This window comes from Martes martes (assembly GCF_963455335.1).
Source record: "Martes martes genome assembly, chromosome: 5".
Classification (NCBI taxonomy): domain Eukaryota; kingdom Metazoa; phylum Chordata; class Mammalia; order Carnivora; family Mustelidae; genus Martes; species Martes martes.
In genome coordinates, this window is record NC_137892.1 from 44204450 (window position 1) to 44276538 (window position 72089).

Sequence of the window (72089 nt, forward strand, 5' to 3'; positions counted from 1 at the left end):
TCTTAAATGAGGAAGAAAATTAAAAGTGTTTTATGCTATGAAAGCATAGAAAAATTTTCTTCCATCAACTTAGAGCTTATTCCTCAGGGGTTTAAGATATAAATGTGGGGACACAAACAGTGGAGCTGTGCTGTAGAGAGGTAACCCTGAGTGCGTTGCATTACTGATGGTTTCAAGTGTCAGTTATTCAAGGGGCTGTGGAAACATCTGCCTGGGTAGGTTCACAAGGCAAATATGTGCAGAGGTTACAGGTTACATAACTGAGATCAATTAACGTCTTCTTGTAAGTTGATTAGTGACTCTTTGTTCTACTTCCATTACATTTTATAAATATGAACTGCAGTGCAAAGTGGGCAACCTGTGATATGAGGAAGCCATTAAACAACAACAACAACAACAAATAATTAAGCAATGGGATAGAATTCAAAATGTGAACATAATGGCATAATTGCATCCCAGGACATTTTCAAGGCTTGATATGCACTAAAATGCTTCTAAATCCTAGGAGGGTTATTAATATGCTTTCCATGATAACCTTATCCCCCTAGTTGCCTCATTTCAAAGATAAGGAAAGCAATTATTAGAAGTAAATATTATACCCAGGGATAAAGGGGAGAGTTACGCAGTATGGAGGGTGGCAAGGGCTGCACAAAAATTTTGGAAGAACTGTAGGATAAGATTGTTAAGTATGGATTTAATTGATTTGGTGTTAGAAGATACACTTTCCCATTAAATTGAACTGTGACTCACATCCATAAAAAAGTAAAAATCCTGCAGAAACATTTTAGTTAACAGCCTCGAATTCCACCCTTAAGAAAAACTCGCTCTCCCTCACCTCCCACCGTAATGTCATACTACCATATATAGCTGTCTCGGGTTTTCGGGTCTGCTTGCTGAGAAAATTGTAAATCTCCTCTAGTCCCCTTATTACAAATCTTTCCATCTTATTTGGAGTGCTTCTCATGCCTCGAGGCTTTAAAGCACTCTTGGGGAGGGGTAGAACACCATATAAAACATGTTTTTCTGAAAGAAAAGTCCTTGAAGTTTTGTAAGCAATTTTCCTACTTGTTTGTGCAGATTCACCTTCTACTATTACTAAGGAATATAATTCACAAAGAAATAAAATAAAGTGATTAAGGTCTTTAGTATGTTTAATGTTCGTCCACAAGCGTGTCTCCATTTCTACTGTTGTGTACAACTCTGCAAACATTAAATGATTGTGATTAAGGAATGTATCCCCGAATGGACTATACTCACGGATTTTGTGAACCTGGGAGTAAAGAAGTCACGTAGTTGCTTCGTTAGAGAAAGGTTAAGTTGTTAACAAACTCTAATTTCTAAGGCTGCTTCAGATACTGTACATTTAGAATGTATATCTTGCATAGCTACAACATTACACCCTTTGAAAAACTCATTTCCCCTACTCTCAGTCTCTGGTTAACTGTCATTCCGTTCTGTGCGTCCATGAGGTTGACTACTGTAGGTGCGTCGTGTAAGTGGGTTTGTGCAGTATTTGTCCTATGGCTGTCTTATTTCACAAAACATAATATCTTTCAGGTTTATCTATGTTGTCACATAAGGCAGGATTTCCTCCCTTTTTTAAGGCTGAATGATACTCCATCATATGCATATATTACATTTTCTTTATCCGTTCATCCAAGATGGACACTTGGATTGTTTCCATAACTTAACTATTGTGAATAATGCTGCAGTACACATATGAGTGCAGTTATCTCTTAGTATCTGTAGTTAATAATACTGTATTGTATATTTAAAATTTTGTTAAGCCGGTAGGTTTCATGTCAAGTGTTCTCACCACAGAGCAAGCAAGCAAACAAACAAAGGGTCAGGAGGAAACTTTTGGAGGTGATGGATAAGTCTATTACCTTGATTGCGATCATGGTTTTATGGATGTATGCATATGTTCAAGCCTAACAAATCGTATACACTTAATATGTACATTTTTTGTATAAATTTAGACCTCAGTAAAGCTGATACAATAGATACTTTTAACACAACATATAACTATTGCTTGTATAATGGACAACTCTAAACTTGTTTTGAAAATTTTCAGTGACTCATCCCTTACTGGACCTTGGGAACAAACTGATTGTTACTAGAACGGAGGTGGGTAGGGGGATGGGTTAAATAGGTGATGGGGATTAAGGAGGGTGCTAGTGATACGTACCTGGTGTTGTATGAGAAATGTTAAATCACTATATTGTGCACCTGGAAGTAATATTACACTGTATGTTAACTAACTAGAATTTAAATAAAAACTTCGAAAAATAAACTTGAAAAAAAATGAAAAGAGAAATAAAAACTTTAAAAAAATATTTTTATTAGGTTTCAAAAGTGACAGATAAAATACAAATGAATTCCATTTAGGAGAGAGTGAGTTAGGATCAGATCTAATTGTAAACACAAGGTCCACGAATGAAGTAATTGATAAATTGGACTTCACGAAAACTCAGAACTTTTGTAGTGTAAAAGACACTTCCAAGAGAATGAGAAAATAAGTCACAGACAGGAAGAAAATAATTGCAAAAAAACATATCTGATAAAGGACTATTATCCAAAATATAAAAAAATCTCTGAAAATTCAACAATAAGGGTATGTGTTGTGGTGAGCACTGTGTATTGTATAAGACAGATGAATCATAGAACTGTACCCCTGAAACAAACAATACATTATATGTTAATAATAATTTTTAAAAAAAGAAAACAAACAACTCACTTAAAAAATGGGCAAAAGACTTCTCACCGAAGAGTGTACAAAGGTGGTATATAAGCATATGAAAAGATGTCCAGTGTCACATTTCACCAGACAACTGTGAATTAAAACACCATGAATACCAGTGCATTCCTGATAAAATGGCAAAATTTCAAGACACGGACTATACCAAATGCTAGCGAGGATGTGGAGTGACAGAAACTCTCATTCACTGTTTGAGAATGCAAAGTGGTGCAACCACTTTGGAAGACAGTTTGGCAGTTTCATACAAAACTAAACATATTGTAAAGATCCAGCAATCATGTTCCCCACTATGGAAGAACCTTAAAGACACATGACTATTATTCAGGAAAAAACATCAGTTCCTAAGAAAGAAAAGACATAGAGGAACCTTAAATGCATATTTCTAAGTGAATTAAGCCAATCTGAAAAGTCTGCATACTATATGATTCCAATTAGATGACATTCTAGCAAAGGTAAAACTGTAGAGTCGGTTAAACAATCAGTGGTTGCCAGAGATTGTGGAAAGGAGTGGTGGAGAGCCAGAGCACAGGATTTGTAGGGCAGTGAAAATATTCTGTACGTTACCATAATGATGGAAACATGTCATTATACGTTCATCCAGACCCATAGAGTGTAAAACACCAACAGCAAACTGTAATGTAAACTATGGGCTTTGGGTGATTCTGTTTTGTCAATGCAGGTCAGCAATTCTGACAACTGTGCCACTCTGGTGGAGCTGTTCATCCTGAAACGGACTCTGAGTGTGTGGGGACAGAAGATGTATGGGAAGTCTTTGTTCCTTCCCCTCAATTTTGTTGTGAACCTAAAACTGCCCTAAAAATTTTCTCAGTAAAAAAATTCCTGCTGCCATAGAGCTTACGTGATACATTGGCGGGGAGTGGGGGAAGGTGAGTAAATATAACAAGGAGATAATTTCAGCCACTGAGAAGTGTTATGAAGATCGTACTCAAGGAGAACGTCTGTGAGGAGATGACACCTGAGCTAAGACAGGAAGACCAAGGAAAAGCCAGCCCTGAAACTATTTAGAGAGTATCACTGCAGGCAAGGAAATTAGAAATTTCAAAGGTTCTAGTGGGAATGAGCAGATGTAAGGATTCATGTGCGAAAAGCTAAAGAAATCTGGTTTTTAAGTACAGTCCTGTGTCTGAAATATGAAACTTTTGCAGCCCGTGCTGTCTTTGATAACAGTTTCCAAATCGTAATGTGATAGATAAAACTTTAAGAGTAAACTATTGTGGAAGCAATTCAATTTATTGGTTCACTTCTTTTGGTGATATTGGCAAGCTCCGTTATTGTAATTGCTAAGGGAAGATTAAGAGAGGAATATTATCTGACTCACTGGAGATCAAATTAAGTTATATGGCAAATTGGTGCAAAGAAAAAAGGCAACTCGTTGCTTTTGTTTGCTATCATTTGTTTTAGCTTATTTAATTCTATCAAAATATGTCTTCGATGAAATGTGGGAGTTAATGAAGTTTCACACACTCGGATATTGTATAATCTAGTTGGGCTATATTCAGAATTTTCCGAGGTGGATTTTTGGGTTCACTGCTTTCTGAAATGAACTACAGAGCTGTCTTGAATCTCAGGCAAGATACTTGAAGCCAGCACACTTGAGAAATAGATAGATGACAGCAGGTATTTACTACCTGAGTAGTTAAATAGATATTTGTAGACCAATTTTCTTTTCACTGTGCTTCACCAACAGTAATTTATAAGCTGTAGCCATCGATTAATTCAAATTGCACATGTCAGGTTGAGCAAAATATTATTTCATCAGCTTCTTACACTGACATCTAAAATGTAGAACTGTCTCTTGAAGAAGCTCAAGTGGATTGTGAGGATATTTTAAGACATTTTGAATAGTAAAGAACTTCTTTAAATCAGAATCTTCTTTGAAAGAAGTTCTAACCAACATTTTAAAAAAATTTCAAATGGGCTTTTTAAAGACATTAACAAATTGTATTAAATATGTAGTCTGATTATGCTCATTTATCTTTTTAGTGTTTTAATTAGCAGTCTATTATACATATATGTCATATACATTGTCTGTTTACCTTGGACATATTTTATGGATATGTTTTAAATGTGATTATTTTTATACATATTTCCATGTATTTTTAAATCTGGTAAGTTGGAAAGGCTGCTACTGATGATGTATTAATTATTCTATCAGAAATTACTTAGTATTGCATTTTGAGTGGGTGTAAAATTAATACATTCCTAGAATAAAAACTGATTTGTTTCATATTTTGATTACTATTTATTGCTATAACACAAATTCTGGAATATGTTAAAAAAGATAATATTTTACCATAATTATTATAGGCCAGATAATTTTGATAATCTTTGTTATTTTTTTATTTTAACTAAATTTTTCCTAATACTTACGGTTGTAAAGTAATATGAGTAATAAAGATTAACATAGGAACTTAAACACATCATTTCAATATATGAGAATGATAATTATAATGTCACATCGTTGTATAATAAGTTTGACAAATTTCATAAGGTCAACTATTTTATTTATTTTTTAAGGTTAACTATTTTAGCAAATGTTTCTTATTTTTAGTACTCAGTGGTTAAGAAATTATTTTCTATTTCAGTAATTCACGTACAATAATAGTATGTAAAATAGGAAAACACATGGATAAGAATGTTCAGAAAATACTGATATGCATAAGCGAAGTGTTAAAGTAAGAGTATCATATTACAAATCATTTCACTATAAACCTGAAGAAAAGTTCAATGAATAAGTTGCAGGGGACTACCTAACTGGTGACAATTTCTGATTTTTATTCAGATTAAATCTCAGTGCTGTTAATATAAGTTGTGAAGATTTTTGGTCCTTCGTATAGACGATACATGACTGGACATTATTTGTCTCTGCTCATTAATTTTCCATTAGGCCCAGTTAAGATTCATGTTCCATCACTCATCACTCCAGCACTCATCTGTCCAGAAGGCACAAATGGGGTGCCAGACTCAGAACCACTAGCTGTGGCTACACTGCCCATGGCAACTAATGAGATCATTTTGGGATGAACTCACTCAGCAACAATTTACTTTGTTCAAAACCCTGTTAAATACAGAGCCCAAGAAGCATTTATTATTAATAAGCATTTATTTCTAAATTTAGGCATGGTTTAACAAGGCCTTGATTGTAGGATTGATTCAGCCTTCTTGATAAGCTACTAATATTGTACGGCACTAGATAATTGTATTTAGTAAAATAACAATTATTTTTGTAAGGAATAGGTGAAAATTTGTATATAGAGGGCTAATTAGACATTTCACTCTTCTCCTGAAGGGCTTTAATTCAATTAAGTTAATATTTTCATAGTCCCTTTCTGAGAAGCTAACCAAGTTCTGTGCAATTCATCCAAAATAACACAGAACAAACTTTATCTTACAACGAATGGCTGTTGACCTTTAACATGAAAATTGCTACTCTGAGGAAAGTAAATGTGACAGAAAATGAACATATGAGACTTTGTTGCTTAGAAGCATTTATCTAAATATTATACTTTAAAATCACAGATGTGATAGCAAATTTTATCACATTCTCAGACATCATTAATTTCCTCCTTATTTTTTTAAATAACATAGAAACTTACTCAAATTTTATTTTAATGATACTAATATACTTTTTGAAATTATTTCACAAAATAGCTAGAGACAAGGCAACGTTGAGAAAAAAACAAAAATTCAAGAAGTGAATTTTTTTATATAAATATATAGGTCATCCTTACTTGCTTCTTTAGATAATAATAATTTTTTAAAAAGAAGCATACATTTTTCCCCCCTAGGGCTGCCACAATAAATTTCCACAGATTGGGTAGTTTAAAACAACAGAAATTATTCTCTCATAGTCCTAGAGGCTAAGTCTGAAATCACTTATCATCAGGGCCAGTGCTCCCTCTGGAGGTCCTAGGGAAGGATCCTTCTTTGCCTCATCCTAGCTTCTCAATGTGGTAGGCAATTCCTGACATCCCTTGAATTATAGGAGCATCACACCAAGGTCTGCTTCTGTCTTCACATAGCTGTCCAGCCTGGCCATTTTTCTCTTTCTGATACCAGCCATTGGGACCCATCCTAACCCAGTATGATTTCCTCTTACCTTAATTACATTAACAAAGACTATTTCCAAATAACATCACATTCATAGGTACCAAGGTTTAGGACCTTAATTCTTTTTTGGGAACACAAACCCACAACAAATACCATGAGCTTAGCTTTCACATTAATACATAACATAAACAGCGCTTAACATACACTCAAGTGTAACGTGCATAAAACAGAGTAATAGAATTTTTGGAAATTTTAGCACTCCATAATTAAGATAGTATAAGTATTCATCCTATAAGAGATTCCAACTGGTAAACTAGCCTGACACTTTTTGTAATCTCGGGTTAGTCAACATTTGTGTTTCAGCAAAAGAAAAATATGTGATCCAAGGAAACTACTACTTTTTTTCATTTATTTTTTTCTGCTTATAGCTGCTACTTCAATAGCATTAAGTGTCATTACTTGTCTTATTTGAAAATAAAATAATAGAGTATATACTGAGTACTTGATTTTTTGAGAGTTCTATATTCACAAGACTTGTGCATGTAAATGAATCATTCATTGCTCTCCAGATTTTCTAGTTGAATCTCCCAAGTTAACGTACTCCAGCTTCTTCGGGGCCTTTTAAAATGTTTTTCAGGGGCACCTGGGTGGCTCAGTGGGTTAAAGCCTCTGCTTTCGGCTCAGGTCATGATCTCAGGGTCCTGGGATGGAGCCCCGCATCGGGCTCTCTGCTCAGCAGGGAGCTTGCTTCTCCCTCTTTCTCTGCCTGCCTCTCTGTCTACTTGTGATCTCTGTCTGTCAAATAAATAAATAAAATCTTAAAAAAAAAAAAGTAGTGTTCAATTGAATGAACTAAGTATAAAGTAAGAGACAATTTATATTTCCCAGTAAACACCATTTAATTCAAGTGAAAATATTTTTATTGGAACAGAATGTTTCCCTTTCCAGGAAGTTCCATTTCAACTTTACTTTCCAAGAACCAACTTCTTTGTGATTTCTAGCATTATAGATTAGTTCTGTTTTTGCCTTTCATTTAAATGAACTTATAAAGTATGCCTTCCTTCTCTATTTGACTTCTGTTTTTGCTTAATGTCATGTTTTTTGAGATTCTTAATGTAATGTTCTTTGAGTTTACTGTTGTATCAATAATTCATTTCTTATTATTGACTAGTATTCTTTGATTATGTCATAAATTTTTTATCCATTCTCTTTTCAATCAACATGTATTTTGTTCTTAGTTTTTTTCTATTATGAATAGTGATACCATGAGCATTCTTATATAAGTATTTTTACAAACATGCATTTCTACTGAGCAAACATACACAGGTGGAAAGCTGGTGGGTAACAGGGAGGATCCATTGTTTAAGTTTTTATTTAAATTCCAGTTAATTAACATACAGTGTAATATCAGTTTCAGGTATACAATTTAGTGATTCAGTGTTTCCATACAACACCTGGTGCTCATCACAAGTGCCCTCCTTAATTCCCATTACCTATTTAACCCATCCCCCGACTCATCTCCCCCCTGGTAACCATTGGTTTGTTTTCTAGAGATAAGAGTCTGCTTTTTGGTTTGCCTCTCTCTCTCTCTCTCTCTCTTTCTTCCCCCTCTGCTCATTTGTTTTGTTTCTTAAATTCCACATGAGTGAAATTATATGCTATTTGTCTTTCTTTGGCTGACTTATTTCACTTATAAAACTCTCTAGCTCCATCCACATCATTGCAAATGGTAAGATTTCATTTATTTTTATTCTGATTAACATTATATATATATGTATACATATATATATATAATATCTCACTCTTCTTTATCCATTCCTCAGTCAATGGACACTTGGACTGTTTCCATAGTTTTGCTATTGTAGAGAATGCTGCTATAAACATTGGGGTGTATGTATGTATCCCTTTGAATCATTTTTTTTCTTTTTTTTGCATTCTTTGGGTAAATACTTAGTAGTGCAGTTGCTGAATCATAGGTAGTTATATTTACAATGTTTCGAGGAACCTCCATACTGTTTTCCAGAGTGGCTGCACCAGTGTGCATTCCCACCAACAGTGCAGGAATGGCCCTGTTTCACCACATCCTTGCCAACACCTGTTTCTTGTGTTGTTGATTTTAACCATTCTGACAGGTGTGAGAGGATATCTTGTTGTGGTTTGGATTTGTAGTTCCATGATGATGAATGATGTTGAGCATTTTTCATGTGTCTCTTGGCCATCTGGATGTCTTTGGGAAAATATCTATTTACATCTTATGCCCATTTTTAATTGGAGTATTCATTTTTTGTGTGTTGAGTTTTATAAATTCTTTTTAGATTTTGGGTACTAACCTTCTATTGGATATGTCAGTTGCAAATACATTCTCCCATTCAGAAGCTTGGTTTTTAGTTTTGTTTATTGTTTCCTTCACTGTGCAAAAGCTTTTTATTTTGGTCAAGACCCAGTAGTTTATTTTTGCTTGTTTCCTTTGCCTCATGAGACGGATTTTTTAAGCAGTTACTACAGCCACTGTCAAAGAGGTTACTGCCTGTGTTCTCCTCCATATTTAGTGGTTTTATGTCTCATGTTTAGGTCTTCAATCCATTTTGAATTTATTTTAGTGTATGGTGGAAGAAAGTGGTCCAATTTCTTTCTTTTGCATGTTCCTGTCCAGTTTTCCGAACACCATTTGTTGAAGAGACTGTCTTTTTCCTATTAAATATTTTTTCCTGCTTTGTTGGAGATTAATTGACCATATAGTTGTGGGTTCATTTCTGGGTTTTCTGTTCTGTTCTATTGATCTGTTTGTCTATTTTTGGGCCAGTAACATATTGTTTTAATCACCAAAGCTTGGTAATATAACTTGAATCCACTTCCCCACCCTGCCAAGGTTGTTTTGGCAATTTGGGATCTTTTGTGGTTCTATACTTTCTCTGAGAATTATTTGTTCTAGTCCATGAAAAATACTGGTGCATTTTGGTAGGGACTGCATTAGATGTATAGATTGCTTTAGGTAGTATAGACTTTTTGACAATGTCTGTTCTTCTGATCCATGAGCATAGAATGTCTTTACATTCCTTTTTGTCATCTTCAATTTCTTTCATCAGTGTTTTATAATTTTAAGAGTAGGGGTCTCTTACATCTTTGGTTAGGTTTATTGCTAGGTTTCTTACTGTTTCTGGTGCAGTTGTAAATGGGATTGGTGCCTTTCTTTCTCTTTGTGCTTCTTTATGATTGGGGTATAGAAATGCAGCAGATTTCCACATGTTGATTTTGTATCCTGAGACTTTACTGAATTTGTGTATCAGTTCGAGCAGTAATCTTTCCCCTTTGAGTTTTACAACTAATCACATTTCTTTGAATATTCTATTCTTCACATAGCAAACTAATCCCTGCATAGTGTCAGTCTAAAAATGTTAAACCACTTATGTAATTCATTCACATTTGCAGTATATGACTAAAGCTTTGATTTTGTCCCTTCTGTATAGTCTACTATTTTTTTTTTTATAGCAGATAACAAGAAGAGGAAAGTATATAACAATTTTCTCTTTGGGCTTATTTTAAATGAAGCCTACAGTATGAAAATCTACATTTTCCAGGAAAGCATGAGAAATTGAAAGGTAACAGTGACCAGAGCCTAAGAAGAAGAAAGCACAGAGGCAGCCTCTGGGAAACTGGTTGAAGCCAGTAAAAAAATAGCTAGAGTTTGCAGTTTATGACTTAATGGTAGCATCAGAAAGCCAAGCCCAAAGGTGCTCTCCCAAGCCTAATTTAAAGCCAGTTAGAGGCATTTAAAAATTAACTTGTTAAAAGTATTAAAACTCTATCTGTTAGGAAAATTAATACATTTAAAGAGGAATCAGTAATTTAGCATGATTCTTATCAGAACAATTCACATACTGAAAATAATATTTGTGTTAATATAGGTTATTAAAGTGACTTGGAGGGAACCAGATGAAATTTGGCAAAAATCTGAGATTAAACATAATATCCACAGGTAAGTAATTTTACTCAGTTGTTACAGTGGTTGTCTTTAATTTAATACTTTTATCAAGGACTGTCAAATATAAAGTCACCCTTATATTTTATGGGCACATTTGAAGAATAAAATATCTTATTTAACAAAGAGAGTTGGAAAATGATGGAATAATTCCTGCTCCACAAGAGTGCAAAAGCAAAAATAACCTGATTTTCTTTTAACATGTCCATATTAAATTATCCAAAATCCACTGGAAAATGTTAAATTAGAAAGTGATTTTATACCAAATATAGCAAAATATGAACTCCGTCAGCACTGGGAATGTACCCTACTCAAAAAGAAAAAAAAAAAAAAAAAAGACTCCTGAGTCCTTTTAATGGAGATTAAGGAATTTCTAACATAGAGTTTGCAATCATTTTGTGTTCTTCCCCAACAGGTGTTCCAACACACCAACCATATGTGATTCTAAATGGGAAACTATGTTAGTGTGTTAGTGTGACAAGAGAGTTGTGTTGGTTGATCAATGTTTTGACTTTTGCATAATAGGAGATTTAACTATCCCCTTGACAATAAAGGGAAAACCTTGACTCTGCACACAGCAGGAGCCTTCTTAGAATGGGACAATTTAAATGGGAAATTTTGAGGTCTATTTCTACAAAATTGAGTGTTTGATATATTCAGTTCCAGCTAGGATGTGAGATGGTGCTCACCAGATAACAGGAAATCAGTGGATAAGTCAACAAAACAGTACTTTGCTTTAAAGCCATCTAAATGTATAACAATGTCTAAAGAACCCAGTTCCAAAGAGAGATAAGCCTTTCATAAATGAGAAAGGAGGCTACAAGGTAAGCAAGGATGAAGGAAGAGACATGCCATAGAAGGAGAGACTTCTCTGGGATGAGAAGAAGCAAGCCATATTTTTATTTTTATTTTTTTATTATGTTATGTTAGTCACCATATAGTATATCATTAGTTTTTGATGTAGTGTTCCATGATTCATTGTTTGCATATAACACCCAATGCTCCATGCAATCCATGCCCTTCTTAATACCCATCACCAGGCTCACCCATTGCAACCCCCCCAAAACCTTCAGTTTGTTTCTCAGAGTCCATAGTCTCTCATGGTTCGTCTCCACCTCTGAGTTCCTCCCCGCCCCCCGCCCCCTGTTTTTCCCTTCTCCTAATGTCCTGCGTGCTATTCAGAAACAAGCAATACTTTTAATGAAAGCTTGGGCTGGTACGATTGTTTGGAATCTGAAAGAGCCCCAGCATAAAAATAAAGCTCTTGGCCCAATGGTTCTAATCCATAAGAATTTGCTAAGTAAGCATCTGTGGGTATAGGGTGGAAAACAGAGCCATTACGGTGTTATCAGAAATTAGGTGCAAGGAACCCCCTGGAATTCAATTCAAGTTGAACAGAAATTAAATAAAGCTTCAACCCAGTCCCAGCTCAACTTATGATCAGCTTTGTCCCAGCTCCCTGGGAATAGAAGGACAAGCCTAAATGGGAAGAACAAAACAGAATGAAGACAAACATTAAACAGCTCAATTTTTATTTACACATTTATAAAAAAAGTTGAGCATACCAAAATTAAAATGTATGTAAAGACATAAGAAAATGTGAACCTGAGATGAAAATAAAGTAGTAACCAATAAAGGGATTCTCAGCCTCAGCTTCGGATGTATAAAGCTGGAACAAATGCTACTCTCATCCATCTATCATGGGGAAAAAAAGGAAAATATCACAATCCCCAACTATTCAAGATGCCTACTTACTTGGAGGAGGGTGGGATGACTGAAATACCTGCTTTGAGAACTAGGAACACACTCCCTTTCCACACCCGAGGTGAACCACAACACAGTATGCCCTATCTCCTAGTCCTCCACAACCAGGCTGGCAAGAACCGAGTAACAATCAAGATCAGAATTTCTCAGGGTTTGGGATAAGAGCATGGAGAGAGACCTCTCTGAAGCACAAATATAAAGGGAACAAACTGGGAAACTTCTCCCAGAGGACCAACCCATGTCCTAAGCTCAAGGTGACATAAGAAGAATTGAAATCTGTGGTACAGTGAGGATGAATGTAACAGCAGAACTGAGACGTAGCTCAATTTCTAGCTACATTGACTAAACTCACCAAGCCAAAGGGAAAATCTAGAACTGAACTCTAGGAATTCTTGAATATCTGAATTGAAGAATTCATCAGGCAAGCATAACAACTGATAGGACACACCATTTTTCTGTGTCCAGGCCATTGGACTGAAGGACACGTCAATAGAAAATACCAAACAAAGCATATAAAGAAAGGAAATGATAACCATAACTAAATAGATTCAGCAACGTGAAGGAAAATACCATATGATTAACATACATCCAGTAGAGTTCCAGAAGAAGAAAGAGACCAAGGAGGGAGGAATATTTGAAGAAATATTGGAGAAATTGTTCCAAATATGATATAAAATAAACCCACAAAAAATAAATATAATAAAATTCAGGGAACCTCAGGCAGGTTAAAAAAAAAATAGAGAGAGAGATATATATGTACCTAGGCCCATCATGGTCAGGTAGCTTAAAAAAGAAAGAAAGAAAAAAAAAAAACTTAAAGAAAGAGAAGAAAAGAAAAATCTGTAAAGCTAACAGAGTAAAAGACAATTTGTATTCAGGGAGACAATGATGTCTACTTACCATCATGACAAAGTAAAGCCTAATGACTTATTTTGGTGATACAGTAGTATCAACCTATGTGTCTAGTTTGTCTCAAGCCCTTACCAACAATGGATATGATCATTTTTTAAATTTCTGACAATGTGGTGGGTATGAAATGATAAGATTTAATTTGTGATTTTTCTAGTTGTCAGGTTGAGCATGTCCTTTGACTTAGTAACATATTTCTATGTAGCACTTTTTCAAGAGACTTTTTTTCCATTAGATCCCTTATGTATTTTTATACTATTAGTGTTTGTGGTCAACCTTATTTTGAGGGATACAAATCCATTGGAAGTATTACAAATGCCTTCCTCACTTTCATCTTGCCATCCCACTTGCTTTATTGTGTGTTTCAAGGGATAGATGTTTTCCAAGTTTTACATTTTTGTCTTCCTCTATAAGTCAGTAGTGCTGGAAAGGACTTTTGTGTATGTGTGTCTGGCTTCCAATTTCTCCTGAATGTCTCTGTATTATTTACTAAATATTCAAAACTTTCTCCATTAAACCACAATGCTAGTTGTGCCATAAAGTCTTCCTTTAAGTTCCATTGATTTTTCATCTATTTTAACATTGTACTTTCTAAATTACTGTAGTTCATATTAATTTTACACAAATGAAGTCCTGTTTTCACATATTGTTTTCTTTGATGCCTTGATTACTCCTTAATTTTTACTTCCCCATAACATTTTAGGTTATATTTTTGAACTTTTAGTTACACACACACACACACACACACACCCCTACACCAATACTTTTTACGATTTTATTTGTTTTCATTGTATCTATAGGTTAGTTTGGGGTAGAGATGACCACTTTAGGTATTGGAACTTCATAAATGTTTCTCTGGGTTTTTTTGACATTCTTTATTATATGAATTTTTTTTTTTTTAGTTGGATGGGATTCTGATAATGTATAGGTTCATGCCAAAATATCTCTAAAAGAATTTGTTTTGAAAGAAGATATGAGAAAAATAGAAGTAAATCATCAGATGGCTTGTTTAGTGATTTTGAAGACTAAGGGGCATGGAGAAGGATCTAGAACCACAGCTTCACTCAATAACCAATAATTATGCTTTGTGCAAATGCAGGACAGAACAGCTCTCCATTGTGCCCAATTCTCTGCTTGCTAAGACTTTCTACCAGGAACAAAGTCCAAGGCCTTCCTACAGGGCTGCTGCTGTAGTCCTAGTACTATTTATAGGCTGAGATGAGAAGGTTTTAGGGGCTAGGTTTCCCAAGAAGTTCCTAATGACCTTCTCCTTTCTGAGTCTCAGGACAGCACTGACCTCACCATTTTGACTTGAGGTTTTAGTAGATATTTTTTACTAGCCTCTCTGGATCCATGACCCTATTATATGAAATTTTTAAAAAGTTTTATACTTTTACGTAAGGATGTTCTGTATCCTTTGTTAAATTCATTTCTTTTTAGTTTTCAATTCTGACATTTTTGTAAATGGCAACGTTTTAACATGTATATTTGCATCAAAAGGTGAAATAGATAAATCTGGTAGAATATGTGTAAGACCCAAATACTAAAATCTATCTGTACTGCTAGGAGAAATTAATGAATAAAATAATGTCTGAATAAATGGAAATACTATGCTTTGGTTCATGGATCAGAAAACTCAATATTAAGATATTAATTCTCCCTAAATTGTTTTGCAGGTCATATGTCTGTTAAAAGAATTACAGCCAACCTATATAAATAGTTCACAAAATTCAATAAGGGAATAAACAATTTAATTTAAAAAAGACAAATAATTTGAACAGTCACTTCACTAAAGATATATGGGTAACAAACACACGCAGAGATGTTCACTATAATTAGTCATTGTGGTTACATAGGTTAATTCCACAATGAGATACTACTTACATAATTATTAGAGCAGGTAAAATGTGAAAAGACTGACAAGGATGTGGAAGACCTCATGCCTTGTAACAATTACATAATGGTAAAAATACTCTCAACCATTCTTTTTCAAATGTTCTTACCATAGTACAGTTTTCATTCAAAAGTTTTCATTCATGGGGCGCCTGGGTGGCTCAGTGGGTTAGAACCTCTGCCTTCACCTCGGGTCATGGTCTCAGGGTCCTGGGATCGAGCCCCACGTTGGGCTCTCTGCTCAATGGGGAGCCTGCTTCCCCCTCTCTCTCTGCCTGCCTCTCTGCCTACTTGTGATCTCTTTCTCTGTCAAATAAATAAATAAAATCTTAAAAAAAAAAGTTTTCATTCATGGTACAGTTTTCATTCATTCACTCAATTTTAAAACAGTGCTTTTAACTTCATGGTATAGACTAATTATATGTGTTTTTATTTCTTTCCTGACTCAGCCACACAGATGCCCCTATATTCTATTCTAAATGCCTTGAGTATATAAAATCACTTTAATGAAAATTTATAATACATTGAAAATACTGACAATGTCTTAGAAGCATTATTTCACTTGGGTGTCTCAGTCTTTAAGCATCTGCCTAGGCTCAGATCATGATCCCAGGGTCCTGGGATTGAGCCCTGCATCGGGCTCCCTGTTCAGCGGGGAGCCTGCTTCTCCGTCTCCCGCTCCCCCTGTTTCTGTTCCCCCTCTCCCTGTGTCTCTCTCTGTAAGATAAATTTTTTAAAAATCTTGGAAAAACAAAAGAATCATTTACTGAATGACTTACACAGGCCGTACAAAGTCAGTAAATTTATCACTGAGTCATTATAATGCCAGTCAAATCAACCAATACATCAACGGTTACATTTTCCCAATTTTTTCTGGAAACATCCTAATAGTTATTTAAAAAATAATTTATTGTTTAATATATAACTTTTATGAATCATCTTTATTCTGGTGACTCCTAAAAATATAGTTCTGAAGTATTTTACTTTTTAAGCAGACTCTAGAAATTTCCATCATTTTCCCGGTGTTTGTCATTTTTGTGTCACTCAATACCATTTACTAAGAGAAGAATGCATTTTAGTTTATTACCATATTATTTTCTGTATATCATTTTATCCATTTTTGCATAGTTTGAATGGAAGATGTTTGCTCAGTGGTATGAGGTTATTAGGTTATAAGTGACAAAGTTTTCAAATATGTAGTTTTTAAGTATGAAGTTTTCAGAAAATTTATAAAATATTTGTGTGGGAATCTTATTTCTTTAAATGTCACAGAAATAAATGTTAGACATCCAGCTTTACATTGAAGTTGATAACCAGTAGCCTATATCTCAAAACACAATATACTCTTAGGATAAAATGGTTTATTAATGATAGTGGATTGAAATAATTATTTCAAATAGTTACCACTTTGATCTAAAATATTTTTGCTCACTTTTGTCATATCTGATTTGATTATCATATTTTTGACCTCTTAATGTGAATTGTGGCATACTCTTGATAGGATTAAGATAAATAAAATAACAGGTCTGCCATTTTTTTATTCTTCTAGATATTTATTATTAGCAATATTTTAATATACTTTAAAAATATTTTAAAACTTTTCTATTTTTGAGTATTAGTTTAATTGAAGTTAGACATATACTTAATAATTATATATTACATATTATATATTATATATACAATTATTTATATAAATATAGATAATAATATAAAATAATTATATATTAAATATATATAAAGTTAAAATATATTATATAAAATATAAGTATAAAATAATTACATAACAAGTGTAGTTTATATATTATATAAAATACAATTAAACTTCAATTTATATATATCTAATAAATACCTATACTGATATATGTATTTCTAACTTCAAGTATATACGTAATCCATTTATATAAATACATATAAATACACACACACACACACAAACACACACACAAACATGCATATGTTTTTAACTTCAATTATTTTAGAACAGGTACACTATAATACATTACAGTTGTATAATCCTGAAGATGAATATTAGCACCAATTTCACATTATGAAACTAATACCCTTTCATCATGGTACCATATCTGGTAATCATTCCTTTGCTTAATATCTTCTTTTAGTACTTACTCTTTGCTAGATACTACAAAAATAGTAAGTAAATGACAGTGTCTGTTCCCTGATGAAGTTTACATTCTCTACATAGACAATGAACAAATAAGAATATCATACCATATATCATATATCATATCATATTATATCATATCTATAAATCATGTATTTGTATCATACATGTATCATATCAGATAGTGGTATGAAGTAAACTAAAGCAGATAATGAACACAGAATGAACTATGAGCCAGGTATATTTAAATAAGATAGATCGGGGGAGGTGACATTTTAGCAGACATTTGAATAAATAAATAAATAAAATGTGAATTGGTGCCATGCCAACATCTGGGAGAAGAGTGGAAGAAAGAACAAGCTTGAAACTCTGAAGTAGGCATTTTTTTGGTGCATTAAAAGAATTGTAGAATTTTGAGGAATGCAGTCTGAATTGACATTGAATTTTGAGGAATGCAGACTGAAATGACAAGAATAAGGGAAATAAAGGTAAGAGGTCAGGGAGTGTTTTGGGATGCAAGTTTATATGGTGAGGTGGCTATTGTAAGCTCATCATATATTTTCCTATGTGATACAGAAAATGTTTGGAAAAATTAATTGGAGAAGTGATACAAGATTGACGTATTCAAAAAGTCATTCAGATGCTGTGCATATGGAAATTATAACTAAGAAAGAGTGGGAGCAAGCAGGTAATTTGGTTATATCAGTATAAAGGATATTGATTAAAACCTGTGACTGAAAAGCAAGAGAATCTACTGATGCATTGATATGAGACAAAGATCATTCAAGGATGCCATAAAGTTTTTTTGGATAAGCATCTGGATAAATGGAGGTGTGATGTAGAGAATCACAGATTTGGAGAAGGATATGTGTATTTTAGCTCCGGCCAAGTACTATTTGGATACATATGATGCATGTAGATGGAGATGTCAAACAGGTACTTGGATACATGGTTCAGGATTTCAGGAGAGCAATCACAGCTCTCAATAAAATTTGAAAGTCATCAAGATATAGATGCTGTTTAGACTTAGAGGAATGCATGAGGTCGGGGGAGATGTAAAGAGAGAAGTTACTGGAAACAGAGGAAAAAGGGCACAGCAACCATTAGAAAGTGGAAAGGAGAAGATCTAGTACATGAGACAAGAGGAGCAAAGCTGTGATGGAAAACTAGGGCAGGGAGGTGCCTGGAGAGCCAGTGCAGAAAGGCATAGTGATTACCACTGAGAATCTGAATATCCTCAAGATTGAGAATTGACCCACGGAATCTGGCACCGTCAAAGTTGTCAGTGATCTTGTCAAGAGCTGTCTCAGAACTGGAGGGATAAAACTTTGGAGTATTTTTTAGTCAAGGATAGAATTTAGAAGTTACAGTTTCTTCCTATATGACAAGGGATCATTTTGTACCCTCCTCAAAAGCATACTGTCTTGAACTCACTAGGATACTTTCTTGATGTAAACAGCATCTGTGTCTAATGGCATTCACTACTACAGCTCTGTTTCTTAGAAAATTGCCTATTACACAGATGTTTATTGAATGAAGTTCTGAAGAATATCCATGTAAGTTTCTTAATTGCCTTTACTCGTTGAGAAATTAAAATATAAGAAAGTTAATAAGACCGAATTAAGTAGAAGTTTGAACAATTTAATTTTTAATCCAATTTCTTATTATGTAAGAAATTATATAATTCCCTTACCCATTTCTTGATTATCTTCTGGGACCTAAGAGTGATTTATCTTTCTTCTGAGTTAGTAATAAGAATGTAAGTAATATATATAGCTTCTCATGCCACTGTGCCAATAGAGATATCAATAAACTTGAATTTAGAGCTCTGATTTCATGACAAATTTATTTTCAAAATGAGATGTCAGAAGAGTGGGTTGGTTTTTATAATGTCTAATGTAAGAAAGTAAGTACTGATTAAGTAGACTTCAGTCAGTGCTTCCATAAAGTTTTCAGTTTCACAAGCTCATGTGACATCCATTATATTACAGTGCTTGAATAATTGTTGTTGTTGTTGTTGTTTAATTGAAGCATGATTGACACACAACCTCTTGGACTCTTATGATTGCTGTGAAGCCATACAGAAAATATACACAGGCCTGAAAATCAAAATCCCTTTAACTTCTAAAATTATTCTGAAGTGCATCTGCTTTGATTCTATTCCCCTCTAATTTTATTTGTTTCTGCATTGATCACCTCTGTTGCCTAGAGATTTTCCTGACATCATGAATACATTTGGCAGATTTGGGTTGTTTGTATAAAGAATTTAAGATTTCTGCCATTAATGTTTGTCAACCAATATTTTTTTAAGATTTTATTTATTTATTTGACAGACAGAAATCACAAGCAGGCAGAGAGGCAGGCAGAGAGAGAGAGAGTAGGAAGCAGGCTTCCCGCTGAGCAGAGAGCCTGACGTGGGGCTTGATCCCAGGACCCTGAGATCACGACCTGAGCCGAAGGCAGAAGCTTTAACCCACTGAGTCACCCGGGCACCTTGTCAACCAATATTTTTTAAAAAATTCAAGTTGAGAGAGAAAACTTTATTGTGTTATTAAAAATGTTTTTACATTCAGGGATATTTGTATTTTGATATCTACATGAAATATTCTTTTCTACTATAACCTAAACACTGAACAAACATGGATCATGGAATAGCAACAAGAAACAACTTGTTCTTTCCCACTGACATTTAAAACTCATTTAGGAGAGAAAGCTTTGCTTATGAAGGTGCATGAAAATTGTAGTAAAAATCATGAGTGTTTTTCATGATTATTTTTCAGTTTTTTGTTGAGGTATAATTGACTTATGGCATATTAGGTTCAGGTGTACAACATAGTAGTTCAGTATTTGTGGATATTATGAAAGATCACCACAATAAGTCTAACATCAATCACCGTACATACAATATTTTTGCTTAAAATTAGAACTTTTAAGACCTATTTTCTTAGCAATATTTAAATATACGATACAGTGCAATCATCATGCTGTACTGGATCATGACTTATGATTACTCTCAAGTGATAGAAATAAGTTACAATTATTGCAACTAAATAACTAAAGTCCCTAATTTTATTAAGTAATCAATGTTGGTTTGGAGTTAAATCTTCTCGATTCTTCCCAATGAGTCATATTTATGTAGAACCTATTTTCTGCTAAGGTAGAATATGATGAAGATTGGACACTTACCTCTGCCATTGGTATGCTTATCATGTATTTTGGTCCCCCACTAAGGTTGAGAATATAGGTAGAAAATAGGGAGAAGCAAAGACTTCTTACTTAACGGTAATTTTAAATAGACTCAAGGCAAGGGTTTAAAGCTGAATCTCATAGAGGACATTTCTTGGGTTTGTAGAGATTCCCTACTGTTCCCTTCCACTTGCAACTTTCATTTCACAGACAATAAAGACTGTGCTCCGTACACAGCCCCTTAGGAGTTCCCTTAATCTTCCTTGTCATCTCAAGTTCTTTGGGGATTGAATATAAAATCTGTCTTCTATGACTCATCTCAGTCCGTAGCAAATACATTTGCTATGCTGGTGATAATGTTCCTTCCTAAAACATTATTTCTCTTTCTTTCTTTTTTTTCTTTCTTTCTCTCTCTCCTTCCTTTTCTCCTTCCTTCTCTTCCTCCCTCTCTATCTTCACTTTCTTTCTCCCCACTCCCTTCCATACTACTACATGCCAGTAGTGGTAGAATCTAGTCTTATATTCTTCAGGCATATGTATCAGGCATAAGTCCTAAGGGTCTCATTGAATGTGGGAGGCAAGTACCACTGTTTCTGAGTTGTGTCACTGTTGCCTTCTTGTTGAGTTTCAGGTGAGGGGTACACAGTTCTCTCTCTCCTTGTGAATGTTGAAACTCATAACAAACTGGCAACTCTTCTTACAAATAAGTTTTTCAATAATTTTCTCTTACAAAATCTCTTCTTATATTTTGCATATGCTTAAAGTTAGTGAAAGAATTCAAGAGTCATATAAGTAGTTCTAATTTATTTTCTTTATTAATCTGGTTTACCTCCCATCTTGCTTGGATATATTATATATAACATATCTCTGGAACCATATGAAACTTTCAGTTTAACATCATGTCATACTATCATGATAATTCCTATGTTTGTGATATGTTTGAACAATCATTTGAGGTCATAGAAAATCACTGTGTTGTGCTTGCTTGCACAATCACACAATCTGTGCTTGTGCAATTCATACCTTTCTTATGTGTCTTGTATTACATTACATTTTAAATTAATATTATCTTGGGGTACCTGGGTGGCTCAGTCGGTTAGGTGGCTGCCTTCAGCTCAGATCATGATTCCAGGATCCTGGGATGGAGCCCCGCATCAGGCTCACTGCTCAACGGAGAGTCTGCTTCTCTCTCTCTCTCTCTACCTGCTCCTCTGCTTACTTGTGCTCTCTCTCTGTCAAATAAATAAATAAAATCTTTTTAAAAAGTTATTAAAAATAAAGTAATATTGTCTTATCATTAACTTTATTTTTAGAAATTTCAATCATTTAAACATCTTGCTGTACATACGGACATTAAACTACTGGGAATGACTGATATTGGGTATATAAGCAAAGAACAGAAACTTAGGGTAGTCTAATAAATGATTATAATTTTACTTCATTAATTCCACTATTATTCATTCATATATATGACACATATGTATCTAAATTCTAAGCAGGAGGGCATGACTCTTTCCCAGGAAGCTTTTTTCCATGGTGCTATTGATGCCAAGCCACTTTGAAAATATATGACTTAATGTGTTGGAATAGAAAGAGATAGTTCTGTGACGCTTTCATCATTTTGTGAACATTACTTAAGGTATACAAATCTGAATAGAATCTCTGTAGTGAAGGGAACAAAAGTCCAAGGAGAATATTAAGTATTTTCCATCTTTATGTGAATATTACTCATTCTTGAAAAATGTCATTTCTATGGGGCTGTGAATTTGCTAATAAACTCATCTTACTTGAGATAAGAACAAGTTTGGGCATTGCCCTTGGATAAGCTTAATCATTCTATTTGTCATTGTTACTGGTTTGATTTTTTTTTCAACTTTGAGACAAAATAGTTTCTATTTTCCTAAAATATATTTTATGGGTGAAGACAATTCTAGCAAACTATATCAATACTTTGCTGGAGAAGAATTCCCTACTTCACAAAATGTGTTATTTCCTTTTTGGCATGGAAATAAATGGAGATACACCCCGAAGCAAGGGGTATAGATACTCCAATAGAAGGATTTTTCTGCAGAAGACAGCATTTATTAGTCTAGTTTGTTTAATACAAAAATTTGACTAAATTCTTGATGCATTTATGATATTTTGACATTCTGGCCATTTTGTACAGATTAAAAATAAACAATGTAAGCAATCAATTTGTTGGTGGGAGGTATTCTTTTAAGCAATTGCAAATTTATTAAACAATGGCATATTGAATATATGAATATTTAATAAGTGGTGAAAAGTAAATTGGGGTATTTTTTTAATGAATATGAAAATCACACTCAGTTTAGATAAAGAAGAAAAGTGAAGTAGAACCTGAATGGAATGGTGTCTAGAGTCATGCTTTTAACAAGATTGGAATATTACTGAATTATGAAACACATATGGCAATAGTCACTAATCTTAAGGTGCTATCAATCTGTAACCAAGTGAATCACTGAAGAAATGTAAATTCTATACTTTTAAAAGGATCATCTAACTTATATATGCTTTAGCAAGCTGATGCACTTAAACTTTTAAGAAATTTAGATTTAAAAGTACGGTTATTTGTAAATGATTACATTCGGCAACTTTTGGATTCTTACAGAATATGAATCATTTTAAATAATGATTTTGTTTGTGAAATAGAAAGCCTTTTTTTTTGTTAATTTCAACTTTGTTCCAAAAGTAAAATTATAAATGATGAGCTTTTCTCCCTGGTAATAGCTTCAATTTATCAATTACTGATTTTTTCCTATTGTTAGGTGCCAAATACATTTTAGGCAGTGGTTAATGAGTCAATAGTTTAGCTGTTCTACATAATGAAAATGTAAAAGTAAGTAGTTTTCATTAATGAGGAGGAAATACTTAATCACTGAGTTGTCAATCAAAGTTACTGTTAGGTCAGTGAACATAACGTGTTTGGTGCTATGGATACAAAGATGGGAATGTGAACACTCCTTTGGGTACTCTTTCTTTCTTGAAGACTTTTCACCCTCTCTAATTTTGTATGATTGTATGGTTCCTTTCTCTTATATCAAATGTTCTTATGTTTATAATGGACTTATAATAAATAGCAAGTATTGCTACCTTATTATTTTGAAGGAAATATGGGATTCATGCAAAGAAATTTATGAAATCAAAGACACTAGTCTGATATTCAGTTATCAATTTTAGCAATTTCACATGCAGCTGTAGTCAAGGAGGTGAATCACTTTATTACTGCACAAGATAACTTATTCCTTTTTCAAATTTGTGGGAAATTTCCGAGTAGAGCTCTAAAATCCAACCTCGCATATAATGATCCTATACACATTGTCAGCACTTAGTCTCAAGACTCCTTCAAGTTCTAGTAAATTGTCCTTCAGGTAAAAGATGAATCCTGATTCTTCGTGCATACACGCATTATAATGATCTTCTTCATATGTTTTAGTTTTATAAATACTTTGAGTTGTTCCCAATAGCCACGTATCTCTAGATGCCCAGTTAAATTACTAAAGGGATTTACATACAGAAGCTCTTGGTAGAACTATGCTGTAAAACTTAGTTTGATTTATATTTCAGTCTAGAATAAATTATTTCCTTTTCAATACACAGACAGCTTCAGGGTATAAAAGTGTTGGAAGAAGAGTGCAGGGGGACATTTTCTCTATATTTTCCTTACTTGTGACAGTCAAGATTAATTCTTTTTTTTTGTTGTTCCTTTGTTCTAAAATGTTAAATAACAGCTGAATTGAATATAATTTTATATTTACTTCTCAAGTGAATTTTAAGCTTTCATAAATCTATAAAGTAGAAAATAATCAACATACAAAAGAGATAAATTACCTAGAATCTTCACAGGTATAACCTGCTTCAAAGTTATATCACGATGCAATTCATGGAGGTCTAATTTATAGGATGTTCTGGGGAGAAGTTTTGAAGGGAAGCAAGCTGCCTCCATCAAGATCAATCTTGATGAACCTAGGCAAATGAGATAAAATCATATGAGATAATTTACAAAAAAAAAAAAAGAAGGCTTATGGAGGAGTGGAAGTTCTTACAAATTAAGCTGTGTGTGTGTGTGTGTGTGTGTGTGTGTGTGTGGTGGGGAAGCACGTTCATGGCTGCCACATTGGGTAAAACACATCTGGGACAGCAGTCAGAGTATTCAGTGAAGGGAATTCTTGAAGATTGGTTCTGCCCACTTCCCTATACCATCACTGTCTTCTAATAATGCTTTCCTATCTTTTTGCAGAAAATGGAAATAGCTAATGAAACCTTCCATATGGAGATAGCTGTTCAGGTCTCCCATACAACTATTCAGGCCTTCTATATATGAAATATAAGTCAAAGTAAGTTTTACAGCATAGTTTTACCAAGAGCTATCAGGCAGGGTTAACGCTGCTGGGGTGAACAGTTTTGAAAACATTTGAAAGTGACTAATCAGACTGACTTGAGTTCTTGTTCTACAGGTATATTATCTTTCCTTTACATTCAGAGATACTGGTTTACAACCTAAGGTGACTATTCCCTTCCAATTCTTCATAATTCTAAGAATTTAAAAATTAGTACTAGAGTAGAGAAATCATCTGTTGAGGTAAAAGTCAAGAGATGTGATCCTCTCTGGTTCTGGATCATCATCCCTGATCGCCTCCCCTCTACAACTGGAAGGATTTGATTTGCGCATAGCTTTATTCCTTCCATAATATATTCTGTATGTTAGAGGAGCTGATGTGGTGGTGTGCTAGAACCAGCTTGTACCTAACCCTGATAGCCAACTGTGAACCTCTCTTTCTGACTTTGAATTCAGTGATGACATTTTGGTAGCTTGATATCAGCCATGGTGGGAGTATTTTACTACAGAAATGGACAAACACTTCAAATCACACTATTTATTTTTTTTTTTTGAGATTGCTGGCTTACCAGAATTCTGTCTCTAATAATGAACTTCAGAGTAAAAATAATAGTAAACCGAGGAATGCAAATATAACAAACAGATACAGCAATCTGAACTCATACCAATCAAATTGAATTCATGTACTACTTTTAATGAATGTAATAAATAAATTTAAAGAAATAAGGGAAGTGTAAGAAGAAGTTGCATATAAAAAGACAAGCTTTCCAGTGATAAACAGATAGCCTTAAAAATATAAGATATGTGTCTTCTGGAGGCAGACAATGGATTAATATTTTAAAATCTGAAAGGAAACTATAAAAACAATTTGAAGCATCCTGAACCTGAAAATTTGTATCTAGTGAAATTATTATGAAAATTCCACAGCAGTGTAAGAATATTCTCAGACAAGGCTTTAAAATGTTTGTCATAGAAATATATTTAGAAAACACTCTAAGAGGAGATATTCCAATAAGAGAAATCCAAGAAGAAGGTAGCAGAAATTAAGAAAATAAAGATAATCATATATGTTCTGTATACTTAGTAGAAGTAGTTATTGTGTTTTATTGATGAAAACTAGATCTAATAAAAAAGAAATTTAAAAAAGTCTCTAAGGACTCATTGTCAATATTTCCACAAGAAAAGAGAGAAAAAAGAGGTGCAGTGATTAGAAAAGTAGAAACCATTTTTTAATTATTTTTAAATCATATAGTCAGCTATATGAAAAAAAACAGTAAATTAATAGTAGAAACCACTTGAAATAATCATGTAATTCAAGAATATTGACAAATACATGAGCAAATAAAAATAATATTTTTTGGTCAGTCAAACCTAAAAAATAGGTCATTTGATAGACAGTTTTTTTTTAATATTTTATTTATTTATTTGAGAGACAGAGATCACAAGTAGGCAGAGAGGCAGACTGAGAGAGAGAGGGGGAAGCAGGCTCCCTGCTGAGCAGAGAGCCCAATGTGGGGCTCGATCCCAGGACCCTGAGATCATGACCTGAGCCGAAGGCAGAAGCTTAGCACACTGAGCCACCCAGGCGCCCCTGATAGACAGTTTTTAATAGGAACAAAAGATCTAAAATGTAATTGAAATCGGTATGTTAACAATACACAAAACCTTCACAGAGAGCAGTTAGAAATGAATAAATAATACATTTAATCCATAGCACAATCTGGATAGTTGGGGAGATATGCTCTTGAAAGGAATAACGAGCGGACTAAAAATTAGCTAGGATATTAGAAGACTTGAATAATACTATCAACTAACTAGTAAATTGACTCTGGTAGAACATTCCATCCAAAAATAATAGAAACACATAGTTTTCAGGTGCACATGGGATATATTACCAAGAAGAGCTGTATTCTGGAAATCAAAAGAAGTTTCAATAAATTAAAAATAATACAAGTTACATAAAGTATATCCTGTGATCACAATAAAATTGTGCCCACCCCTACTCCCCACTCATGTTCTCTCTCTCAAATAAATAAGTCTTAAAAAATAATTTGGAAAAGAAGAGCATTTGAAATCCAAATTAAGGAAAACAAGTAAGATCAAAAGTTCGGAAATCAACAAAATAGAAATCAGGAATAAGAGAGAAACCCAATGCAATAAAAAAGTCAGGTATTTGAAAAGATCACTGAAATTGATAAACTTCAAGCCAGACATGCTATTTTTTCCAAAATAATGCAGTACACTTCATAGCATAGTTGAAATAAACCTATTCTTTGAAAGAAACAAACTACCAAGACTCCCTCAAGAAGTTGCAAATACCTGAGTAGCCTATATTACAATGGAATTGAAAATTTAGTTAAAAGCTCTTTCCCCGATAAAATTCAGGACCATGTCTTCACTTAAGCATTCTACCAATATTTAAAGATAAAACAATAATAAATCATCTATACCAAAATATTAAAGAAAGGAGCACTAAAGCTTAGTATCCCTTCTAAATATAGATGCAAGCATTATTTTAAAATGTAATAAAATCCTACGGTATATAGAGGACAATATATCATGATTCATTGGCCTCTATCCCAGAAATACAAGGTTTGTTAACATTAAAAAAATCAAGTAATATAATTCACCATATTTATGAACTTAAAAAGAATAATCATATGATGATATAAATCACTGGTAAAATCTAACACCTATTCCCTGTAAAGTCTTAGTGAACTAAAAAGTGAAGAGAATTTCTTCAAACTGATAAAAGTCATCTGAAAACTTTCTATCTAAGATCAGGAACAATGAAAGAATGGGAGGACTCACCTCTTCTGTGCACCATAGCCGCGGAGTCTCTAGTCATTGTAATCAGTCGGAGGGGGCGGGGGACAGGGGGAAAGCTCAACCAGAAAGAAAGGGAAAAATTGGGAAAGGAAATGAAGAAAAATGTAGGTGTACTGGATATTTTTACTACCATGGTTTTGGTGATCATTTTACATGTCAAAACCTATTATGTTACACGATTTAAATATACTGTTTCTTGTATGTCAATTACATCAATAAAACTTCTAAAAAAACATTGAGAAATCAATTTATGTCAGACTGACAAGAAGAAAACGCGGTAGTACGAACTTCCGGTTCAGAACTGGAGACACGGCAACTCATGCACTGCCTTTTGCTGAAGTAAAAACTGGTAGTTTTTCCGTTACATAAAAGGCTCATACTCTGTGTAACCCAGCAACTCTTCTGCTAGACATATATCTCAAATAAATGCTCACATAAATTATAGAAGGGCATAAAAAATTATAGGAGGGTATGAACAAAAAAATGTAGCTAATGCACACGGTTGAATACCACTTGGCAGCTGGAAGCAGCAGACTTAATGAGTATATTAACATAGACTGGACTGAAACAAACAAAGAAAACCCAAAACAACAGACCGGATGGATATAGAAACACAGTATGGAATGAAACAAACAAACCAAAAGAATATATTGCAAATTATTATATAGGACCATTCGTGTTAGTAAAAATTTTATCAAATGAAAAAAGGACATATATTGTAGCCTGACACATACTAACAGAAGGATGAACATCAGACACATTTGCATGATTGCCTTCTTGGGGTCATTAGAAATCAGGGGACAGTAAAATGAAGAGAAAAGTGTCTGAATAAATAAATAATTGAAATTGAAAAGACAAAAAAAAAGTACAGGTCTTGAACACATTAATGATTATAATGTTCCATGAACTATATAATTCACTCAAACCTTTATGTGTACATTAAAAATAATAATTATAACAAAATAGAATATTGATTGTTCTCACATATTTCAGCAAGTGTGAGGTATTACAAACCTGGTCATAGCCATTAAAAATTAACTAGTGATGGACTGGCCTTGTTTCACTGGTCCTATTTGATGTCATTTTCTAGTTGTTTGGAAACCCCAGATTTGTCAGAGCAGGTGAGTTCACAGCTTGGTGCAGTAAGTAGAGGAGTATTGAGTAGTCAGTCCCTAAAGGGACTTAGTAGAATAGCTCCTTTGGCCCACACCTAGGGAAATGTGCTGGGACCAAATAGCATATTGTAAAGATACTATTAATGAGATTAACGTTCTATGCTGAATTTCCCGAAATATTCCTATGCCCAGTGCAATACACATTTCCTTTTTTTCTTTTCAAATTTTTATTTAAATTCTAATTATCATACAATGCAATATTAGTTTCAGAGGTAGAATTCAGTGATTCATCACTTACCGTACAACACCCAATGCTCATCATAACAAATGACCTTTTGATACCCATCACCCATCTAGCCCATCCCTCACCCACCTCCCTCCATGAAACCTCAGTTTGTTCTCTACCCTCTCTTGTGGTTTCTTTCCCTCTCTCTTCCCCCCAACAATATGTTCATCTGTTTTGCTTCATAAATTCCATATATAAGTAAAGTCATATGGTATTTGTCTTTCTCTGTCTTTGTAACCTTTATAACCCTCATCCCCTTTTTTTTAGAGAGATCATTTCCATTTATCCATTTACCAGTTGATGGATGTTTGGGGTCTTTCCATAAATCAGCTATTGTTGACAATGCTGCTATAATCATTAGAGCGCATATACTCCTTCAAATCTGTACTTTTGTATCCTTTGGGTAAATACCTAGTAGTGCAATTGATGGATCATAGTGTAGCTCTATTTCTAACTTTTGGAGGAACATCCAAACCGTTCTCCAGAGTAGCTGCACCAGTTTGCATTCCCACCAACAACGCAAGAGGGTTCCTCTTTCTCTGAATCCTCACCCACACCTGCTGTTTTCTGTGTTGATAATTTTAGCCATTCTGACAGGTTTGGTTCATTGTGGTTTGATTTTTATTTCCCTTCTGACAGGGATGTCCAGCGTCTTATCATGTGTCTGTTAGCCATTTTGATGGTCTTTGGACATCTGCCCATTTCATAGCTGGATTATTTGGTTTTGGGGTGTTGAATTTGATAAATTCTTTACAGATTTTGGATACTAGCCCTTTATCAGATATGTCATTTGCAAATATCTTCTCCCATTCCACAGGATGCCTTTTAGTCTTGTTGAGTGTTCCCTTCAACTGTGATGGAGTACCAGTGGTTGATTTTTGCTTTCGTTTCCCTTGCCTCAGAAGATGGGTCTAGCCAGAAGCTGCTCCAGCGGCAGACAAAAAGGTTGCTGCCTACTTTCTCCTCTAGAATTTTTATATTTTACTGTCTCACATTGAGGTCTTTCATCCGTTTTGAATTTATTTTAGTGTATGGTATAAAAAAAAAGTGGTCTAGTTTCACGCTTCTGCATGTTGCTGTCCAGTTTTCCCAACATCATTTGTTGAAAACACTTTCTTTCCATTGGATAGTCTTTCCTGCTTTGTCAAGATTGACCATATGTTATGGGTTCATTTCTGGATTTTCTATTCTATTCCATTGATCTATATGTCTGTTTTTGTGCCAGAATCATACTGTCTTGATGACTACAACTCTGTAGTATAGCTTGAAGTCTAGAATTGTGATACCATTAGCTTTTCTTTTCTTTTTCAAGATTGCTTTGGCTATTTGGGATCTTCTGTGGCTCCATAGAAGTTTTAGGATTGTTCTAGCTCTGTGAAAAATGCTGGTGATATTTTGATCAGGATTGCTTTATATGTGTAGATTGCTTTGGGTAGTGTAGACTTTTTTTTAACAACATTTGTTCTTCCAATCCATGAGCGTGGACTGTTTCTTCATTTCTCTGTGTCCTCTTCAATTTCCTTCAACAGTACTAACAAATTGAATCCAATAGTACATTAAGAGAATCATTCACCACGATCAATGGGAGTTATTCCTGGCCTTTAAGTGTCATTCAATATTCACAAATCAATCAATATGATACACCACACTAATAAAGGAAAGGATGAGAACTGAATGATCCTCTTGATAATGCAGAAAAAGCATTTGACAGAATTCAGCATCCATCCTTGTTAAAAACCCTCAAAAAGGTAGGGATAGATGGAACATACTTCAACATCATAAAGGCCATATAAGAAAGACCCACAGCTAATTTCTAATTTCATCCTCAACGGGGAGAAACTGAAAGCTTTTTCCCTACACTCAGGAACAAGACAGGGATGTCCATTCTCATCATTACTATTTAACACAGGATTGGAAATCTTGGTCTCAGCAATCAGACAGCAAAAAGAAATAAAAGGCATTAAAATTGGCGAGGAAGGAGTCAAACTTCCACTATTTGCAAGGCAACATGATACTGTATGTAGAAAACCTGAAAGACTCCACTAAAGAATTGCTAAGAAGATATTTATGGAGGAAGTTGCTTAATTTTACCAATGGAATTTTGTTATTAAGGCTTGTTCACAACTAAGTATCGTATTCTCTGACCTTTCTGAATGATAATTTTAAACAAATCAGCTCTCTAAACTCTTGCACATTTAGAAGTCTTTAGGATACCATTGCTTTCAGGGAAGGAGATTCTGGGCATGTATTTCATAGCATATTACTCGTCATTTAAAAAGTTGAATGAGACATTCCCAATACTCTTGATTATATCCCTATTAATAATTTTCCCATACCCCTACATTATATTTTAGCCACTTTTTCAGGGAAACTGAACAAAGACAGATTTTTTCCTCCCCTTCATTCCATGGTAAATTAGGTGGGATACTTGATAAAAACAAGTGAGAAATCTAAAAACTTTAATTTTTATCATTTTCAGATTGCTTATTACATGATAATCAAATGGCCTTGGAAAAATTTAATCATATTGTTATATATATTGAGTTGTTATAAATCATTTATTTTTGTTTTGTTTTATTTGTTTTATAACCACCCCATCTTTCTTGATTAGAAGTAACAGATCTAGGGGCACCTGGGTGGCTCAGTCGGTTAAGTGTCTGACTTGATTTTGGCTCAGGTCATGATCTCAGGGTCATGAGATGGAGCCCCTTATTGGGCTCAGTGCTCAGGGGAGTTGCTTGAGATCTATGTTCCTCTGCCCCATCCCCCCAATTCTCTCTCTCTCTTAAATAAATAAATAAACCTTAAAAAAATTAATAGATCTAAGTGATTGGGGCTGAGATTAATGGGAGTATCTAAATGATGACTTGAAATCTGCAGAGTAGAGTGAATTTCTATGAATTATCCAAAATTCACATTATGGGTATTAATATTTTGATTTACTTTTATTTAAGGTTATGAATTCTGAGCTGAGATGATAAATTGGACAAATTCCTCCTCCCTTCTTGGGCTGTTTTACCTGGATATATTTAATTTAATGTAATTTCCTTTCTGGGCATAAATGCAAAGCACTGAACTTCTAACATATTTTTAAGCCATTTTCAGATTTAAGAAGGTTAAGGATTTTCTTTTCCTGGAAGTATCTTTGATAACATATATTTTTAAAAGATTTTATTTATTTATTTGACAGAGAAAGACACAGCCAGAGGGAACACAAGCAGGGGGAGTCGGAGAGGAAGAAGCAGGCTTCCTGCTCAGCAGTCCCAGGACCCCGGGATTACCACCTGAGCCCAAGGCAGATGCTTAACCACTGAGCCAGTCAAGTCCCTATCTTTGATAACATATTGATACTGCTTCTACTTTCTTTTCATCCTCTTTCTTCCTGGGTCTTTGGATTACTTTGCCTCCTTTACACCCTGACATAGGTTTTTTGTTTTTTTGTTTGTTTGTTTTTGGGGTTTTTTTTCTGTTTTCTGAATAACATGTTGTAGTCTACATCTATAAACATTATTTTTCTCTTTGTCACATGAGCTAAGATAGATTTGACATATCTATATCAATACAAAACCATTATTTCAGCAGCAATAATTAAAACATTTAATTAGTCAAATGCCAATAAAAACTTTTTAAGAAAATGTTATTTATGCCAGAAGGATAGTGATGCTTAAGTTGTAGTTCTGGTTATACATTTTTAGGAATTTATGTTATGAGCATTAAGAAAACAAATTGAGTTGCTAATCTTTGAGTGTTAATCTATATCTTTAGTTGAGTTGGATGAATATTTTGACTTTTTAATAGGTCTAGGAGACTACAAAAACCTATATATAAAGAGACAATTCAAGGATCTTGAACATACTCATGACAATAAAAAAATTTTTTTAATATTTCTTTGACATTATTCAAGTAGCTCCTGCTATTTGCCCCAGAAATTGAATGGTAAATTCTTTCAATTTATAGAGAGTTATATATAAACACATTTTTAACTGATACTTTTAAAATTTAAATTGAATTAATAAACAAATAATGTATTATTAATTTCAGAGGTAGAGGTCAGTGATTCATCAGTCTTATATCACCCAGTGCTCATTACATCACCTGCCCTCCTTAATGTCCATCACACAGTTACCACATACCCCCACTCCCTCCCCTCCAGCAACCCTCAGTTTGTTTCCTGTGATTAAAAGTCTCTTATGGTTTGTCTCCCTCTCTGATTTCATCTTATTTTATTTTTTCCTCTCTTTCCCTATGATTCTGTGTTTTGTTTCTTAAATTCACATATGAGTAAGATCATATAATAATTTTCTCTCTGACTTATTTCACTTAAGATAATACCCTCTAGTTCCATTTATGTTGTTGCAAATGGCAAAATTTCATTTTTTTTAAAGATTTTATTTATTTATTTGACAGGCAGAGATCACAAGTAGGCAGAGAGAGAGGAGGAAGCAGGCTCCCTGCTGAGCAGAGAGCCCGATGCAGGGCTCTATCCCAGGACCCTAGGATCATGACCTGAGCCAAAGGCAGAGGCTTTAACCCACTGAGCCACCCAGGCGCCCCCAAAATTTCATTTTTTGATGGCTGAATATTCCATTGTGGGATATATATATATATATATATATATATGATGTGAGATAAAGAAGATGTATATATATATAAGATATATATATATAATCTCACATCTTCTTTACCCATTCATCTGTTGGTGGATGTCTGGGCTCTTTCCACAGCTTGGCCATTGTGGATATTGCTGCTCTGAACACAGGTGTGGGCACCCCTTCGGATCACTACATTTCTATCTTTGGGGTAAATTTCCAGTCATGCAATTGCTGGGTCGTATGATAGCTCTACTTTCAACTTTTTGAGGAACTTCCATACTGTTTTCCAGAGTGGCTGCACCAGCCTTGCAGTCCCACCAACAGTGTAAGAGGGTTCCCCTTTCTCCACATCCTTGCCAGCATCTGTCATATAAACACATTAATTACTTTGGCTGGTGACTTTTGTGGCATCAGGTAAGACATCAGCATAACTGAGATCTGCAACTTGTTCATTTTTTTTCTTCTTCTATTTCTATTTAATACATTTTCAGAATTGAAGTAACTATGAAATTTCTCTGTGAATTATGATTATGATGACATCTGACCATCTTTATACACTGATTCTGATAAGAATCTCTTGTGTCTGCATATAAGCATTGAGCCAATGCATCATGAGCAATATTTTGAAGCTTCAAAGTGTACTGTAATTACCTTGTAATTATTTACACATTATCATGGCAATAATTTTTTAAAAGTTTATAAAACTGTCAATTACTATGCAAGAGAGTTTTTAAAAGAATACAATGCCTTTAGCTGATATTATATGTATAATATGTATATATATATATACACCTATATATCAAGATATAGTCTATTTCTTTTATTATAAGGGTATTGTACTTTTTATTATTATTGTTTTATTCACTGCTGTATGCCCAAGTTTTAAACAATTCCTGGTGTTCAATAATATGTTATATTAATGGAAGCTGAATCAATTATTTAACCATGTGTATCTGCTAACATTCTCCAGCAGAGTTACAGAAACAGGAAAGTTCAATTTGATGGTAACAAAATGAGAGGCACTAGCTTAGTTTTTCCCAACCTAAGATTGCTGAGATATCCATGCTGAAATGAGGTAGAGAACAAGGAATTAATACATAAAGCAACAGAGGACAGCTTTTCTGCAAGGAGAACCACGACCCTGAAGGTACCAGCCTCTGTTTCAGACTTACCCCTCTCCCTCTTCCGGGGAACACTTGATATCATAGTCTCTAAATGTTTTGGTATGTGTGCTCTGCCTAATCTGTGGTGTATAACTTTGGACACCTTTCTGAACTTCTGTGAGTCTTACTTTTTTTCAGTTGCAAAATAGGAATAATGATAGGTCCTACCCCCTAAATGCTACTGTGAGGATTAAAGAAGAGAGAAAAGCACTTAGCACAGTAGTTGTCATGGAGAGAGTGCTCAAAAAATGACTGTAGATAGATCGATAGATTTACTTGGCAGCATAAAATACATAATAGATCGGTAAATCATGCAAATCAGAAAACATATGGGAGATTCAGAAAGAGGTAATAGAATTCCTAAAAGACAGGAAGAACATGATGACAGAGTGTAATAGAGACTCAAGAAACATTTAGTGAGCAATTGTGCATGTCACGAGCACCATAGTGGAGCCTGGCCTCCCCATTCAGGAAAATTTAAAGGAAAAAAATTGCAAGTCTGGAGAAAGTAGGCAGTCACCAGGGCAGTGATTTTGGCCTGGAACGTATTGAAATGAAGAAAGTGGGGACTGCAGTCATGTTTTAATATCTTAAACTTATGAATCTGATAGGCTTCTTTTTTTTTAAGATTTTATTTATTTATTTGACAGACAATGATCACAAGTAGGCAGAGAGACAGGCAGAGAGAGAGGAGGGGAAGCAGGTCCCTGCTGAGCAGAGAGCCCGTTGCGGGGCTCGATCCCAGGACCCTGGGATCATGACCTGAGTCGAAGGCAGAGGCTTTAACCCACTGAGCCACCCAGGCACCCTGAATCTGTTAGTCTTAAATGTGCCAGATTTGATTCTAAGCACTTCACAACTGAGAATCCATTTCATTTTCATATAACCCTATGAGGTAGGATTATTAGTAGTACCCCTATTTTACAATGGGAAAGCTGAGGTCTGGAGGGACTAAGTGACTTGCCAAGGGTCACACAGCTGGTGGTGGAGAAGCTAGGGGTTTGAAATCTGCCTCTTTAACTATAGAGTTCAGAGTCTCTGTCACATCGCTGTGCTGTTGATTTTGTTATAATATCAAATACCACAACTGGACTTCTAGACCAGGAACAATTGCAGTTGGTAATGAATTTACATTGTGTTCCTTCAAAATTTATTTTGCCTCTCATCGTGACTCAGTTTAGAGGTAATGGACAGAGGTGAACGTACTTTTCTTTTTTTAAATTTTTTTTAAACATATAATGTATTATTAGCCCCAGAAAGATTTTATTTATTTATTTATTTATTTGTCAGAGAGCGAGAGAAAGAGCACGCGAGCACACACGCGGGCAGAGCAGCAGGCAGAGGTGGAGAGAGAAGCAGGCACCCTGCCGAGCAAGGACCCCCCACCCCGATGCAGGACTCGATTCCAGGACTCTGGGATCATGACCTGAGCCAAAGGCAGCAGCTTCACCGACTGAGCCACCCAGGCGCCCAAGGTGAGCATACTTGAAAGGCCGAATGTCCCAGATGGGTGGAGAGCATGTTTCAAGAATCTGGGAACACTGCAGAACAAGAGAAATATATAATCAGGCCCCTGAAGAATATTATTTCATTACATAGGTAATTCTATGTTGCCAGTTTACAAATAACTGTACATAATATATGTTCTCTGTATTAGCAAGTATTGTGTGTGTGTTTTTTAATAACTGCTAGCACTTTCTATCACAAATATTTTTGTTAATGGTCACAGTTTTTTAATTACCTTATTCCCTTACATGAACTGTGGACAGTTGCACTGAAGTCATATATAGACAAAACAGAGTTAAATGAATTCAGATTTTTTTTTAAGATTTTATTTATTTATTAGTCAGAGAGAGAGAGAGAGAGAGAGAGCGTGCACGCGCACAGGCAGACAGAGTGGCAGGCAGAGGCAGAGGGCGAAGCAGGCTCCCTGCCGAGCAAAGAGCCCGATGTGGGACTCGAGCCCAGGATGCTGGGATCATGACCTGAGCCAAAGGCAGCCGCCTAACCAACTGAGCCACACAGGTGTCCCTGAATTCAGATTTATTTGAGAAAGTGAGTTGCATAGCATCAGCCTGAAATCGCTGCCTACTATTATTCACTCAAAACTGATCATTGTTTTCTGTGCATTCAGGATTATACAAGAAGACATATTAGAACCCCATTTCCAAACCCCAAATGCTTTCATTTCTTTGAGTTCTATGACTAAATGGAAGTATTAAACTCTGTCTTTGGTGGCCCTGTTGTCCATTCTATTTCCCTCTACCCAGAATCTAGTCAATGTCTGAAACAAAGAAAGATTCCTGAAAATTCCCTGGTTACAACCTTGTAGAAATAGAGGTTTGATAGTATTTACCATACAACAAACTAAAAGTTAGTAAATGATACAGAAAAGCTGAAATTCTGTACCCAAATCTGAGTTTAGAAATGCCTTTTACCCCACTTAAATTACTGAACCCCCCGGATATCTTCAGTTTATCTCCAGTAGTTTGTATTTTGTATTCCATCCTTCACGTTCTCCAGGAATGTCATAATCTGAATCAGCTTCAGATGGAGTGAAATAAGAAAAAAGTTCCACTTGTCTGGCACACTCAAAGTTCTATCCCGAGCCTGGATGTTAGCAAAGGAAGCAGAAGCAAGCAAAACCCCCAAAGAAGTAATAGCATATGCTTTCTTGGACAAAATCATTTCTTTTTTAATGCATTGTCTTTTCTTTCTCACTTCCCTGTATTGTGGATGAAGAATCATTTCCAATTCTGTGCCAGGCTTAATTAACTAGTGACTTATTTCCTATTAACTTGTGTCTGAACTTTAGACCAATGCAAATGGAAAATATGATCTGGATTAAAATAATTTCCTAAATCAGGGCATTAATTTTTTTTAAAGATTTTTATTTCTTTATTTTTGCAACAGAGTGAGAGAGAGAGAGACAGAGAGGGAGGGAAATAGAGAGAGAAAAAGCAGAAGGTGAAGTATACTCCCTACTGAACAGCAAACTGGATGTAGGACTCAATCCCAGTACCCTGGGATCCTGACCTGAGCCAAAGTGAGATGCTTAACTGACTGAGCTGGTGCTCCACAAAGGGCATTAATTATCAAATCCCTGGCTTTGACATAAATAGAAATGCAAATTTTATTGTATTTGTTAAAAATTTACTACTATAATTATGAGGACATTGCAGTACTTTGTTCTCTTTCCTGATGTTTTTGGTCCATGAACCAGGAAAGCACGGATAAATGTGTTTCCAATCCAAGAGGATATCACTCCAACTTCAATATATGCTATAGTTCTCAGGTATTCTGAATCAAATGCATTCCCTTTCTACATATGTAGAAATGAGGTCTATATTATCGAGCATGCATTTAAAATACAGTTACAAAAAATCATGAATCCAACCTTTACATCATGTGACTTTTCACTTTATGCCCTGTTTTTTTCTCCAGGTAGCAAATGTGATGCTTTTCTAGGAATTATTTAGGAACTGAACCTATCCCTAAATCCTAAACAAAGATTCAGGTGTGGCTCCTTTCCAACCTATAAAACGTTAAAGCAGTCTCTTACTCTTTTTTTTTAATATTAATTTTTTTAATAAACATATAATATATTTTTATCCCCAGGGTACAGGTCTGTGAATGGCCAGGTTTACACACTTCACAGCATTCACCATAGCACATACCTTCCCCAATGTCCATAACCCCACCACCCTCTCCCTCCCCCCTCGCCCCAGCAACCCTCAGTTTGTTTTGTGAGAAGAGTCTCTTATGGTTTGTCTCCCTCCAGATCCCATCTTGTTTCATTTATTCTTCCCCCCACCCAAACCCCCCACGTTGCATTTCCACTTCCTCATATCAGGGAGATCATATGATAGTTGTCTTTCTCTGACTGAAAACAGTCTCTTATTCTATCTACCATTGTCCCTTCTTTAAGGAAATGAAATTCTAGAGAATAACACACATGCAGAAAAATACGCAGATCACAAATACTCAGCTCAATAGATTTTCTCAAAGTGAATGCACCCTGGAACCACAAGCTTGGTAAGAAATACATAATGAATGTGTCCAGATCTCCTTCTTGTGCCTTTCCAGTCACAGCTCTTCCCCAAAGGGCTCAGTTTCCTGACTTCTATCACCATCGTTTACATTTACCAATTTTACATCATTCATCTGACTGGTTTCCGTTAATTTATATTTGTGAGCTTTATCTGTCATTCACTTATTATGAAAAAATGTACTCATTCATTCTCATTAATGTACATAATTTCATTGCCTTAGTATAACACTGCTTTTTTTTTTTTTTAAGTCACTCTCCTTGACATGGTTAATCTTTTATTTTCATCATTCTGGTAAGTGTATTATACTATCTCCTGTGGCCACTGAGTGCTTTTTTAAAAAAAATTATGGAAGTAAAGTTGATATACAGTATGACATTAGTTTCAGTCGTACAACATAATGATTTGACAAATCTATACCTTATGCTATGCTCACCACAAGTGTAGCTACCATCTGTCGCCATCCAATGCTGCTACAGTATCAATATCTCAATTCCTTTTTTTTTTTTTAAAGATTTTATTTATTTATTTGAGAGAGAATGAGTGAGAGAGAGCATGAGAGAGGAGAAGGTCAGAGAGAGAAGCAGACTCCCCAAGGAGCTGGGAGCCCGATGCGGGACTCGATCCTGAAAGTCCGGGATCATGACCTGAGCCGAAGGCAGTCGTTCAACCAACTGAGCCACCCAGGCGCCCCAATATCTCAATTCCTTTTGATGCACCTTTCATTTTCAGGACTCTTCATTTCATAACCGGAAGCCTGTATCTCCCACTCTCCTTCATTTATTTTGCTTATCTCTTCCCTGCTCCCACCCCAGCAATCATAAGTTTGTTTTTATGGGGTCTGTTTCTGCTTTTTGTTTGCTTTTATAATCATTTGTTTTGTTTTTTAGAGTCCACGTATAAGTGAAATCATTCTTAGTATGACTCATTTTACTTATATAATATCCTCTAGGTGTATCCACATTGTTGCAAATGGCAAGATATTCACTTTATTTGTGATTAATGCCATTTATTATACTACTGTATCTTATTTAATTGATACATAACTATCATTGGACTAATTTTAAAAATGTTTTATGATTTATTTTTAAAGCACTATTTTTCATATGTTTGCAAATAAGTTGCTACTGAGGTTTTTCTGTTTGTTTTTTAAGGCATTATCTCCTAGTTAAAGTTTAGAATAGACATACAGCATAACATTGGGAAATGTTCATCAGTTCCTCAACCAGTTACCATTGCTCTTAAATACTGGCATATTTACTTCAGTTAATCTTATGTACTCCTTAAAATTTTGACAAATAAAACATTATTTTCATACAAGGTGTTTTTTCTGTTGGACAACCTCCTAAGGTTGTAAACTGTTTCTTTTTTGGAGCTATGGCTTTGAAAAGAACCCCAAAGGTATGAGTTAATGAGATTTGAAACTATTCATCTGAATTGCTGTATTTGTAGCTCTAATCTACCTCAAAACACATTTTTATTTCGCTTTTCAAATGTAATATATGATTTGAATTTTTTCATTATGTAGCTTAATAACGTCATCTAAAAACTGATATTTAAAGTAGTTTAGGGGTGCCTGGGTGGCTCAGTGGGTTAAAGCCTCTGCCTTCAGCTCAGGTCATGATCACAGGGTCCTGGGATCGAGTGCAGCAATGGGCTCTCTGCTCAGCAGGGAGCCTGCTTCCTCCACCCCCTCTCTGCCTGCCTCTCTGCCTACTTGTGATCTCTGTCAAATAAATAAATAAATAAAAATCTTAAAAAAAATAAAATAGTTTATATATTTTGTATAATTGGGTTATTAGGATTTTTTTGCCCTTTCAATTCTGAAAATTTTGGATGTTTACGTTTCATCCAATTTTAATTTTTAATATTTGGTTTACAGTTGGTGAATTCATGTTTCCATTTCTTTTTTTTTAATTTTAAATTTTTAATGTGAGCAACTATAGAAAAGTTTGAATTGAACATTGATTATGTGCTTGGCGTTGATGTAAATGCCAAAAACAATTAAAAAGACAACCCTCAATTTAAGTGCATCAAGCATGGGTTTGTGTGTGTATTGGGAATAAACATGATAGTCCGGGTGAGATCTTTCACCAACTTTCTTTGGTAAAAACAAAAGAAAAACAACACAACAACAAAAAACCGAAAAGCACACATCATGAAGACGATGTGTCTTAAAGACAATTTCAAATACTTACAAAGAAAAAAAAAAGTACAAATATTATGGGAGAAGCATGAAAGAGACAAAGAAATGATGGAACACAGGAACCAGAGAAGGGTGAAGAATATGGACAGGAAATATCCATGTTTGAAAATGAACTTTCATTTCTACAAGTTCTGATGGGCAGATGAATCTGATGGGCAGACGAAAGCACAATTTCCTCAAAAGCTAAAATGATTTTAAGCTGCATTAGTATAAACCTAAATTGTGGTCGTCCCATTGCAATTCTGCAGAAACAGACTGCGGGGACATTGGTGTTCAGTTCTCCCTGCTGCCTTCAGTATTAACCTAGGTGAAAATGACTGTGAACGGAGACTGTGACCCAGATAGATAGGATCTAGGTTAACTCATGTATGCAGAACAGCTAAAAAGAGAAGAATATTGAGTCTAAAAAGTAGTTAAATGGAACAGGAAATCCTCTCAAATCCAAAATATCTATTCTTCTAATGAAAAACTCATTATAATGATCATATAATATTATTACAATAATATTAAATTATATATTATTATAACAATTATTATTTTCCTGAGGGAAGAATTATATTCTTTTATAAAGAATATAATCACATTTTATAGACAATTATATATTGTTTTATAAAGAATGTGACTTTGAAGAGAAGGAATTCTACCTACTCTCAGTGAGTCCGATGCAAATAACCACAGAAAAATTACTCTGATTAACATTTATAGATCCCTCAACAATTTTTTGGAGAATGATTTTTTTTCTTGCATGTTTAAATTTCCTTCTGCAAGGAGAATCTGGAAAGAATTAGTAAATCTGGAAAGAATTACTAAAAAGGTTTTAAATAATAATAAGAAGAAAGAACAATAACAACAACAACAATATTGCTGTGTTATTAGAACAGAAGATGATTATTTCAAAATGAAAAGCAAACAGTAGTCTGAAGAAATATGTTTGTCCTTCAGCAGGTTGAAATTGAAGAGCTAAATCTAAACATAAGCTACATTTTCATCATTAGTTCAGAAACACCAAATCAAGATAAGGTAACAGAAGCCCTGGAAAGATATTGATTTAGACCCTACAAGTTAATTTAAAGATAAGATGGGTAGAAGAAAGAGCTTGAAAAAATAGGACAAACTGGAGAAATTGTAGTTTGTCCTTTATTTGTCCTTTCTGCATTTAGAACTGTATTATAGTAGTATCTATATGTATTTAAATATATAAACTGTTGAAATAAGAATGACATATTGATTTAAGTTGTATACATGTAATATACACATAAACATGCAACAGTATATTCAGTTCAGCCAACCTACATATTTTGGGCCCACAATATATGCCATTTTATATAGTTTTTGCTGGATTAGTTCTTAGTAAGGAAACAATTTTTTTTTTTGGGGTTACAAAATTTCTTTTCTCCAATGTTAGTATCAAATTTTTATAAAAACACTATAAGCAGTAATTTTCAGTCATATCAGACTAAATATTATTCTCATCACCCCTTTTTTAGTCAATATTTGAAAAACAAAAATCCGGTAGAAAATTGTGCACTTAATCAGACTCTTCAGAAGTAAAGCTTATTAGATAAGTATAACATTTACAAGACATGTGAAAGTGCACATACATCAATACTGTATTGTTTCTCTACTAACCGTAATTATTTTCAACTGAAAAAGGAAGGGTAGTTTAAGATACTTATTTGATATGTTCAGTCATGCAGGGCCTATATCCATTATTGAATACCTATGTGCCAAGGCCTTTGACAGAGATGCAAAGGAATTCACTCCTATCAGAAAACCAAATTCTAATAAGCTTAATGGATTAATAAGGCAAAGTTATACAACAACATGACAATGTCTTTTGATATATATACAAAGTCTTGGGAGCAGGGAAGAAAAAGACACCCCATGAAGTATGGGAAGTCACAGTGGGTTTATTTTAAAAAGGCGTAATAGGGAACCTATGCCTTTAGCTGAATCTGGAAGATAAAATAACAAGGCAAAGAATACGGTTTCAGGAAGAGACGACACTGCAAATATACAAAGGTAAGAGGAAGCAGTTGTGTAGGGAAGAAGAAACAGCCAATCCTAAATTCCAGGGTATGCAAGTTTGAATAACAGCTATCCAGTCTGGAAAAGTAGGCCATGTCTTAAAAAGAGAAGACTCGGCATGCAATTTTAAGAAGATTAAAACTTTTTCTGTAGTTGTTGGGTGGTCACTGAGTGAATAAAGCGAGAGACGATCTCTTCTGCATTAAAGCTCTTTCTAGTTGTGTAGGGTATGTACTTGAATGGTACGGGACTAGAAAAGGTGATCTCAGTTAGGAGGTCTCTCTGATCTCCTGTAGAAATGATAAAGACTGTAATGAGGCAAGATCAATAGAAGTTATTAAACTGGATGAATTTCTTATATAATTAGAGATGTAGCTGAAATATTTGAGGGGTAATGTACTGTGAATAGGATTCTTTGAGAAGCAGACTTTGAGCCGGTTTACTGTCCCAAATGTTTATTAAACATCACGATGGTATCAATACTTTTAGAAAGGGGAAATTGGAAATAAGGATGGGCAGAGGGAGAAACCCAGGTGTGATTTAGTCCAAACAGTTTCAACAGACCAAAAGGGGGTTCCTGAGGTTGAAACAACCAGTCAGAATGTCCTGCTTTGGGCTAAAATGAGTTTCTCTCCTGCCTATACTTTTAGTCATTGGATGAGGCCCACGCTGCCAACTGTGTGAGTTTGGTGGAGACAGTCCACTGAAGCCAAGGCAAGCCCTGAAGGGGCCCACAGTTGAAGGTAGTGTTGACAGCCTTCCTAGTACCCGGGAGACAAGACCATCTTTGCAGGGAGTCTGGCGCGGTAGATCATCTCCGAGTCCATCACGGTAGGTGTAAGGGAGAAGAACATCCGAGGTGAATTCTAAATTTAACAGTTTGAGAAGAGGATTCTGGGATGATTAAGTACAAAAGGTTTGCAGAAAGAATGACAGTGTATTGATGGGAAATTGTGTCTGGTTTAGAGAATTCAGTTGTAGCCCTATTGAATCTGAATATTTTTAGGTAAAACTGTTACAGTATTTATAACATCTTTGTCACCAGCCCCATCTCTGCGTAGGCCAGTAAGTTTAATTTTGTCAAGTAAAAATCAGTTGTCAGCCAATGTAGATAAATATATTTATTTAGTAATGTTTGGGTCAAGGAAAGTGACTAAAACTGAAATGCATGTCCTTTACTGGAAAAACAAAGTTAAGTACACGTCCTATCCGAGAAAAAAATCAACATCTTCCTCATTAAAAAAATAACAGGTTAAGGGTTCCTGAATGTCTCAGTCCCTTGAGCGGTCCAACTGTTGGTTTCAGCTCCAGCCATGATCTCAGTGTCTGAGATCAAGCCAAGAATCAGGGAGTCTGCTTCTCTTCCTCTCCTTCTGCCCCTCCCCCTGCTCAAGTTCTCTCTCAGTCTCTCTCTCAAATAAATAAATCTTTAAAAAAAAACAAACAGGTTAGTTTCCATAAACAGTGACACATTATAGGAAATCTTTCAAATACATCTTAATCTCAAAATAGAAAATATTAAATGTGTATAGTAAGAAATTGAATGAAATGAAATTAATCAACAAAGTTGGGGTTTTTTTGTGGTTTTTTTTCATGTCTGTTTTTCCTAAAAATAGCTGTAGTTCACTGGGGGTTTTAATGCTACAGCTATTTACAAAACCATTTTCAGGAACTCCATGCAAAAAGTGACCATTTTTTAGTGCTGTATCATGACATTTCGTGAAATTTGGCATGATACCTTATAATAACTTCATTTTCTTCACAGGAAAAGAAATGAGACTACTGCACAGTAAGAATTTGCAGTAAATCTTACAAGAACTCAGTAGCTTGGCATTTATTGCCCATCGCTTCCTTTTGATTTAGCAGGTCTGCCCTTCAATATTTCTTTTCTCCAAATACTTGCCCAACTCTGTTTTTAAAACAATTTATACTAGTGGCACATTTTACAGCCTTTGGTAGTTTGTGGCATATGTTATTGTGTCAGAATGATCCCACTCTAGTATATTTAGAGAAAATTCTGGACATCTTTGGTAAAACTCAATTATTTTAAGGGTCTATATCTCCAAGAAAGAAGGGCACGTTACCATCCAGTGCTATTCCATGAGGAGAGTTTTTCTTTAAATGTTGCTATATATTTCACTTTCAGTTTGAAGGAAAATGTCTGGAAGTGTACTTGTTGAAATTTTTGTTCTTTGTTTTTGAACTTGTTGGATAGTATGAGTGGTAAACTAGGAGAGCATGCATTATAAAAATAAAATGTCTTATAATTTTTATCAGAGGTTTGACTTCCAACATTTATTATAGTCTTAGACCACTGTATATTGAACTCAGATTTATTTTTAAGAGTTGCTATTTTCTCTTGTGGGGATATCGTTGGAAAAGGCTAGCCATGTGTGGGAGCAAGAGATATTATATACCTCCCTTCCCCCATATTTGCTGTGAACCTAAAACTGCTCTCAAAAAAAAAAAAAATCTTAATAAAGCAAACAAAAAGATTCCTGTTTCCATAGAGTTTACATGAGGTTAAAAAAAAAAAAAAGGTGAATAAATGCAAGAAGGGGATATTTTAGACACTGAGAAGTGTTAGGAAGGGTGTACTAGTTTAAATTAAGGAAAACATGTGTGAAGAAAGGAATCTGAGCTAACACATGAGGACCAAGAAATTCAGCCCTGAAACCTTTTAGAGAATATCACTGTAGCAGGGAAATTAGGATTTGCAAAGGTTCTAGTGGGAATGAGTAGAAATAATGATCCTTGTGCATAGAGGGTATCCAGGGATGATCAAGAACAGCGTCATAGGGGAGGTACTATTTAAACAAGGTCTCTGAAGAATTCACCTAGAGAAGGGAGATGCCAACTCACCGTCAGAATTGGAGTGAACTCAAGTAGGTCCTTGAAATATTCTGGGGCAGAAAGCAGGCAACAAAGCTGAATATCGTTAACGTGTAAAGGAAATAGAAAGTAAACTGGGACTATACATTGAAAAACCACAAAAATCTATGAATAAGCCAGTGAATGATTTGAAGAAGGACCTGATATGAACAAGGCTATGCTTGTGAGACGTTGGTCTGGCAGCAACAGGGGTAGATGGTTGGGCGTGTGAAAGGCAGGTTGGCGAAGACGCGTAACAGAAGGATATTGAATTCATCTGTGGAAAGATGATGAGTGTGCTTTTCTGGAGCACTGGCAACAGAAATCAAAAGGAGAGAAAATATTCCTAAGCCTGAAAGGAAGAATTAGATACAACTGGGAATGAGAGTTGAGTGATTTTAGAAGACAGCATAGACAGGCTGTTGGGTCACAACAAAACAAAACAAACAACCGAGAGAATGAAGGGGGATGGTCAAGGTTGAGATGCTCTATCGAGTAGTCTCAGAGCAGAAAAAAAAGATGCTGCATCTGTCAATTAGGAGGTTATTGATAATCTCTAATGCATAAAATTTAATCGTTTGCTACAGGAGGACTGAGATGGTGTGGAGAGGAAAATATGAAAGGATATTGTTGATTGGTAGTTGTTCCCCTTACCCAGTGATTATGTTACACAAAATTGTGAACATCTAGGGGGAAAACTCATAGAAAAAACATAAAGGTCACTTATCATAAACCAGAGAGCAGATGATACAGCTGCTTTCGTGATATTAGTATAGCTCTTTGTGGTTGAACATATCACATGATTATAAAATATGAAAATATATTGAAAGTTATATAAAATCTAGACCTACGGCATTAAGTGTGACTTTTAATGTTTAATAAAATTAAAGAAGCTTCCCTAGACATGGAGTGTATGACATTCTGTGGGGATGGACTCCCTGAAATTTATGGCATTCTGATCATAGTGATACTGAATTTAATAATATAAATAAGCTTGAATTTTATTTTTGAGCTTGAATTTTGATATGTAGTTTAATTTATTAATTTAGTTTATGTATTTCTTCAACAAAAATGGGAAATGAATGGAAATAAATTAAATTATATCTCCTTCAAATGAAATAAAATCAATACTATTTTATGTTTCCTCTCAATCTTTTCTCTCCGTATAATTTTCAAAATAATTGTTTTTGTTATATACGTCCCATAGTCATTATACAACTGATGTCAACATAGTAATGTATATATGTATGTACCTTTGATATTAACATAGTAATGCGTCTATGTATGTATCTTTACAAACTTACAAACCATCTGGCTCCATATTGCTGTCTGGTTGGCGGGCTAATCAAACAATAAAAATTTAATTTAGAGTCATCTTTCTTTATCAGTCCTGGCATTAACAGTCTTAGGTTTGCTTCCCAAGGTAGAAACTGGAGATGGAGATGTGTGGGCAGTGAGTTTATTCGGCCACAACAACACATGTAAAGGAGAGAGAAAATCAAGATTGGGAAAAAGCAGAACTCAGGTTTGATGGAATTGCAACAAAGTCTTCCGCTGACTTGATGCGATGTCCAACAGAGGCAGTCCTATAGGTTTCTTCCGATGGAGGCAGCGTAGCTGACACTTTGTATCTTGTATTACCTGTCATCAGATGCAGGCTGCCCTGGGGGAAGGGTGAGCTTGGTCAAAGAAATTCCTTTTGACTGAGGGCAGTTCCTACCGTGGGCTCAAACCACTGACAATCAGAGGCAATGGTGCTGGCAGAAAGAGCTTGGGGCCCAAAGGGAAGGAATGCAGGTATATTACACCATCTGCTCTCTTTCCTCCGCCTTTCAGAACCTAGTTACCACAATGACAGAAGTTTGTTTTTTGTTTTTTTTTTAATTTTTTTTAAAGATTTTATTTATTTATTTGACAGACAGATCACAAGTAGGCAGAGAGGCAGGCAGAGAGAGAGAAGGGAGGATGCAGGCTCCCCGCTGAGCAGAGAGCCCGATGCGGGGCTCGATCCCAGGACCCTGGGATCATGACCTGAGCCGAAGGCAGAGGCTTTAACCCACTGAGCCACCCAGGCGCCCCCACAATGACAGAAGTTTTAGTCTTTTTTGTAGGGTCAGTAATCTATCTTAAACACTTAGAAAAATTGCATATCCCATAGCAGACATTGGGTGTTAAATGGAGTTTTCCTCTAGTTCTAAAGCGCACAAAGATGTTTATCTGTAGGCTTTTTTTGCTGGCAGAAGAAATTTCTCTAGACCACCTTTTAATGGAAGTTTTCAGCTCAAGGATCCCAGCTTCATGTCAGAGCGTCCACAACCCCACCTAACTGAATCCTCATTCTCCATTCTTTGACTGACTATCCATGTGTCCCATGCTTAAAATCTCTGATGTGGGCACTGGTATATATATCCCCTGAACCTCAAATTATTACTCTGATTTTTATAAATTATTTTGTGTCCCATTTTTCATTTGTATTTGTTTTGTTTAATTCGTTTTTAGAATGATTGAGTATTCTTGGTGGTTTTTGTAAGCTTTGTATTTAAATTTGTTGTAACACTTCATGTGTGGTGTGAGGATTTTTCAGAATATATCATCTCTCTGTGGCTTGTGGCTATTTGTAATCAGGCCTGTTGGGCATGTAGCAACTCTCTTTCACTCTTCTTTAATAGGCTGGAATATGAAAATGTCACTGTTCTCTGAAGATTGTACTAACTCATTCTTTCTCAAATTTATTGAAGTCATTTTTTAAATTTTTATGTAAGTAGTGACACGCACATTACCTATTTTACTGTTTCCTAATGGCCCATTTATATATTTTTATCCAATAGCACAAAATCAGTAGATTGAATTCTCATTTTCATGAACAGATTGACCTTTGCTTCCTGATGGGAACAACTTTGAGTAAAAAGCTATCAGGTTTTAGAAGTGATCCAATCAATTTCTGTAAACTAGTTTTCAGAATGCTGTTGGAAACAAACACAAACACCACCTTTATCCATCACTATCCTGGTTGCCGCTACCATACCCTCCCTACCACCACACACGCGCACACACACACACACACACAACTTTTTTCTCCCACTCCTGCCTACCCTCACAACTGCAAGACTAGTACAACTGCAAGACTAGTTGTTCCTCCTTTGTGGCTCAGGCCAAATATCTTCTCTGTGCAGTATCTCTGTAGACCAATGAAATTTGTATCTCATTGTATGATGGTATTCATGTATTTTTTTATTGATCTGTCTCCTCCACTAGAATAAGAGCTCCTAAAAAGAAGCAAAAAGGTCTAATTAATGCTTGTAAATGAAACACATACCGAAAAACCCAAACACAACTAGCATAGTTGCTTTACGTAATAGTCTTGCTGAATATTGAGTAACTGACTGATCCCTCCGTTTTTCAGATGCTTTCCATGTACATATAAAGATACTTTATAAAAATCTCACCATTTGAGTTTGTTTTTTGTATTTTGGGTTTTTCATTTGTTTGTTTTGCTTGCAGATAAATGTCACCACAATGTGCAATGATAGAAGCAGAGTTTGGAGTGATGCAGCTGCAAACTAAGAAATTCCAAGAATGAATGGCTACCACAGAATGCTCCTAAGAGTCAAGGAGTGAGAGTCTCACGGTGAGCATAGATCTGCTGACACCTTGACTTTGGACTTCTAGCCTCTGGAACTGTGATAGAAGAAATGTCTAATGTTTGGGGTGAACAGTTGGTTACAGCAGCCCTGGGGACATAGATTTCCCCTCTACAGCCAAACAAAACCAGATAAATGTATCCTACAAATATCTGTATTTTGGAAAGTAAATCTATCATGATACGCTTATTTACGGAAAGATTTTTTTGGCCTAAAAGTCTTGGTAACAGTGCATATTATATCTCTCTTTGGTAGATTATGATCATTAATTTTATCTGTTAACTTGACTGGACCAGGGATATGAAGATATTTGGTCAAACATTACTCTGGGAGTTTCTGCAGGGGTATTTTGGATTAATTAATCTAGATTAACATTTTAGTTGGTAACGTAAAGTAGATTGCCCTTCATAATGTGGCTGGGCCTCATCCAATAAGCTGAAAGCCTGAATGGAACAAAAAGAATGACCCTTTCCCCAGTGAGATGGGATTCTCCAGCTGATTGCCTTCGGATTTCATCAGCACCGTTGGTTCTCCTGGGTCTCAAGTCTGCCAGCCCATACCACAGATTTGAGTTTGCCAGTCTCCATAAACATGTGAGCCAATCTCATACAGTGTGCGTGTATAGGCGTATATCACCAAAAAAAATAAATAAATAAATAAAAGGCAACACGTTTTGTGTACTTCTATCTCTCTGCAGAACCCTGACAAATACAGATATAAGGTTGTTTTCATGTATTGACTCTGAACAGTTCTATAGTAAATTTACTTATATGACTGTGTTTAACCCACCTTTTTTGAAATTTGATTACTTAAAGGTTTAGTCACTGCATTTCTGTAACATCACTTAAATCCAGTGTGCTGTCATTTTTCACTAAGGGGAAAAAAATATATATATATATATTCAAAACATATAAGAGTATAAGTATAAGAAATTTTTGAAGCACCATTGTATAATCAGTAGCTCCTGGTTTCATTTTTTTGTTTTTATTTTTATTTATTTATTTTTAAAGATTGTATTTATTTATTTGAGAGTGAGAGAGAGAACAGAGGGAGGGTGAGATGTAGAAGCAGACTTCCTGCTGAGCAGGAGCCTGATGTGGGGCTCAATCCCAGGACCCCAGGATCCCGACCTGAACCAAAGGCCAACTGAGCCATCCGGGTGCCCCTCCTTGTATCATTTTTAAAAAGAAGATTTATTTGAGAGAGAGAGTCAGAGCATGCAAGCCCAAGAGAGAGATCACAAGCTGGAGCCCGGGGGGGAAAAGCAGAGGGAGGGGAAGAAGCAGGCTCCCCACTGAGCAGGGAGACCAGCTGGGTTCAGTCTGAGCCAAAGGCAGATGCTTAACTGATTGAGCTACCCAGGTGCCCCTCCTTCTATTATTTGTGACACCTGTACCTTCTCAGTTGCCTTTCAAAAGCTACAATGGCCTGAAAGTAATATTATGGCCCTTTAAGTGACAGGATTTCTGTGGGCACTGACCAACCCATGTTAGATTGATTTGTCTTTTCTGATCAATTGGTTATTCTCGGACCTTAGGAATTATGACCTCCAAGGACAATCAGAGCAAGCCAATAGGTCTAAATTAATGGAGTTGATAGGTAAACACATGCATTCTGGTTACTGTAACATAGTTAACAGCCGGAAAACTTTGATCAAAATAAGTAATTATATACAAAGTTATTATATGGAGGCAAATGACATGAAAAACACCGTGTTATTGCTTATACAAATGGTCATGCTAAATAATAGTGTGTACAAAATGATGGGATTTTAGTGGTTCCACAAAAACGTATTCAGTTGATGGAAATGAGGGTTTTATAGACGTAATCAAATTGGATGGGTTCTATATGCTGTCTTTTGAAGCATGAAACCAATTCATAATTATTCTATTGTTAACTGGCTTTTATTTTAATTGATTCACTGCTTTTGTTAGATTATTTCTATATTTAATCAAGATTGACTTGTACTACATTTTTATGAATAGACTTAGTAATGTACCATAAAAACATGTTTGCACAGTATTATGGGATTAACTATTATAGTTCCTTGAGAAGAATGTTCTCCATTTTGTTACAAGGAGAGGATATACTTTTTATTGTAATATAATTGACATTCAATATCCTATTAGTTTTGGGTATACACTATGGTGATTTGATGTTTTCATAGTTTATGAAATGTACCTCACAGTAAGTCTAGATACCATCTGTTTCCATGCAAAATTACTACAATATTATTGACTATATCCCCTATGCTGTGCATTAGATTCCTATTACTTATTTATTTCATAGTGGTAAGTTTGTATACCTCTTAATTCTCTTCACCTATTCTCTCTACCTGACCCTCTAACCTCTCCCCACTCTGGTAATGAACAATTTATTTCTTCTATATGAGTCTTTCTGTTTTGCTTGTTCATCTGTTTTGTGGTCATTTGATTTTTGTCTTTCTCTGTCTGACTTATTTCACTTAGTATAATACTCTCTAGGGCCATCTATTGTCACAAAAGGCAAGATTTCATTCTTTTTTGTGGCTAAGTAATAGTCTATTCTGTAGATACACCACGTTATTTTTTTTATAATTTGCTTTGATTATTCAATGTAACTGTCTGCCATTTTATTAGGGGAGATTTCTCAATTTCTATTTGTTTTGGAATATATGGCTTTCTACTATTACATTAACCCTTTGATTCAAGACCTTAAGGGGAGAGATAGCTTTTCTGACCTAGGAAGGGTAAGAATGGAATAGTCTGACATTATAAATTCAATCAGAACACTGACAAATCATCTCAATGGTTTTAATCTTCCAAAAGGCTAAGTGTGTAAATCATAAGGAGGTAGTAAGCTTATGTACTTAACAGAATGATAAAGATTAAAGAGCACATCAGAGGAAAGTGGGAAGCTGTCTAGCTGAGACAAGCCCTTAAGGAAAATTAGAAGGAGAAACTTGAAGGTATGAATAAATTATATCATTAATATTTGGTTCTGTGTACTGTTCTGATTCTGGTATTAAGATTTGAACTGGATAATTAGTTTTAATTTTGTTGATTCTCACCTCTGTATTTTCAAAATGTCCAAACAGATAGACTTATTTTCTAAATCAGTTATTTTCCATGGCTAAAATTGATTAGTTTAGTATTATGGACTTTTAAAAATCTTTATTGTTGCAATTATTAAATTAATAATTTTGTAAATCTGTGCTTTCTAAGTCCAAGTCACTGCATATTGAAGAATTAAATGACTAAACTCTTAAACTCTTAAATGCCAGAAGGGAAACAGTCAGTGAGTTATAAACTGCCTGCTATTACTATTACTTCAAGGTAATATTCAATACAGGAGTGGACAGATTTGAATGTATTATGACAAAAAACTGTGTGTTTACCAGGAAATTACAAAGAAACAATATATATATTTTTTTTTACAAAATGTGCAAATATACTTAGGTAATAATTCAAAAATTGTAGTGGTTTAGTATCTTTTCAAAGTTTATTATTATTAGTGAGAATACAGCTTTTTTTCTCGGTTGAATGTTAATTATCAAAGGGTCTAGCTGAGGAAAACTTCCAGTTGTAATGGCTAAGTAGAGGTATCTGGGTATGTTGTAATTCTCACAAAGGAGACATGAAAACTTCAGTAACTGAAGGGAAAAGTTTATAAGAATTTTCATTTGAGAGAACAGTCATTTGTTTAAAAGTAGTCATGTAGTGGATTTGAATTATAAGACAATACAAAACATAAGAATGCAGACAGTAGAAGAAAGCAAAAATAGTCTGTTATCATCCTATTCTCTGACAGTGATATCAAAATAATGAGTGGTCACTCATGGATGGAATTTTCTAAATTCCATCAGAGTTTATCTTCAATTTGGAAATAATTTAACTCATTCACACAACCCAAATGCAATTCTGAGTTTTAAAGAAATCTATTTAATAGAGAAAAAGCTGATTGTTAGTAAAGGAGAGGTGGAGAGATGTGTGAAATAGGTGTGGGAGATTAAAAAATATACTTATCATAATGATCATTGAGTAATATATAGAATTGTTGAATCATTATACCTTATACCTTAAACTAATATAACATTGTATGCTAATTACACTTTAATTAAGAAAAAGAAAAAAGATCCCTGTATCTGTAGGGCCCAAACCCAAAGGTGTGGTAAGCAGCAAATTTATGCAGAAAGCTTTATGTATCCTAACTCTTTATAAAAAAAATTTTCAATCAAAAAATATTCTAATTTAAATTGAGTCTTTGGTTATTTTCTATCTCTGACAAAGAAGCTGACAATTAATCTACTTTGTATCCCCATACTACTTTTGCCTCTTCTGGACATTTTCTAGAAATGAAATCATGCCATATATGGTCTTTGTGACTGGCTTCTTGCCCTTAGCGTAATGTTTACAAGGTTGATCCATGTTAATATGTATACATATTCATTCCTTTGTATTAACCAATACTCTTCCATTATATGGATATACCACACCTTGTTTATCTACTGATGAACAGCTGATGGTCTTGTCAGATGTTTTTGTGTTTTGGCTTTTCTGAATAAAGTTACTATGAACATTCATCTATAAGGTTTTATGTGAATTTATATTTTCACTTTTCTTGGGCATATATCTTTATATATATTACTGGATCATGTGGTTTGTCCTTTTTTAGAAGCTGCCAGTGGTTTTCCAAAGTGGCTACACCTTTATACATTCCCACTAGCAATACATGAAAATTCCAGTTTCTCAAATCCTTGTTAACATTGGTGTTGTCTGCCTTTTAGCCCTTAAGATATAGCCTATTTTACATTTGAATCATCCTTTTGGGTGTAAAATGCTATCTCATTGTTTTTATTTTTTTTATTTTTTTATTATTTATTATTTTTTATTTTTTTAAAAGATTTTATTTATTTATTTGACAGACAGAGATCACAAGTAGGCAGAGAGGCAGGCAGAGAGAAAGGAGGAAGCAGGCTCCCTGCCGAGCAGAGAGCCCGATGCGGGGCTCGATCCCAGGACCCCGGGATCATGACCTGAGCCGAAAGCAGAGGCTTTAACCCACTGAGCCACCCAGGTGCCCCAAAATGCTATCTCACTGTAATTTTGATTTACATTTCTTTATCTGGTTAATGGAATTCCCTTCATTCTCAGTTTTTGGATAACATATCAATAATTACAGTAATATAAATGATTTAAATTCACCAAACAGAAGAAAGGGATTGGCAGAGTGGATAATAAAACACAACCCAAGTGTATGTCGTTTAGAAGAAACTCGCTTCAATTTCAGTGGTATAGGCAAGCTAAAAATAAAAGACATAAGAGATATAAATGCAAACATCAATAAAAAAGCAGGAGTGACTATATTAATATCTGGCCAATTAGGTTCCCAACAAAGAAAATTACTGGAGTCAGAGATATACATTAAATAATTTTTTAAAAGGATCAGTCAAGAAGGTAGGTATATAATGATCTTAAATGTATACATACCAAACAACTGTCTCAAAATATGTGAAACAAAATTGTACCACTGAAAGGAGAAGCAGAACATCAGTAACTTTAGTTGGGACTTTAATACCTGCCTTTCAGCAAATGATAGAACTACTAGCCAGAAATCAGCAAAGATATAGACAAATGGACCAACATAGTCAACTAGTAGAATCTAATTGTTAAATACAGAACACTCCAACTAACAACAGCAAAGTAAGCATTTTTCTAATACGAGATTTTCACGAAAACAGTCCATATTTTGGATCATAAAACATTATTTAACAAATTTAAAATAACTAAAAGTATATAGTATGTTATGTGACCATTAAGGAATCAAATTAAAGTAGGCAACAGGAAAATCTGTAATCAGGCTGAATAATTTAAAAAATGTAAATATAAAATGGGCAAATGACATGAATAGGCATTTCCCTGATGAGGATATATAGATGGCATATAAGCACCTGAAAAAACATTCAACATCATTATACATTAAGGAAATAAGGAATTAAAACCACAATGAGATATTAGCATATACCTATCAGAATGACTAAAATAAAAAATAATGTAAACACCAAATGGTGGGAAGGATGTGGAGAAATTGCATCACTGCTACGTTGCTTTTGAGAATATAAAATGTCACAGCCACTCTAGAAAATACTTTGGCGGTTTCCATAAAACCAAAGCTATAATTATAATACAACTTAACAATTATTTACCATTACTGGCCATTTATCCCAGAGAGATGAAAACTTATATTGACAGAAATACTCATACAAGAGTGCTCATAACAGCCAATCTTATTCTTAATAGCCAAAAATGGAATAGTTGGAGTATATTTTAACAGTTAAATAGTAAAAGAACTATAGTTCATGCATACTATGGAATACTACTTAGCAATAACCAAGAATTAACTTAATATACACAATGACTTGGATGAATCTTCAGGAAGTAACGCTGAGTGAAAGCCAATCTCGCAAAGTTATATAATGTATGATTCTATTTATGTAACATTTTTAAATAACAGAATTTTAGAAACCGAGAACATAGCACTGGTTGCCCAGATAAGGGAGTGAAGAAGGTGCAAAGGGAGGTTTGGAGGGTCTGACTGTAAAAAGGGAGCCTGGGGATCCTTGTGGTAAAGGAACTGTTCAGGATCTTGATTATGGTGGTGAATACAGGAATCTACAAAGGTGATAAAATTGTACAAAACTAAGCATGTGCATCTGTGCATGCACATGTGCGTACACACACACACACACACACACACTCAAATGAGTGCAAGTAAACCTGGAGGTCTGAATAAAATTGATGGGTTGTGTCAATGTCAGTATCCTAGTGTGATATTGTATGAGTTTTTCAAAATATTACCAATGGGGTAATATATAGGTAAATGATATACCAGGTTTCTTTGTATTTTTCTTAAGATTGCACATGAATTTCAAATTAACTCAAGAAAAATATCAATAAGAAAGGCATGATAAGGTAATGTTTCCATGTTATTTTAGGGAGTATAAAGTTAAAGTCACAGAGATCTACCTAAAATATGAATCTAAATATACCATTCCTCGTTTTAGAACTTAATCAGACTCTAGGAAAACAATGCCTTATATTTTTATCATGATGTTAAGAAGTTCTCCTATCTGTCTGCTTCTCTAGCTCTATTGCTTCATTCCATGTTTCATATTTATGATGTTCGGAGCATTTACATCTCCCACACTAGGCTTTTTTGGATACATGGACTCTGCTTGAAATGCCTTTTCACCATCTCCTCACCTGCCAAACTCCTTTTTAACCATTTAAATTGATTTTGAACTGAGAAAACTATCAGTTCGTCTTCAACTCTGGCTTGGCTTCCCCTAACTCATCCTCTTTGTCTAATACCCTTCACATACTCCTCATTGCGCTTACTTCTTCGTGTAATGAGTGACCTATTTCAGGAATCTCTTTCAGTCCTCCTACTTAACCTCATGGGAACAGAGATAAGAAATCTCCAGAACTGAGGAGAGTGTTGACATATAAAAATATTCAATAAATATTAAGAATATGGGACTTTTATATTTAATTTTAAAACATCTCGTCTACAATTTTAGCATTCTGAGGCCCGTAGAATTTGTGTTGCAAAACTTTTCTTTAAACAGAATTATGTCTGCATTGTTTCAGCTCTTAAAGTAACGTAAATGAATTGTGAAGATTCATGTTCTACATCTCTCTCCCTTATGGTTTTGTTGGGCTGTCCTGATAATTACATTCACACTAAGAGATTACAGTAACTAATAATTGCCAGGGTTGTGTTTGTCTCATGAAATTATACCCAAACATCCCTGAGGAAGAAGAGCCTTTGAAAATCAGATATTCTAAAATTAATTTTAAACAGATCCATCAACTCTTTGTGCTAATCTCTCCTAGTATATATGGCAGTTATATTCAGTGCATTAACTTATATCTATAGTTACCACAATATTGTTAAGTGTGCATAAGAAAGTCCGATATAATAAAAAAAATGACCTGAATTGGAATCAATAAATTTTTGTTCAAATCCAAAAGCAGATTAATAACTAACCTTGAGAAAATCAATACTTTTAAACTCACCATTTCATTAATATATTTATGGTGTTATCTCTACAAATTCTTCGAGGATGTAACAACTTGTGGGTATGAAATTTGTGCTACTTGATAGAAAAATAGTAAATATGACTTTCTGTAGATTTCACATTTGCATTTTTGTAACTTGTGGTGTTATCTATGTATGATTTTGTATAAATTCACTGATATGTTGTAAATATGTATGTATACTGAAACATTGCAGCTCTGTAGTACATTCAGAATAAGTGATTAACACCTGTAAAGCATAAAAACACTTAGAATGCATGCATGATATAACTATTTTATTTTACCAAGTATTATACATTTATTTGGGAAGGTAATATTTTATACTAAAATATGTTTAATAAGATATAATAAATGTAATTCTTTAATCTCATAAACTATCCAGAGTGTTTTAACTTATTCTATTTTTTGTAAACACTGTATTTTTGACAGTCCCCTTTTCCAAATTAGTCACTTTGCTGATGCTCTGTTGTTAGGTGCTTACGCATTAAGGATTGTTTTGTCTTCTTGAGAATTTCCCCCTTTATCACGTAAGTATGCCTCTCTTTACAAAACGCCCCTGGTAACTTTCCTTATTTTGCATTCTGCTTTGTTTGAATTAATATAGCTACTCTCACTTTCTTTTGATTAGTGCTATCATAATATGTTTTCCTTTGTCCACTTACTTTTAATCTATATTTGTCTTTGTATTTAAAGTAGGTCTCTTGTAGACAACATATAGTTGGGTCTGTCGTTTGATCCACTTGGTCAGTCCCTGTCTTAATTGATGCATTTAGATCACGGCATTAAAAGTTGTTATTTACAAAGCTGGCTTAATATCAACCATACTGTTTCTATTTGTTGTCCTTGTTCTTTATTCCTATTTTATCTTCCACTCTTTTTCTGCGTTTTGTGGTTTCAATTGAGCATTTTATATTATTCCATTTTTTCTCCTTTCTTATACTTTTTTATTGATGGCCCTACAGTTTGTAATACACATTTGCAACTAATTCAATTCCACTTTCAAGTAACACTGTACCGCTTCATGGGTAATTTAAGTACCTTATAATAACAAAAGAATCCTCATTCCTTCTTTTTTTTATATCATACTTGTCATACATTTCACTGACACATAAGATGCAAAGGTTACCTATCAAACATTGATCCATTGACATATCAAATGTTGTAGTAACAATGTTGCTATTATTATTTTTAAAAAACGGTTATTTTTACATTGAGTTGGTTCCAGTTTATTGACAATGATGTTCTCAGCTAGGAATGCTTGACACACTTGCCTGCACCCCTATTGTTCGTGGGGAACTGCACAGACACGACGCCCTCTGGAGCCGATATTGTGGATGAATCTGCTCTTCTGGCTCCTATTAAAATCAGAGAATGCACTTCAGCAAAATCATCAGGGAACTCCGGGAACAAGAATTATTATTCAGAGGTCATGCTGGGTGTGTTGCATGCTAAACTGAGGGCATGAGAAGGCACACAGTGAGGCTGTAGGAAGAGGATTGGAAGAAAGGGGGTGAGGAGGACCCTAGACTTTGCCTTTAGAAGGGTCTCAGGGTGGATTATCTGAAGTTTTGCTGGATCGTTCATAATTGGCCAATTTGCAGCATAACAGTGGGAATTTCCCTTCCTCCATGTGGAAGGCTATGACCCGTTGAGTATTTACCCTTTACCCTGTGGAAGGCTAGAACCAGCTGGGTTGGGTGTTTCCCCTTCTCCTCTGGAAAGCTAGGATGAACTGGGCTGGGGCTCTACCTTCCTCCACAGGCAAGGCTAGAACCAGCTGGTTGGATATTTCTCCTCCCCCGTGCCAATTAGACTCTGACAAATCCCCAGAGGTTAGGCTTTGGTTAAATAGTTTCTCCTGAGGGCAGGCCTCATTTAGAACAGAATGTTCTGGAATGTATCAAAATGGTTCTCTCTCCCTGCCCGGCCTGAATCACAAGGGAATTTTTATTCAGTAATTACTGTGAGCATCCCGTAGAACGCTGCACGTGAGACAATAAAAGTGTGGGGGCTTCCTCGTGATCGGTCGCCTTGCAGTTTTTACCTCACACGCTAGTCCGTGCTGAGCTTTCAGCAACTCACCGGTTGCAGTTCCGGTTTCCTCCCCGGGCACTGGCTCCTGTGAAGGTTTCTCCTGCGGTAAGTTGTGATAAAATTTGTAAAATTTGCCTTGTGACTTCATTTCTCTTGCTGATTTAAGAGTTGTTGATCTTATAGTTTGTTTACCTTTTATTTGTTGCTAGGACAGAATGGCCTCTTCCAAGTTTCTTAAGTGCTGGACTAGAAACCCTTTTTCTTTTTCAGTAGTTGAAACACGTTGTTGTTACCTGATAATATGTACTAGAACCTCAGATGTACAAGCGAGTGAAATTTCCCGTGGATTTATTCTACAGTGTAAAACTGTGTATTGATTGGTTGTGAATTTGAAAGGTATATTCAAGTTTGATCCAAAGTAGGATCCCAGAAGAAATCATTTACAGTGAAACATTTTTCCTGGGTCCCTTTGACTTAAGTTTGAAATGTTGATGAATTAAATTATCATTTCTTTTGGTACTAAAATTATGGTAGTGATTAATAAAAGTTAAAAAAAAGTGTGCTTTTTAGTCAAAATGATCCCCTACTTATTTTACATGTAAACATGAGCAAGGTAGTCAATTATTCTAAAATTTGGTTTTTCTGCTTTCAAAATGGAATGACCTAAATTACAGTATTTTTTTGAAGGTTAAAATATTTATGATTTAAAAGGTATCTAGTACTTAATGCATATTTTAGTTCCCTTTCTTACATTAATATAGCATTTCCCCAAATTTCCTAATGATCAAAGATACTGGTTTACTTCTTAAAATTGAAATATCTGGGCTCTAAGAGTTACTAAATCCCAGTCGTCAATAAATCTGCGCTGGGATCCAGCACACATGTGTTCTTTATAAAGGTCATTGACGAAATGCACTCGTTTCAGGTGAGGACAATCTGGCCTCTTCCATACAAAGATTGCTAGATTCTATCTAGCAATAGAATGTGGAGGAAACTCCTCTAAAGTTGGATATAGTGAAAGATACGGGATTCAGTTGGTTTTTCTATATATTGGTTATATGAGAGTGTTTCTGCAGTTTAAGTTTCTTTGATGGGATTTTGTTTACAGAAGACTCACATGAAAGTTTAGGCCATCTGATTATTTTCTGGAATAACATGGGAAATGATTACACTGAAGTGTCTACTGTGTAGTATATATAAACATTGCTTATGTGCATCTTTCTTATTCCATATGAATCAATGATTGATAGTTATGGAAGTACTAGATCATATTTTTTGAAACATAGAAAATGGTTTATTTTAAAGTGTTCACCCAGCTCTATTCTGATAGTTTACCTGAAGGAATTTGTATCTCACACACAGACACAAACACACTAGTACTTTCTAAAACCCCAGCTCTAATGCTTGCACAATATATGACTACAGAACAATTATTTAATCTCTTGTATAAAATTTAATATTTTAGATATGGCGATCATAATAATTAAAAAATTATTTAGAGGTGTGCCTGGGTGGCTCAGTTGGTTAAGCTTCAGACTCTTGATTTCTGCTTGGGTCATGATCTCAGGGTTGTGAGATTGAGCCCAAATCTGTCTCCTCCTCCCTCTTCCCCTACAGCCTATGCTCTCTCTCTCTCTCTCTAAAATAATAATAATAAGTAAAAAATAAAAATATAAGTATTTGAACACTAGATCAGCTTATGTTCTTCTGTACCTGGAATATCATAGATGAGGTTTCTTGTCCTAGATTTTAAACTAGCTCAAATGCTTGAGAATGGATTTTTGCCTAGAATTCTGTTGTTCGGTGAAGGGTAACTTAAAATCCACAGCTTTAAACTTTTTGCACGGTTCCGTTAAACATAGGGGATATCTTTTTCAGAATGTTTAAGAACCTCTTCTAATCAGAGTTGAAAGACATTTTGATTTCCGTTATATTTACATACAAGCCTTTGAACAGCTCTCTCCACAAATTTGTTCACCTTGTACTTTCAAGATAACTCAGAACGAGAGTTAAAAATAACAAAATAGATTTTAAAACTAAACATATAAAAGTAAAAAGTTAAAATGGGCAAATCTGAAAATTCTACTGTTTTAGAAAAGATAAACATCACTATGTACTTAGTTCATTGAAAGTTAGTGAATTTAAAGGTGGTAAGTACATTCAAAGGCAGAAAATGTCCTAAGCTTTGAAATAGCAGAGACTATTTTATGTATGTTACAAAAAGAAAAATTGAACCAGTATTCTTATTATAAACTTATAAATACTTGTAGAAGTCCAGATAATACATAAATGTGAAGGCTGTTAATATAAAGAATATTGAAAACACATAAAATCTATGTACAGCCAATTCCTAATAATTCTTAAATACCATGAAAAGCTAAATATAAATTTAATTTTATTATATATGTATGATATGTGTGTGGATATCTATATCTATATACACATGTGTATATCTCTCTCTATATATGTGTGTATATATTTCCAGACCTTTTTCTTAAACATGATATAGTATACAATGCAATGTTAGGATAAAAATCCATATTGGTGTGTGATTATACTGCTTTAACCCACTCATCATGTATCATAGCCAAAACTCTTAAAATGTCTAGAATAGCAAAGTCCTCTCTAATAGCCACATATTTCATTAATTAGATGTATAATGCTTTAATTTTCTTAAACACGTACCTATTTTTGTGTATTGAGGTTGATCTCAGGCTTCCTACGTTAGGGACAGTGAAGTGATGATGATGTTTCATTATCTTGCACCCGTCTTATCCTTTCCTTAAGATAAAGACGTTCCCAATGGTCAGGCAATTAGTTACTTGCATTTGTTTAAATAGGCATTGCAGATAATTTTGATAAATTGGGTAACAGAGGGAAGACACAATTCAGAATATTATATATGATGAAGTATATATGATGGAATTGTTTGTGTTTGAGGGTACAGTTGTATTTTAAAGAAAATTGTGGGAAAGATGATCACCCAAATGTGCATTATCTTGTCTAGGTGACAGGGTTTCTTTCTTGCAGAAGGCATTTAAATTAAATATTTTGTATGTATAAAAGCACACACAATAACACTTATAATTTGCAGAATTAGAGAAACAATGAAAGGAAAACAGAAAGAAACACAAATCAGTGGAATAAATGTATGGGAAATGGAAAAACAAAAAACAAAAAACCGCAAAAAACCTAGCTTCATTCTAAAAATTATACACTAAAGGATGCCCAAAATTTTCAGTACAATAGTTCTGTATATCTTCAATAGTTTAATATGTATTTATTTATTTTTATTATTTTTATAGATTTTTTAAAAGATTTTATTTATTATTTATTTGACAGAGATTACAAGTAGGCAGAGAGAGAGGAAGGGAAGCAGGCTCACTGCTGAGCAGAGAGCCTGATGCGGGGTTTGATCCCAGGACTCTGAGATCATGACCTGAGCCGAAGGCAGAGGCTTTAACCCACTGAGCCACCCAGGCGCCCCGGAATATGTATTTATTTTAAAATACTTATCACCAGCCTTTTTCTCCTTTATTAATTTACATTTGTATCAAAATGGTACGAGTAAATTTGTTTCTAATACTTGGGGATTATTAGCCCACTTAAACTCTGCAGTTTTGTGAAATAAAGTTGTCCCCCCCCCACCACCACCACCAAAATAGCCCAAATATAACACTGGGGTAAAAGAATAAACTATGGTGGTTGGCATAGTGTACAAGTATTCTGTCTCAAATGTGTAAGACAGATTTACACAAATGTGACCATTTAAGTGAATCATGGCAGTATGAAACATACCGAAACACTATTACATGAAGCATCCTGCCCTTTTTATGAAGTTAAAAGCAGTAATACATGCATACTAATGGGATGCATTTTAACATAAGTAAGAGCTCACTGAGTACAGGATTTCTGAACAGCTGTCTCTTTGTAGAGACAAGGCCAGGGTGCGTGATGGGATGTGGCTCAGGGTACCCTATGGTCAGATGGTAGATACGAGATATTTTCAGATGTAGCTTTGATTTTTGTACTACAAATTTTCATTGTCAAATATATTAAATAATAAAGAGTGTGCCATTAAAGGACAAGCTATAAATACGTGACAAGAACCTAGGATTGTGAGAAAATAGGAGATGGAAAAGAGAATAATCATGTTTTATGATTTTAATTTGTGTTTCAATGATTATTATTGAGTTTCACATCTTTCCAAATATTATGTGACCTGCTTTCATTTTCTTTTGTCTTTTGCCTCTCTCTTTATTGTTCTTTATGAGTGTCTATTCTTTTTTGGTCTTAATAACTCAGCTTTTTAAGTGGAGGGTCATTTCCTAATGTTATTCAAGTACGCTCTTTAAAAAAATTTTTTTGGTCCTTTTGGCAAAATAAGCGAGATGGACGCTGCATTGTGATTTGAAAATCATTGGCATGGATATGGTTGCTTCTCAACTAAGAACACATAACTATGCTATATCTTTAGACATGAAACAGTTTTAAAGGTACTTCAAGTTAAATATTCTCGTTAAATTAAAAAGTAGTTAGATGCTTGCTTCAATCCATCTCTGACTCTGACTTTTGGATATAAGTTAGACATTTTTGCCTCACTTAAAAAAAAAAACAACTATCTCTGCATCTCAAAAGTTTTGGAAAATGCTAGAATATTTTATATCTCTGTCTAGCCATAAGATATCAGTGGAATTTAAACTCGATTAACTGCATTAATAAATACTAAAAAGGAATGTTGCATTTGGACTACCTAAAACTATTTGTATCACAGTGGTTTTAATTTGTAGCACAAGCAGTCATATATGTTTCCATAGATAGAAATCTATAAAGAAAATAAGATAGGGCATTTACTGAAATTAGAATATTTATCAAAAACAAATTGCATTTTCTTATGTATTCACTGAGCTTAAATGTTAATGAAATTCTCTTTCAAATTTTATCCACAAGGCGAATGTTAGATAAGACCCTGTTATCAAGGATTAAAAAATGATTGAATTGCTGGTTTTACACTTAATAATCTGGAACAGAGATGTAGGTCAATGGGGAAAAAAAGGGTATTTTAAGATGTTACTGTTGCTTGGATAAAGTGATAGTTCATTCAAAGAAATAATCAAACTTGTGCACTCTTGGGGGGGGGGAATGATTTCTTTTCATCCCAAATGTCAACTGAACTGTAAAGGGTGACATTTTGAATAAAGGAAAGTAAGGATAAAAATGCTTACAAAATGCTTATCAAATAGCACCCTATGATTGCTTAGACCAGGCTCTTAGATTCCCGATTTATTATATTTTCAAATGTTCCAGTTTAGTTTCATTCAAAATGTCTAAACTATCTTTAATGGAATTATACTTTTTCGCACAAGCATTCTCGTTATAAAAGTTTTGATAAAATGGAAGCATGAAAACTTCTACCACCAACCACCATCTGTTCTGATGCAAAAACCACTTTGCAAATTTCTCACAGTAGTAACGGCAAATTCTGGTCTAGATGAATTTGTTTCCCTGAGAGCAAGAAAAGTTCATACAGTGATACTGGATATTTTTACATGTGGATATTTTGCAATATGCTCTTTATTTTTTTAATTCACATAAATGTAGATAAAGGAAATGGACTAACATTTAATTCATCAAAGAAATGGTGTACATGAAAATAGAGAATTCTCAAAGCAGAAAGTGTACTTTATTCCTTGTGTAACTCCTGCGATACATACCAGTTTCATTCATCGCCAGATAGAAAGCCTATTGCTTTTATTACAATTAAAATAAATTTTGCCTGGAGTCACTTATTATAATTTATTTTTATCAATATTAAAGATGTATCCATTCTCTTAAAATACATGCATCGAAACCTAGTTATTAATGTCTCAATCCAAAGTACTGAAATAGAATACTGTTCTAGGGATGATAAATCATAATAATTCATAGATAAAGAGAAAGACCTGTGGAATGACAGAAGAAAATAGAGCTGCATAGATATTATTCAGATATTATTCATAGATATTATACTCAAAGTGTGTATATTGACGATCACTTTTGGCTTCCCAAGTGTCCTTCTGATCTATATTGGATTCTTTCACACAGATGGAATCTTTGATCCACTCAGCTGTCTGATACTGTTATGGCCTGTTTTATTGGCAATATCCTTGTTATCTCATTGTGAATATTTATATAACTTAGTTGATTAGAATCTCCTACAATTTGTAAGCAGATTTTATCTACATATTATTCAGAATCTAGCCAAGAAAATGGAAATGACTGTAAGGATTTAAAGAGAAGGAATGTAGGATAGGAATATAGTATAGGTAGTGGAGATCGGAGCACGGACTGCAGAGATAATAAGATTGTTGAGAAGCCAAACAGTGGATGGTGCACCACCCCAGGAGGTAGTAAGCTGCCGCAGGAACAAAGGGAGGCAGCATTTCCTGAAGCTCAGGTCTGGAATCAGTGGAAGCCGAAAATGCAACACCCTGTCTGGCTAGAGAAAAAGCCACAATCGAGATGTCCTTGGAAGCAGAGAGGGGTCCAACACTGTATTTTCTCCTTCATTATATCCTCCAGGATCTTGCCAGTGTTTCCAATTGCTGGGAAAGCTTGAAGCCAGCTGACCTGGGAGCCTAGGAAACTGAGTGGCTCAGCCGCGTGCTGGGTCTCAGGCGTCTGCACCTTCCTTATACCTTCTAAACTGGCTTGAGTTTGCTATTTTATGAAATACTTCCATTATACTCTAGATTTTTTATAAATACAATATTATGTCTTGGTATGTCAAATAGCATCAAATAATTCTCCTGAATGGTTCAATTCACATTGTTTGGGTGTGTCTCGGTCAAGAATTAATTTTCTACTGGGACTATAAAGTGCTGCATAACAACTGAAGACCTGCTTTTCCTTGAAACCCTAGGGATGTTTGAAATAATTCTCTTTTGGAATTTGCAAGTACATACATTTACCACAGCCATTGTAAGCATCATTAGATCCATGGGATTCCTAAAAACTGAGTGTCTTTAAATTTTAAATAATAGCTTAGAATTACTTTGAAGTAAGAGCCTCCCCTTTTTCTGGGTCCCTTTCATAAGTAAAAACATGATGGGTTCCTTGATATGGACTGGAGCCAAATGTATAAATCCCAAGAGATCCAGCAATCAATGCAAAAATCGAAACTTCATTTTAAAGAAAACGTTCTGTCGATACCCAGAACACAGGTGTGTAGGGAGGTCACTGATGGGATAGGCACTTGAAATTTCACAGGATTTATCTAATGCTACTTATTCACCAAGTCTAACCACTTTCTGTGTCATTTGTACTATTGGATTCAACTTAAGGGTGAAGATCAAGGAACAATCTGGTTTCTGACAGTTCTTTAGTAAAATTCTTTACTGTGTACTTGGATCATATCAACTTTCTTTTGTCTTTTGTAGGGTTTCAGATTGTTGTGGAGTTGAGACTTTCTTGGTCTCTTACCACTAGTCCTATATTTAAAGGGCTCATGTGATTAGGTCAGCCTACATAGGTAATCTCTTTTGATTAACCTAAAGTCAACCAATTAGTACCCATAATTGCTTCTATAAAATATTTTGCAATATAATGTATAATAACATTGTGGTTACAGATTTCACCCATGCTAAGGGGAGGAGATTATAGAAGGACAAGGGTCAGTAGGGTCATTTAACTACTGTAGCTATCATAGTTTCATTCCCTTTTGCCATTTTAAGGTAATATTACAGATATTTCCCTTTTATATGTCTTTTGAAAAGGCTCACTGCATAAGAATTTGTATTCTATTATCATGGGCTTTTCACCATTTTCACTTAGTGTGCATAGACTACATGCCTCTGGATGTCAGCGTGACAAAGTTCCATGACATTTCGAGAAGGTTGATTCTGCCTGGGATGAGGGATGACACATCTTCAAGTGTCAAATGTCCACAGGAAGATTAGGAAGGGATTTCCCAAAATAAGATTGGTTTATTTTAAAATTGATTTATCCAGTCTCTTCTGACTGGCTACTTCCATTATTGTTTAGGAAGAAGCCAGAAATGAAATGAGATTTTTAAGAGTTGCAAGGTTTTCCTTGAAAGAGATACAAACCAGGGACAGCAGTATCTACTTTTGGACATAGCTTTTGGTGGAACATTTTTCCATCTCCTATATGTGACCACTTGGTGGCCATACATGGTCAAAACGTCCTAAGTTGGTACAAATGCAGCTGATAGTTGTTTGTCTATAAGATTCCTTAGCTTGTCAGAAATCCACTTACTGTAAAAAGGGGAATCCTGGCACTGATACCAAAATATTTTCATAAACTTTCGGGTAATAGTTTCCTTATACTAAAATAACTTCTGTGCCTTTAAGCTGAGAATATTCTTTTCTTACCCTGGAGACATAAGGGCCTTGGAAAAGACTTAAAAGGAGACCCAGTGCCTTCATGTATTGAGTACAGAATTAGAAAAGAGAAGGGCCTAGAGGTACTTAGAAAATACATAAAAGGACCTCGAAGAGTATAGCTGAAGGGAACAAAAAAAAACCTTGAGAAAAATTTCTGTTTTGTCTTATGTAGGTCCTCAAACATTGGTTGAACATCTCATACACGAAAAAGTTAAAAACAAGACAGCTCCATGTTCTAGCCTCAGTTGTCATAAAAGGAAGATGTGCCACTACTACTGGAGTTTTTTTTTTTTTTTTTAAGATTTTATTTATTTATTTGTCAGAGACAGAGAGAGCACGTGCATAAGCAGGCAGAGGTGGAGAGAGAAGCAGGCTCTCTCCCAAGCAAGGAGCCCGATGTGGGACTTGATCCCAGGACTCTGGGATTATGACCTGAGCTGAAGGCAGCAGCCCAACAGACTGAGCCACCCAGGCGTCCCTATTTTTTTTTTTTTTTAAGATTTTAATTTATTTATTTGACAGAGATCACAAGTAGGCAGAGAGGCAAGCAGAGGGGGAAGCAAGCTCCCCGCTGAGCAGAGAGCCCAATGCAGGGCTCAATCCCAGGACCCTGAGATCATGACCTGAGCCGAAGGCAGAGGCTTAACCCACTGAGCCACCCAGGTGCCCCCTACTGGAGATTTTAAAAGAAATCGCTTCCCACCATCGTCATGTGATCAGTGGCCATCATGTCCTTCAAAAGTTTTAAGAAGTTACAGTAGACCACCCTTAAAATTTGGCAAAATATTCAAGGCATTTGGTAATAGGTTTATACTACATAACTCAGATTCTTGAAAGTAATGATTTTGATTAGACCAGTGTGTCCATTTCCCACACATTTAAATGTAGGGCAGCTCATAACCATATGGTCTGACAAAATATACATTTACTTTTCCCAATTAGATACTTACGAGTGTTTTTTCAAAGCTTGCATGAATCATTTAAAATAAAACCTCAGTAGTTATTCACTAAAGCTATCAAATGCACCCCCAGACTTTGCTTAGAATATGTCCTTTTACTCCTCTGGCTGGCAAAACCAAAAGCGGTGCAGGATTTTTCAATAAAATAAAGACAGAGTCAGATGCTTATTCATTGAACAACCAAGCAAAACAAGCTGGATAAGCAGAAGTATGTTGCAGAGCCAAATCCTAGTCACGCAGAAGTGAGACAAAGAAGCCAGGGATGGCAGAGCTCCCAACGAGGTGGTCCTATTTTAGGTAAAGCCCAGAGCTGGTGAATAGAGTCCATTATTTCTTCCTATTTTAATTCAATAAACACAGAACATAACAGATTCCAATTCCATCAGCAAATTAGTAAAGCTGGGCTGGGTGGATTTTACACAGGCAAATGGAATCTTTGAGAGAGGGTGATAGAAAGCAAGAGGGCCAAATCATTTTGAATTTTATTTTAATTTCCTATTTGGTTAAAATAAATTTCAAAGTATCCAAGACAAATAAATTAGACGTTCTAAGATCAATTTGAAATTCGGCAACAGCATGCAAGGCAGAAGTTCAAATTAAAGCCAGCCAGGAACAACTTAATTTGATAAAACCATTTAGAGTGTTAAAATTATAACTCCTCATCTATTGTATAACAGTTTTGAACAATGTGTCACAAATACTTCATTTTCCAAATTCTATTTTACCTCACAAATAATTATAGAATTTTTTTTAATTAAATTTTTTATTTATTTTCAGCGTAACAGTATTCATTGTTTTTCACCACACCCAGTGCTCCATGCAATCTGTGCCCTCCCTAATACCCACCACCTGGTTCCCCCACCCTCCCACCCCGCCCCTTCAAAACCCTCAGGTTGTTTTTCAGAGTCCATAGTCTCTCATGGTTCACCTCCCCTTCCAATTTCCCTCAACTCCCTTCTCCTCTCCATCTACCCTTGTCCTCTATATTATTTGTTATGCTCCACCAATAAGTGAAACCATATGATACTTGCTTGACTTTCTCTGTTTGACTTATTTCACTCAGCATAATCTCTTCCAGTCCTGTCCATGTTGCAACAAAAGTTGGGTATTCGTCCTTTCTGATGGAGGCATAATACTCCATAGTGTATATGGACCACATCTTCCTTATCCATTCATCCGTTGAAGGGCATCTTGGTTCTTTCCACAGTTTGGCGACCGTGGCCATTGCTGCTATAAACATTGGGGTACAGATGGCCCTTCTTTTCACTACATCTGTATCTTTGGGGTAAATACCCAGCAGTGCAATTGCAGGGTCATAGGGAAGCTCTATTTTTAATTTCCTGAGGAATCTCCACACTGTTCTCCAAAGTGGCTGCACCAGTTTGCATTCCCACCAACAGTGTAAGAGGGTTCCCCTTTCTCCACATCCTCTCCAACACACGTAGAATATTTTTGTTAAAAGACTAAGTCCCTGGGGCACCTGGGTGGCTCAGTGGGTTAAAGCTTCTGCCTTTAGCTCAGGTCATGATCCCAGGGTCCTGGGATCGAGCCCTGCATCAGGCTCTCTGCTCAGCAGGGAGCCTGCTTCCCCCCCTCTCTCTGCCTGTCTCTCTTCCTGCTTGTGATCTCTCTCTGAGTCAAATAAATAAATAAAATCTTTAAAAAAAAAAAAAAAGACTAATTTCCTTTGAAAATCAGTGTGTGTTTGTGTGTATGTGTTTGTGGTTTTTAAGACTTTATCAGGGTTTCTCTCTGTGGGCATAATAAAATTTTAAGGTTGTCTCCCCACCCCCCCCCAAAGTTAACCTTAGCATGTGTATACATCTTTAAAAGTTGGTATTTTAACACAATTACAATCCTAATTTTTCCTACCATTTAAATAAAAGAAAGGTTAGATAGGGATGCCTGGGTGGCTCAGTGGGTTAAGTGTCTGCCTTTTGGCTCAGGTCATGATCTTGGGGTCCTAGGATTAAGCCCTGTGCTGGTCTCCCTGCTCAGTGAGGAGTCTGCTTCTCCCTCTCCCTTTGCCCCTCCCTCAACTCATGAACATTTGTGTTCTCTCTCTCTCTCTCCCCCCAATAAAGAAATAGAATCCTTAAAAAAAAAAAAAAGTTGGATATATTTTTAATTAAAAAAAAATCAACTCATTATACTTTCCAACTCCATATCATTGCATATGGCAAGATTCCATTCTTGTTTATGGCTGAATAATACTCCATCGTGTAAATATACCATTCATCTTGAGCCATTCATCTATCGATAGACACAAGCTATCTCCATAATTTGTAAATAATGCTGCTATAAACATAAGGGTGCATGTACCTTTTGAATTAGTGTTTTTGTATTTTGGGGCAAATACCCAGTAGCTCCATTAGTGGATCATAGGGTAGTTCATTTTTAACTTTTTGAGGAAACTCCATACTGTTTTCTAGAGTGGTTGCATGAGTTTGCGTTTGCACCACAAGTGCAAGAGGGTGCTTTTTCTCCACAAACTTGGCAATACTTTTTTCTTGCATTTTTGATTTTAGGCATGTGTCAAGTATGAGATGATACCTTGTTGTAGTTTTGATTTGCATTTTCCTGATGATGAGGGATACTGAGCATCTTTATGTGTGTCTGTTGGCTACCTGGAGGTCTTCTTTTTTTTTTTTTTTTTTTTTTTTTTTAAAGATTTCATTTCAGAGCATGAGCGGGGGGAGGGAGAGGGGCAGAGGGAGACGCTGACTGCCTGCTGAGCAGGGAGGCCAACACGGGACTGGATTCCAGGACACCCGGGATCATGATCTGAGCCAAAGACAGATGGATGCCTACCACCTGA